Source organism: Triturus cristatus, chromosome 10 (genome assembly GCF_964204655.1).
Source record: "Triturus cristatus chromosome 10, aTriCri1.1, whole genome shotgun sequence".
NCBI classification, from domain to species: domain Eukaryota; kingdom Metazoa; phylum Chordata; class Amphibia; order Caudata; family Salamandridae; genus Triturus; species Triturus cristatus.
Window position 1 is genome coordinate 472323472 of NC_140593.1, and position 72089 is coordinate 472395560.

The window sequence follows — 72089 nt, forward strand, 5'->3', positions numbered from 1 at the left end:
ACTTTTATAGGGGTAAAGGATGGGGAATAAACTAATTTTACTTTCTTTATAATTAGTTGATAAATAGTATTAGTTTTTTAATTGAAAAAAAGTTTTAATTTTGTAATTACTTTTTTATCAGTTTAATTTTAGCTGTGGGTTGTGGGGAATATAGGGATAAAGTGTGGGAAGTTAATTAATTTTTATGAGTTTTAATTTGTTTATTAATAATAATATTTCTTAAATTGGTAATTAATTATGTTAATTATGGAAGTAAATTTTTTCTAAATTTAGATGTGGGTTGTGAACTGTGTGGTGCTATAGGGTAGCAAATAAAAAAAGTAAATTTATGTAATAATTAATGTTTTTGTTTTTAAATAATTTCTAATTAAATATTTATTTGTTTGAAAATAATTTTTTATTTTATTTAATATGATATGTTTTGGTATTTGTCATATGTATTTAACATTATAATAAGTTTTAATTGTTTTTTAATATTAAATATATTTGCGTTTTAATTTTTAACATAATAATATTTTTTTATTTATTTTGATTTTTAAATATTTTTGTTGTTAATATTTAGTTTGTTTTCAATTTTGAATTGACTGGAGTGAGAATATTAATTGTTACCCTCTGGCTTCCAACATTTTCCCAACTGATGCACTGATAGGAGTGGGAATAGTACTTTTTATCCAGCCACTATCCAACACTTTCCCTACTGTTGCACTCACTGGAGTGGGAATAGTAATTTTTACCCCTTCACTATCCAACACTTTCCCTACTGTTGCACTCACTGTAGTGGGAATAGTAGTTTTTATCCCTCCCTTATCCAACATTTTCCCTACTGTTACACTCTATGGAGTGTGAATAGTAATTTTTATCTCTCTGCTATCCAACACTTTCCCTACTGTTGCATTCACTGGAGTAGGAATAGTAATGTTTACCCCTCTGCTATCCTACACTTTTTCTACTGTTACACTCACTGGAGTGGTAATAGTTTTTTTTAACCCCTCCTCTATCCAAGACTTTCCCTACTGTTGCACTCACTGGAGTGCGAATAGTAATTTTGACCCCTCCGCGATCAAACACTTTCCCTACTGTTGCAATGTTTGGGGTGGTATTAGTAATTTAGACCCCTCCGCTATCCAGCACTCTCCCTACTGTTGCACTCACTGGCGGGGAAAATTTAAGTTTGAAGATTTTTAAATAGTTTAATTATTTCATTTATAATATAATTTTTTTTTATTGGATTTTATGCTATTGGTATATATATATATATTACCTACTGGCGGTCGCCAGTAGGTAGTTATAGTTAGGACCCTGTTTCCATAGGAAATCCGCAACATTCTATTTTGAATAACTTTGGCGCCGGTCGACGAATCCTCGCGAATTTCTCAAAATAGGTGGGGCGCTACGCTCCGCTCCTACCCTGAAAGTCTCGGGGGGATTCGTCAAGCGGGGGCTGAGATAAAAGGGGGGTCCCAAAACGCGTTTTTCCCATGCATTTTTCCATAGGACCTTTAGACAGGGCTACAGCCCGAACGGCTGAACAGAATTACTAGAAATTTGGCAGAGAGGTAGTCCTCAGGTCAAGGAAGTGCCTTTTGTAGGTTTGGTGTAAATCTGTTCAGTAGATTCTGAGAAAATAGCCTTTAAATCAATATATATATCTGAGCCAGCTTACGGTACGCTTACCGTAAGCTTACCGTACGCGTACGGTGGCGTGCGCGAGCGCGATTCTGATTGGCTCTTAGATCTTAGTAAACATTCGAATCGGCCGAAACCAGGAAGCGTTGGCCGCCATTTTCTCTCTCGCACTGAGAGTTAGGTTGTAAAATAAAGCCAATAAACATGTAAAGGGGCTGTTAAGACAGCTCCCACACACATAGCCATGTTCAGGGAGTCCCCAAAGACCCCCCAAGGCCAAAAATGCAATTTTTATTTTTTCGATAATTTCGCCGATTACGCTTACCGTACGCTTATGGTAAAAAATTATAAAAAAAAAAACTATCCACACTCTCCCCACCCCGTGTGCAATTGGTGCCCGCAGGCCACCAATTGGGCATGGCTTATTAATGATGCGATAAACTAGAATATTTTAAACAAAAATAATAAAAGTAAAAATTATCCACACATCCACCCCGTGTGCAAATGGTGCCCGAAGTGCACCATTTGTGCATGGCTTATGAAAATGACAAAAAATTAAAATATTACCTTTCAAAACGAAGTGCATCATATGTCCTCCATGTGCGCACGGTGCGCGAAGCGCATCGTGCGTACATGGCCCATCTAGCGTAACGTGGGCACGCGGTGCGCGTAGTGCACCGCGTGCCCACCGTGCGTGCATGGCACTAACTGCGTAAAGTGGGCGCGCGGTGCGCGAAGCGCACCGCGTGCTTACTGTGCGCGCACGGTGCGCGAAGCGCACCGTGCGCGCACGGAACGAACTGCGTTAAGTGGGCGCGCACGCCACGAATGGCATAAAGTAACTTAGCATTTAAAAAACCGTACAAATTCACTGAAAAAACCATAGGTTTCACACACGTTATAGTTAGGAATTAGCATTTAAAAAACCTTGCAAATTCACTGAAAAAAACATAGGTTTCACACATGTTATAGTTAGCGGAAATTTTACTGATAAAAAACCAGTGAAATTCCCCCGTTATAGTTAGTGCAGGCAACTATAACTCACGCGACCGCAATCTTCTGCTGATGACATATGTGTCTTTATGAAAAAAAAATATTTGTAATATATGTATAGCTAAAAATGTATGGAAGAAGACATGGGCAAATAAGTGTCTAAATACAGTATTAGCATCAGCAGAGGATTGCGGTCGCGTGAGTTATAGTTGCCTGCACTAACTATAACGGGGGAATTTCACTGGTTTTTTATCAGTAAAATTTCCGCTAACTATAACTTGTGTGAAACCTATGGTTTTTTCAGTGAATTTGCAAGGTTTTTTAAATGCTAATTCCTAACTATAACGTGTGTGAAACCTATGGTTTTTTCAGTGAATATATATATATATATATATATATATATATATATATATATATATATTATCTACTGGCGGTCGCCAGTAGATAGTTATAGTTAGGACCACGTTTCCATAGGAAATCCGCAACATTCTATTTGGAATAACTTTGGCGCCGGTCGACGAATCCTCGCGAAATTTTCAAAATAGGTGGGGCGCTACGCTCCGCTCCTACCCCGAAAGTCTCGGGGGGATTCGTCAAGCGGGGGCTGAGATAAAAGGGGGGTCCCAAAACGCGTTTTTCCCATGCATTTTTCCATAGGACCTTTAGACACAGCTACAGCCCGAACGGCTGAACAGAGTTCCTTGAAATTTGGCAGAGAGGTAGTCTACAGGTCAAGGAAGTGCCTTTTGTAGGTTTGGTGTAAATCTGTTCAGTAGATTCTGAGAAAATAGCCTTTAAATCAATATATATATCTAAGCCAGCTTACAGTGCGCTTACCGTGCGCTTACCGTACGCGTACGGTGACGAGCGCGAGCGCGATTCTGATAGGCCGTTAGATCTTAGTAAACATTCGAATCGGTCGAAACCAGGAAGCGGTGGCCGCCATTTTCTCTCTCGCACTCGGACAGGGGGTTTAAAAACAAAGGGCAAAAACATGTAAAGGGGCTGTTTAGACAGCTCCCAAGCACCTAGCCATGTTGAGGGAGTCCCCAACGATCCCCCAAGGCAAAAAAGGCAATTTTAATTTTTTCGATAATTTCGCCGATTACGCTTACCGTACACGTACGGTAAAAATTAATTAAAAAAATTAAAAAATGATCCACACTCTCCCCACCCCATGTGCAAATGGTGCCCGACGGGCACCCTTTGTGCATGGCATATAACAGCAAAGAAAAACATATATTTTACTTGTCACAACGATGCTCATCATATGTCCTCCATGTGCGCACGGTGCGCGAAGCGCATCGTGCGTTCATGGCCCATCCAGCGTAACGTGGGCACGCGGTGCGCGAAGCGCACCGTGTGCTCACTGTGCGCGCACGGTGCGCGCACGGAACGAACTGCGTTAAGTGGGCGCGCACGCCACAAATGGCGTAAAGTAACTTAGCATTTAAAAAAACGTACAAATTCACTGAAAAAACCATAGGTTTCACACACGTTATAGTTAGGAATTAGCATTTAAAAAACCTTGCAAATTCACTGAAAAAACCATAGGTTTCACACATGTTATAGTTAGCTGGACATTTTATTGATAAAAAACCAATGAAATTCCCCCGTTATAGTTAGTGCAGGCAACTATAACTCACGCGACCGCAATCCTCTGCTGATGACATATGTGTCTTTATGAAAAAAAAATATTTGTAATATATGTATAGCTAAAATTTAATGGAAGAAGACATGGGCAAATAAGTGTCTAAATACAGTATTAGCATCAGCAGAGGATTGCGGTCGCGTGAGTTATAGTTGCCTGCACTAACTATAACGGGGGAATTTCATTGGTTTTTTATCAATAAAATGTCCAGCTAACTATAACATGTGTGAAACCTATGGTTTTTTCAGTGAATATATATATATATATATATATATATATATATATATATTCACTTAAAAAAACCATAGGTTTCACACATGTTATAGTTAGCTGGACATTTCACTCGTAAAAAACCATTGAAATTCAACCGTTATAGTTAGTTCAGATAACTATAACTCGCGCGCCCGCAATCCACTGCTCATGACGTCACATATTACATCACTCATGACATGGTCAGTGGCATCACTCATGACGTCACTGATGACATTATCCTTGTGATAGAGTGGCGGTCGCGCGAGTTCTAGTTATCTGAACTAACTATAACGGTTGAATTTCAATGGTTTTTTACGAGTGAAATGTCCAGCTAACTATAACATGTGTGAAACCTATGGTTTTTTAAGTGAATTTGCAAGGTTTTTTAACTGCTAATTCCTAACTATAACGTGTGTGAAACCTATGGTTTTTTAAGTGAATTTGTAAGGTTTTTTAAATGCTAAATTATGTATGTATTATTATATTTTTTATATATTTATTTTACAATAAACTACCTATGTATATAGTTATAGATTGACTGTATCCTGTAATATGGAATGGCTCGTTTAAAATGTTTTGTTTTTTTCTTTAAGGTTTTTCACCGTGCGCGCACGGTGCGCGCACCCCACGATTTTTTGAAAAAAAAATAAAATGTTTATTTCATCCTTCGGGGTCCTTCAGGGACCCCCTGACAAAGGCTAGGGGGTCAGGAACTCTCTACCCTGCCCCCTTTTCACGTTCTCCACCTTTCTTTTTCCCTGTCACACACAAAACACACAAAATGGCAGCCGACACTTCCTGATTTCGACCGATTCGAATGTTGACTGACATGTAACCACCAATCAGAATTACGCTCGCGCACGTAAGGGTGCGCGCACCGTGCGCGCACGGTGCGCGCTTATAGATATTTATGTACTTTTAACTGCAATTTTCTCAGGAACTACTGAACAGATTAACACCATATATGCAAAAGGCACATGCCTGACCTGAGGACTACCTCTTTGCCAAATTTCAAGTAATTCTGTTCAGCCGTTCGGGCTGTACCTTCGACTAAAGGTCCTATGGGAAAATGCATGGGGGAAAACGTGTTTTGGGACCCCCCTTTTTTCTCAGCCCCCGCTTGACGTATCATCCCGAGACTTTCAGGGTAGGAGCTGAGCGGAGCGCCCCATTAGTTTTGAAAATTTCGCGAGGATTCGTCAACCGGCGCCCAAGTTATTCAAAATAGAATTTTCAGATTTAATATGGAAACTCGGTCCTAACTATAACTATCTACTGGCGACCGCCAGTAGGATATAGATATAGATATAGATATAGATATATATATATATATATATATCTTTTCCAAATGCCCCGGTACTTCTTCAGAGACAGCTACCAGCATGCAACTCACCAGGGAGTGCATGCGTTTTGGACAAATATGGCTGGAGAATTTTCGTCACCTGATGTCTGCCACCCTATGAAAAAGCAGCGTGAGCTGCGAAACGCGTCGGGACTCTACTATGTACAGCTGCAGTGAGTAGCTTCCTGCAAATAAAGGGTTGGAAATCTACTTCCTCATGGAGTGACGTCTCTGAAGTACCGGGGCATTTGGAAAAGATGTTGTACGCGGCGGCCTCAGCCGCGAGAGATGAACCGCCCGCTTTGAAATGTGAATGCGGGGCTGCTGGCTGCCATCTGACGGTCTGATTGCAGCATGAGGAAGCCGCAATTAGAAGCTAATCACTGCGTCTGTAGCCCACTGGAGGGCCGAAAAAAGAAATAAAGGCAAAAAAACGAAGTTCGAGTGACGAACCCTACTGGCAGGGAATAAGTAAACTACAGCTACCAGCATGCAACTCACCAGGGAGTGCATGCGTTTTGGACAAATATGGCTAGAGAATTTTCGTCACCTGATGTCTGCCACCCTATGAAAAAGCAGCGTGAGCTGCGAAACGCGTCGGGACTCTACTATGTACAGCTGCAGTGAGTAGCTTCCTGCAAATAAAGGGTTGGAAATCTACTTCCTCATGGAGTGACGTCTCTGAAGTACCGGGGCATTTGGAAAAGATATATATATATATATATATATATATATATATATATATATATATATATATATGTACATTTTGTAAAATAGTTTTAACATTACAAAATAAACTAAAATTAATAGTTTATTGATTGTCTTAAAGTGACTATATATATATCAATTACTATGTATGTGGTTTTTTTTTCAATTAAGTTTATTTGTTATGTGTTAAAATTTATATTAAATCTACTGTATTTTTATATTAATTCTATTATTTAACATATTTAATATTTATTATTTTCTTATATATATATATAAAAAGCGATATTTTGTACAACTATATTTTTTACATTAAATTCTTTTTTTCAATATTTTTGTACTTACCTGTTGAAGTATAGGGAGTCGATATTTTTGCATTCTATATTTTTTCATCTATATTTTTGCAGTCTATATTTTGTACATCAATATTCTGCCAGTGAACCGTTCGTGTGTAATGTAACTGGCACTCATGTAAAGTGCTCCAATACCTTCAGGTTGAGCTTGCGTTATATAAAATTGAAAAGAAAATGGGGGGATGCCACCACACACAGGGCATGGAACATCAAGAGGCTATATCTCTAAGACCTCTGAACATGGTCATATGTGTACAAGCACAGGGAATTGTAAGGCAAGATGGCTACATGAAAAGATGATTGCGCTTGACTTTTTCCCACTCTGACCGGGTGCCCACAATCTTAAAGCAGAGTAGGGAGAAAGAAAAGTTGGACATACATGACAACCTCGGTTTGCAATATCATTATTATTTGTCAATCAGAAAATATAATTTAAACAAATTTAGCCACAAATGTCCTACTACCTGTAAATACACTGCATTTATTCCCTTTGAATTCAATTGAATTAGTGTGACACAGAATCAGAGTGCATTGCTTGTACATTATAACATTTAGAATGGGTCAAATCTCCTAAAGACTTACAGTGCACAAGACCCAGTTAGACAAAGGTTATCCTGGCTAAGCCTTCTCCTGAACACATGTTGTACACATGCACACACTACCCAAAGCCCCTTCTCCTGGCTGCCCATAGGCAGCTGACAGTATACTAGAAAGGTTTGCTTTTTGCTGCTTCCTAACATGTCTAACTTCCTCCAGTTTCTTAAACTGCCTCCATATGGCATTGGTACAGCTAGATTGCTTTCATCCGAAGATGTTTTAGGTGAGGATCTCTGTGTCCTATCTGACTTAATGAGAGTGGCTTTAGATGTAATGTCTTATGGGTGTGGTGGTCAGATGCATGTTTGAGGCAATTCTGTTCTCCAGAGAAGGCTGAGTTTACAGGGCCAGCAGGTGACTTCCAAATGAATGTAGATTTACAATGTGACTGATAAAAAGATGGGGTTTGGAACAGTGCACAAGTGGAAAATACCAAGAGAAGATTCCTGAGATATTAATGGTATGACACATGTTTAAGGCACATTACACCTTAGGTTTAGTAAAAGACAAAATGCTTAAGTCGGACATCTGTGTAGACTTCCAATAAAGAGAGAGAAAAAGGTTCGATTTAGAAGTACTTTATTTATTTGCAACCCTGAGATGCAGTTGCTCCTACTCATACCTCAAAGCAACTGACACCAACGGAAGGAACATGTTTACACATTGCAAGAAAGAACTTACCCAAGCCATCCGCATGTCATAGCCATAGAAGGATCAACGCGGACACAACACATCCTCTTTTTGAAACTGAAATTAATATTGGAATAAAACTTTATATACCTCTCAAGATGATACACTTCTGTAGTAACAGAGAATGCTATGATAATACACTTTTGTAGTTGCAGAGAATGCCTTGAAAAACAAGGAGAGGGGCTCATTTAAGTCCAAAGAGACAGAGCACCAGGAACTGAATAGTTAAAAAGATTTTTCCCTTTGGACTAGTTAAGCGGATTTAGCTTAAATCACCCACTTGCACCATTCAGTCTGATTCACCAACTCCCAACTGTCATACATTACAGACCACTCCAGAGATGTGGAAAAATTACCCTAGAGAAAATATACCTATGTTAAAAATCTCACATTGAGTTTATTGACACATTAAAAATCCCTTTTCAACAATGGGTAATGCAAAGAAATAATATCATGAATAAAATTTATAAAAAAACTTGTCAATGTACACAAGACAAATGCATTGTTAAAACAATATTCAAAATCTCATACATAAATGACAATGAAACATCATGTGGTAGAAAAGACAACAACTGACACAAAGATTGTGTCTTGGCAAAGTTAATTTGTAAACAATGTGGACAAGAAGGGAACTGGGAATAATTCACCCTAATTTCTAAAAGTTCTTGTCCCAGAGCAAATTAAACCAAATGCTTATGCGTCAACGTGTTTTGGTGGTATGGAATCATAAAAACCACCTTCTTCAGGACTGGCAATGCTTTTCCTCCATTAGTCAAAGTTAATGATCATTCCTAGCATAAGACATGAAATGAAAATTAAAAACAAAAGAAACACGCACAATACCAGTATCTTATATGTGCAGTCTATCTTAAAACTCCAAAAACTTAGAGAGTCAATACTAAAACACAAATCAGAATAAAGAACACACAATTTCAGTATTAACAATGCATCAATATAACTCATATAATCAAAAAATAAAGAATAACATTTCCAACATCCCATTAGGAGCATGTCTGACTCAAAAATAATGAGTCCTTATAATTGGCACTATTACCTTCAAAACGTCATCATATGACTATTTATCTCAGATCATACCACTCTCACAACCATTCATAATGAAGAACCCATTAATAATATGGAATCAATCAGTCCATATTTACTACTGCACAATCATGCATAAGTGTGACAGTACCTTAGATCATGCCGTGATTGCAAAGACTGGCCACAACCAACTGGACTTTAAGGCGACCGATATCGCAGTAATAATGTGTATCTTTCTTTTATTAAGAGAAGAAAGAATATCTAAATTAGTTGGTTGTTTAATAAACCATACATATTGTATCACCAAACGTTCATTTTGGGGACTACACTCACAATAACCTCTCACCGTAAGATATTCTGGTGGGGTCTTTCTTCGCTCACTGGTCTGTTAAATTGGAGGGACCCAGAAGATAACACAATCTATATAGACACAAATAGATCCAAAATATCTTGTATTTCAAGTATAAATACTAATTCCTCAAGTTGTTGGAATATATGGTGAAGACACGCCAACTTACCAATAATTTAAAAACACTCGCTCATGTTTGTGGCAGTGAATGTTCGTCATCTAATAGAGACGTCTCATAAAAACGGTGATGGTTCTCTTATTCCAAATATATTATTCAGTAGGCTATCGGAAAAAAAGAGGGAAAAAATATTTTTTATTTTTTAATAGATTGAAAGTGGAAACACGGGTGTGAGCTCAGTTAGTAGTCACATATCACTGTCACCCACTTGTGTAATATTTACTGCATAGCAGCAAATATAAAGTTATACCGCAATCATCTGATCATCTGATCATCTATATCTGTACCATTCTTTAAATCAGAGCAATATCCGACTACTTTTATTTAAAGGGCCTTACGATACCAGAAAGATGTAATTAGTTCTCGTCTCAAGGGCTATAAACACAGGTATAGTCAATAGCTGACTAATACGTCCCTATCATGGACAAACGGCATTAACTCAATGCATTAGATACCCGTGATACCCCCGTGATATGCGTCATGGAAAGAGAAATAATTCTCTACACGTTAATATTAATTCAAATATATAGTTTTTTTTATTTTAAAGCGAAAGAAACCGCCATATTTGGATGGTCAAGTACTCACATGGAACACTTCTTCAATGCATCCACCATGTGTCAGACCAATGAGATATCAACATAGACAAAGTCAAGCATCATACAATTTAAAAAAAATGTTATATATGACAGATAAATGTGTCGAGGCTGCATTCACGGCAATGCTGCCGATATTTAAAGGCCGACTAAATGTATTGCCCCCATTGGACACTAATACACTATAGTTGTAAAAAGTGAGTCACTCAGATATTTATAACAGACCTATATAGAGAGTCGTTCAGTAAAGACTATTGTAAAATTGATATGATCACCTGTTAGGCATCGCTATATTACAGTGGTCAGTACGTCACAAAGATCTTCCGATCCCAGACAGTCGTAGCTAAGTTTTACCTCGATAGCTCTACAAAAATGCATATATAACTGCCGTCTGATGTTTCCCAATCACAAACCCGCCGGCGTTAGAGTGATGCATTAAATACCCGTGACCACTCACGTGGTATGCGTCATGGAAAGAGAGAAGGAACCCTCTATATGGAAGTTTGAACTCAAATATGTAGTTTTTCACAAATAAAAGCCGCCATGTTTAGATGGTCAAATAGTCACAAGGAGGGATCCTACAATGCTCCATTGTGATATAAGCATGGGTAAAGTAAGATGCTATCAATTAAGTTCTAAATATGACACAAGTGGATATATTGAGGCTTTATTTGCAGCGACGCTACAAAGAATTAACAACCGACTCAATGTCTTGCCCCCATAGGACACTATTACAATTTATTGGGTCCACACTGGTATTATAAATAATGGATCACTCAGATCTTTATAACAAACCTGTAAAGAGACTCTCTCTAAAGAGACCAATGTAAAACGTACGTGGTCTCCTATTCAACGTCGCCATGTTGCAATGATCAAAGCATCCCAAAGTCAATGTGTACTTATGTCTTTGCTGTATATAACTCTAAGGGTAAATAAACAACAATGATTAAACCCTAAATACCAGAAAATTGATCATATCTCAATACAGTAACACCCTATAGAGGTTGAATATGTGAGCGATTATAAGATAAAAGACTGGTCAATCTTAACCGACCCCTATCAAATACATACAGAGCGGTGCACTGTGACCAAAAGGGTCACAGTATGAGTGAGATAGACTATACTCTTCTAAATAGAAGGAGGAAAACCTAAATCCTCAAGGTTTTATATATGGTCAAAAACAGATGAACAGGAAAATAACATAGCTATCCAGTTAATATCCCAGATCTAACACTAAGGAAACTCCTATGAAATAAGTTTCATCCAATCCTCTTTCGTATTGAGGCCCCTACTTATGGTATTAAGGATACAAATATACCAGTGTTCTCTGTTTTTCCTTTTCATTTCCATTTTACCCCCTCTGATGTTGCCTGTGATTTTCTCAATGACAAACCACTTAAACTCTGTGTGTTTATGTTTAACTAGGTTGTAATGTTCTGCAAGTGGGGCATTTTGTTTATTGGTTTTGAGAGCCGATCGATGTTCCAAGAGTCGTAGTCTCAGTTCTTTGCCCATTTCACCCACATACGCTAGTCCACAAGGACAGCGTCGGAGGTAAACAACGTTGCTGCTTCTACAGTTACTCATACTTTTAGATAGCAACGTGAATCCATTGTAAGTGACAGATTTCACAGCCAAACAATGTTCACAAATACTGCATGTACCACGTGGGAAACTGCCTAGAACCATATGCATGTGTAATGAAGACTGTATTTGAGGTTTACTAGCTCTATAGGTTGTCACCAGGTTTTTGCGAATATTATCATTATGTTTATACGCAAAAAGCGGTCTGGGGAGTTTGATTTCCATCCCTTCATTTAAAATATTCGAGTTCGAATTGACCACGTTTTTCAGTTTGTTACTGATGTTAGAAAACTGTGTGACAAAAACCAGACGTTTATCTGATGCCTCAGTCTTTTTCTTATGTTCTAAGTGGTTTTGTTCAAACATCCTCTCACGATTATAAAATCTGGCACGTTTGAACGCTTGTTTTATAAGTTTTTTAGGGTATCCACGATCTAACAGTTTAATCTTAAGGAATTCGGAATGTTTATAAAAGTCATCCAGAGATGTACAATTTCTCTGCAACCGGAGAAATTGGCCGAATGGTATATTGTCTCTCTGAGCCCTAGGGTGATAACTTTTATAATGTAACAGTGTGTTTTTATCAGTAGGTTTAGTAAACAATTCAACAGTAAGCAAACCAGTGGTGTTCTTGATGGTAATGTCCAAAAGATTAACTGAAACATTATCATATTGAGCTGTGAATTTAAGATTAGTGTCACCAAGGTTAAGCCATTCCAGGAATTCCAATAATAGCATTTCATCACCTTCCCAGATGAAGAAAATATCATCAACGAAGCGGCGCCACATCAAGATATTTTCATAAAAGGGCGCCGCCTCATTGTAGATATGTCTATCCTCAATACTGCCTACATAAAGGCAGGCCAGACTAGGCGCACAGGTGGCCCCATGCTAGTATGTATAGCACAGTGAAGACCGCTTCTAGAGTATGACCGAGTATATGTGAAGTGAAAAGTGCTAAAGTCGGCACATTACAAAAAGTGACGGACTGGCATCACACACCACCTGGTGTCATGCTTCATCATCTGCCAGTCCTCGCCCTCCAAAAACCACGTTTGGTGGAGGGCGGGCATACACCTAAAGATAGGGATGCACTTCTAAACTAAGTGGGGGCCCAGAGGGTAATGTGAGTTTAAAAAGCCATAATAGTGCACCTGACAACTTTTTATTCTAATGTGGTGACTAGATGGAAATAAAAACGTAAGTGCGGTGAATAGGACCTTAATTATCCCATCGCCGCTATGTTAACGGTCGACATGTTTCTGCCAGTTGTCCAAAAAGGTACGTGGCATTCATCAGGACCATATAGAAAAAGGGAGGGCTCCTAGTCTGATCAAAGACTATCCACTGGGTGTGGTGACCTATGGTGACTCAACACTAAGAGGGTACATTAACCTGTGAAGAGAGAAAACACACAAACAAACAATAATGAAAATGTTTAGATTTTACAAAAAACATAAACTCGGTCAAAACAATCATGAGCCATACGCATACGTAAAACTGTAGTGTGTGGCTATAAGGTGAGCTATACAGTGTCAGACATCTGTGTTCATTCTGACAAAAATAGCATAATAAGACATTATCTATGGTCTTACCCTGCTCTTTCAACCTACTTGCCCCATGGGAGTTGGAATGAGGAGAGCCCCTGTAGTCAAACTCTAGGGAATACAAGAGAGTGACTAATCAGAGGCATGCTAGCAGAAAACACTGTGGGCCATCTCAGGAAGATGTCCTGGAAAGGCCTTCATTCTTCATACACTCGCACAATTACTTCGTCAAGGTGCGCTCTCCACGGAATCACCTGTAGATTATACGTCCATCCTCCCCGGCGATGGTTTAGCACTGGGAAAGAGGAGTTTAAATAGTGTATAGGTAGTGGGCGTGACCCAGCAATCAACCTACTCATGCTCAGGTGAGGTGGCGCTGAGTGATGACATGCAGTTTCCTGTGTCCCGAGAAGGCGTACAAAGATGTACCTGGACTTGCCTGGAGTGGGGCGTGCCTAGGGAAGTGGTGAACGCCTGTCTCTCCACACTTAAACAGTGTCTAGGTAGTGGGCGTGACCCAACAATCGACCTAATCATGCTCAGGTGAAGTGGCGCTGCGTGATGACATGCAGCTTCCTGTGTCCCAAGCAGCAGTGCCTAGATGTGCCTGGACTTGCCTGGAGTGGGAGGTGTCTAGGGTAATGATGACCGCCTATCTCTCCACACACGGAGTGGAGAGGCGCATTAAGACTATCTGAATATGGGGTGGGCAAGGAATTGCGTGAGCCACGGTTCTATATTTTGTCCAAAATACACAAAAACAAATTTCCACCACCGGGCAGACCAATTGTCTCGGGAATTGGATCCGTGCTAGAACCACTTTCACAATTTTGTGATTGGTTCCTTAAACCTATTGTTCAAACTTCTAAATCCTATCTTCGTGACACAAAAGATGTCTTATGCCACCTTCGGGATGTGTCTATTAATCCCAGTGAAGATACACTGATAACTAAGGACATAGAAGCACTCTACATGAGTATCCCACAACAACGGACACTGGAAGTAGTTGAGCAAATACTCCTTGAACAGGAATGGAACTATGTTACACCAATCAGCTTCATTATGGAATGTGCCGAAATTGCCCTCACTGAGAATTTCTTTGATTTCAACGATATTATTTACCATCAAATCAAGGGCACTTCGATGGGCAGTACCTTTGCCCCAAGTCTAGCATGCCTCTACGTCCACCAGTTTGAGGAGGACCATATCTTTGCAGACCATAACCCATTTCTCACCAAGCTAAGAACTTGGAAACGATTCATTGATGACGTCCTGATTGTCTGGAGCGGTACAATGGAGGAAGCAACTCAATTTGTGGAATGGGTGAATGGTATTGACACACATCTTAGATTCACACACACCATAGATAAAGAACACGCTACCTTCCTTGATTTTGACATCCAGCTCACAGAGGAGGGCGTTCGAACTAAGGTCCACATGAAACCAACAGACAAAAACAGTCTGTTGCTGTACGAAAGTTACCACCCTAAATCCCTCAGGCAAAATCTCCCTGCGGGACAATTTCTGCGCATCCGCAGAAATTGTTCTGATATATCAGACTTTTTGTCACAAGTTGACTCACTCGAGGAGAAACTTGTGGCAAGACACTACCCCAAAAAAGTGGTACGCAATGCTAAGAAACGTGCAAAAAACAACCATCGAGAAGCACTCCTGGAAGACATACAAAAACAAAAAACAGACAGGACGGTCTGTGTTACGACTTTTACACCAACCTCGAACAAAATCCAAAACATAATCAAGAAGAAATGGCATATCCTTAATACAGGCGCTATCACATGGGCTCAGCCCCTTTTTGCATACAAAAGGCGCCGCAATATTAGGGACGAACTAGTCAATGCCAAAAGTCCCTCATCGTTCAGAGACGATCAGTCCACCCTTTGGAACCACGACCGCCCCAAGGGACATTCACCATGTGGCACGTGTGTGGCCTGTCAATTCACTACCACAATGAAAGAGGTCGACATGGGCACTAACAGACCTTGGGTATTGCGCAATTTTAGCAATTGGAACACTGAGAATGTGGTGTATCTCCTGATGTGCTCTTGCCACTTGATGTATGTGGGTATGACTACAAGAAAGGTCAAGACACGCATCAATGAACATGGCAGCACTTTCCGCTGCAAAAAAGAAAATACAAAACTGACAAGACACTTCCTCGAGAAAAACCATACAGACCGTGATCTTAAATGGACTGTACTTAAAGTGATGAAAAAGAGGAAAGGGGATCTTTCCCATGCCCTTCATGTTAGGGAACAACGCTGGGTGTTTAGTTTAGTTCACCACTTCCCTAGGCCCGCCCCACTCCAGGCAAGTCCAGGTACATCTTGGTACTGCCTGTCATGTGCCCAGTCTCGCCCGCTGCACGCCCCATGAACCAAACAACTCACGGCGCTTTTTGGGTGAAGTCCGCGCTCCATCTCCGCGAGATGCGTGAGATATGGAGGACCTCTGTTGCGCACTACACTTCCCGACCTCCCTTGCAACGCGCAGGCTCAGGAAGTGACGTTGCGAGGGTCCGCCCGGCTACGTAAGTCGGAGAAGCCAAAGGAACGGGGCAGATTATTCCTGACTCGCTGGTGAACGCGGAGGACGCTTCAACTTCACTCGCTGCTACAGACAGCTCTGGTGGGGTAAGTGTGTCGGTGGCACCGCCTAGAGTCAATACTTTGTGCTATCTCGCAACACGGCATTGTTGACTCACGCCGCTATGGTTGTTCCTCAGTACTTTAGACGCGGAAGTCGGTGTCACCGCCAAGATTCATTTTTGTGTTTTATTGTGTCATTTATTATGCACCACGGCGCTGTTGGCTTACAGCGCGGCATTGATTCCTCAGTTGCCTTGCATTCGGGTGTCGAGGGGACACCGCCTAGAATCATTCCAATGGGTGTTACGTACAACGTTGTTTTCATATCCAAAGTTGTACCGAAACTCTATCTACAGTGAACAACGATTGAGGGTGACACCGCCTAGAGTCATACTCTAACTAAGGAGCTAACAATACCTGCGCGTTAACTCCAAAAGCGGCCATAGAATCCACGGCACCTCGGGTGCTACAAATTAAGCGCTTTCTTGTAACATGGGACAGTAACATTAAATATCCATATCAGGTGGTATATCACAATTCCACGTTATTTGAAGCATGTCTACATGTCGTCAGTTCTCCATCATAAGTGTTTTATGTGTGTATTGTTTCGTCTTAGCAGGGGAGCTAAGAGAGGTGCTGAGAATAAATCGTAATCCCTTCTTCCCACAGTCACACGTGTTATGGTGGGTAAGGTACACCTTGTAAAGGATTGTGTAATAACGACACGGTAAATGGTTGTCACTTATAAATGTTTATGTGTTCACAGTTCCCTGCTGAGTATCACTTACCTGTGGTACGAACAAACAGACACATGCCCAGGTAGCCTTAGAGGGTCTGATGATGATACAATCGTCCTTCTAGTTGTAGCTGCCATCACAGAGTTCTTTTCCTTTACAGGTAGATACGGCTGCGTCGCAGCAAGGAAGGCGTGAGATAACTTGTTGAGGTGCCGTTCTTTAATTGTGTTTTAAAGATCGTTTTTCATCACAGGTCTCCCTCCCCGCTGTTCCCTTCCTTTCCTTCCCCCGATTGACCCCCTCTAATGTCCGTGCTTTTACAGCAACTCGGAGATTGAGGTGGTCAATAGGTGGACCCCAATTGAGCAACGAACCGATCCTGAGAGGCCTCCGAGGGACCGTGACAGAATAATCTGCCTACTTAAATATACCTCTCCCGGTCGGTTCGTTGTTACGATGGCCACCTTGGAAGACGTACTAGTCACATTAGGGGCACTACAAAAGGAGATCACAGATTCCAGGGTGGAGATAGCGGCTTCTAGGGCAGAAACCGCAGCCTTGCAGGAAACAGTGAACAGATTACAAAGAAACCCCTTTGACGCACAGTCAGGTAGAGGTCTGGGTGGGAGTACCTTCCAGTTTGGAACCTCCTCTATCCACTCCCCTTTTACAGTGGCGATGCCCACGCACATTCCGTTGGCAGCCCCCGAGCGGTTTTATGGGGAGGCGTCGAAGGTACAAGTCTTCATGACACAGGTGTTATTGCACTTTTCTTGTAAACCCAAGGCCTTTCCCACAAATCAAGCTAGGGTGGCTTTTATGATCTCATATCTGACAGGAGACGCGGCCTAATGGGCGGTACCTTATGTGCGTCGCGACGACCCCCTTTTGTACGATTGGGAAGCATTTCGGAAAGAATTCGAAACAGTGTTCGATCGTAGGGCGGCTTCCTTCTCGGCAGACAGAGAACTGCTAGACCTTAAACAGGGTAATAAAGACTTGGTGGTATATATCAACACCTTCCAACGTTTGGTAGCAGAAACCCAATGGCCAGAGGAAAAAAGGGCGGCTCTCTTTTATCAAGGGCTGAGGGAGGACAGGAAAGACGTGTTAGCCCAGATAGACCCTCAACCCTCCACCTGTATAGATCTTATCAACCTCACCTTACGGTTGGATTATCGCCTGGGGGAATGCAGAGGGGATAGGAAGAGAGTAGAGCGCCAGCCTATGCGATTTGAGAAAAGTAGGGGGCCTGGGGTGGGGATTGCACCAGTAATAGAACCTATGGACATAGGCACCATTCGAGCCCCGCTAACCCAAGCGGAAAGAGTTGATTGCTAAAGACACCCCTGAAGAGGTTTTTGCTGTGGATGGAAAAACCTTAAGCACAGGCCCTATTAGGTACCACACGGATACACTGCCAATGACTTGTGGAGGAGGGCATACAGAAAGATTGTGTTTCAATATTATCAAAGCCCCTCAATATGGGGTAATTCTAGGCCTTCCCTGGTTGAGATTACATAACCCAAGTATCGATTGGAGGAATAACAGGGTGGAGTTTAGTGGTTCATGGTGTAGAGAACATTGTACTAACGAAAAGTGTAAGACTACACTTAGCCCAGGGAATGCACCTACAATAGCAACTGCAGCAGAAACGAATGTAAAGCTATCTGTTTGGTATTCAGAGTATCAAGACGTGTTCTTTGAGAAATCAGCAGATACACTCCCCCCACACAGGCATTACGATTTCCGTATTGATTTGGTGCCAGGAGCGGTTATACCGTGTGGGAGATTATATGCACTAACCGAAACCGAAAACACTCACTTGTGGGAATATTTAGACAAATACTTAGAGAATGGTTTTATACGCCCTTCAAGATCACCGGCAGCCTCTCCGCTCTTTTTTATTCCAAGGGCCAATGGTGAAAAGAGAGCCTGCATAGACTTTCGGGCATTAAACAATGTAACCATTAAAAATAGGTATCCACTGCCCTTGATACCTGTTCTTTTGGAGCAGGTTAAATCCGCCATCATCTACACACGCCTAGACTTGAAGGGAGCATACCACTTGGTAAGTGTACGAGAGGGGGATGAGTGGAAGACGGCCTTCCGTACTCGATATGGACTCTACGAGTACACGGTAATGCCCTTCGGCCTGTGCAACGCCCCCGGGACATTTCAATACTTCGTTAACGAGGTGCTTCGGGAGTATTTGGACAGGTTCATGGTGGCATATATCGATGATATATTGATATATTCATCTTCAGCAGAGGAGCATAAGGCTCAGGTTTGTTGCCTGAGTAAGGTTTGGTGTTTGAAGCACTAAGACAGAATAAACTATATTGTAAGCTCAGCAAATGTGAGTTCCACGTGAACGAAGTAGATTTCTTGGGATTGATGCTGACGCCCTCAGGACAGGTCATGTCCGAGAGAAAGATCAGAGCGGTGAAAGACTGGGCACAACCCACCACAGTTAAAGAAATCCAATGTTTTCTCGGATTTGCGAATTTTTATCGCAGATTCATTAACCAATTTTCTAAGGTGGTGGCTCCCATCACGAAACTGTTATGAAAAAACGAACCTTTTAGGTGGACAACAGAAGCCGAGGCCTCCTTTCAACAATTAAAGAAGGCCTTTGTTACAGGCCCGGTGTTGACACATCCGGATCCTGAGAGCCCTTACATTGTGTATGTTACAAAAAACAGCGGTCCTAGACCTATACTTAGAATGAATTAATCAAAAATACTTTGTTTTATATGATTCAGTTAATCATATCATTAAATGAAGTAAACAAAAAAGCAAAAAAACGACCTAGAAAAGAATTCACCATATGTTTATTCAATAATATTTTGGATAAAAGCCATATATATTATTTTAATCACATGAATCAATCAAAAGAGGTTGCACCAGAGGAAGATGTGCAGTGAAAAAGAGAGGGTGCTCAAGTGTAAGGAGATAAAGAAGGAGAATACTTCAACATATTATCAGGAATTTAATATGTCAAGGCAGGGAAGAGCGGTTACAAGTCACCGTCTTAGCTAGTCTGTCCCAATGGCATTCATATAAACTTGACTTTTGTTTCATCACAGAAATCAATTCCGAAGTAGCACATTAAGAAGGGTATTTCGGGTACAGACTAAATACAAAAGGGGCGTCGACGTTTCGATCCGACTTGCGACCATAAAGGAATTTAGACAGCCTCGGTCTTGCGGATCTTCATCAGGACTTGGCCTGGGCAACCTAAAAGGCAATTGGCGCCGATTAGTAGGTCGTTGCATTAAAAAGGGGGTTAAAATCAATAAAAGGGTTTACAGGGGCTCACCTATCAATTATAGGTGATTAGCGAAATCCACGGTTCATACATGGAGACTTGTAACCGCTCTTCCCTGCCTTGACATATTAAATTCCTGATAATATGTTGAAGTATTCTCCTTCTTTATCTCCTTACACTTGAGCACCCTCTCTTTTTCACTGCACATCTTCCTCTGGTGCAACCTCTTTTGATTGATTCATGTGATTAAAATAATATATATGGCTTTTATCCAAAATATTATTGAATAAACATATGGTGAATTCTTTTCTAGGTCGTTTTTTTTTTGCTTTTTTGTTTACTTCATTTAATGATATGATTAACTGAATCATATAAAACAAAGTATTTTTGATTAATTCATTCTAAGTATAGGTCTAGGACCGCTGCTTTTTGTAACATACATTACCCAGGTCCTTGACCAGATTGGGTTACCCCGTTTTCTGTAATGCTTACATTGTGTAGGCGGATGCCTCCGATGTTGCGGTGCTATCCTCTCACAGAGTCATAAAACAACTGGTCAACTCCTTCTGGTTGCCTATATGTCGCATAAGTTAAATTTGGCCGAAACCAGGTATACCATCGCCGAGAAGGAGCTCCTAGCCATAAAAGAAGCGTTTAGCGATTGGAGACACCTGCTGTTAGGAGCCAAACACGCGGTAACTGTATATACAGATCACCGTAACTTACAATTTATGAGATCCACTCGGATGTTGTCTCCCAGCCAATTACGCAGGATGCTATTTTTTTCAGAATTCCACTATCTCGTGACCTACAGACCTGGGGCAGACAATAAAAAGGCAGACGCCTTGTCCCGCAAAGACATCCCTGATGGAACTCAGATAGAACGTCTACAGTCAGTTTTGGACCCTCCAAAGGTCATAGGAACTCTGCAAACCAACTCCTTTCTCCAGAAAATAACCAAATGTGTGAAGAATCGCTACTGGAGGAAATGGCTGTTGGACCACCCGCAGTGGAAAGTAATCAAAGGTCTCCCAATGAAAGGCAAACAGTTGTTAGTACCCAATCAAACTTTAAGGAAGGAGGTACTACAATGGTGTCATATCACAGACAGTGCTGGACATAATGGGATCAGGAAAACCCTAGACCGAATCTATCACCAGTTTTGGGGGCCTACGGTAGTCGAAGACACCACAGACATGATTCACCGATGTGAAACATGTGTGACCGCAAAATCAGATCATGGAAAACCCAGAGGGCTGTTGCAACCCCTACCAACGCCTTTGGTGCAATGGGAAACCATTTCCATAGACTTCGTTGTGGGTTTATACCTGAATCAGGGGTGTACAGCCATCATGGTGGTGGTGCGCAGTCTCACCAAAATGGGACATTTCATAGCCTGTGCAAAAGAACCCACGTCCGGACAATTAGCCAAACTACTTTTGTTTCATGTAATAAGGCTTCATGGACTCCCGGCAAATATAGTGTCCGACAGGGGCCCTCAATTCACTGCACGATTTTGGAGAGCCTGGTGTAAAGCCCTGCATATGAAGACATCCAAAACCACCAGTTTTCACCCTCAGTCAGACGGGCAGACAGAAAGACTGAATAAGACCCTCAAGCAGTACCTGAGGTGCTACGTGGAGAAGAACACAGATGCTTGGGTGGACGTCTTATGCTTGGCTGAGGTGGCATATAACAGTGCCAAACATCAATCCACAAAATTTAAGCCATTTTACAGTAACTACGGTTACCATCCACGCTTTATCTCATTGATCCACCCCGCAAGCACACCGGAAGTACACACCCGCATGAAACACATTCAACAAACCCTAAACAATACTCGTAAAAATCTGGAAAAGGCCAAGGGTATCTACAAATTCATGGCTGACAAACACCGCCAACCCAACCCAACCTACAAGGTAGGAGATGCAGTGTGGCTATCGACAAAAAACATTCGGTTTCGTAGATACAGCGTGTTTAATCCCAAATTCATTGGGCCCTATAAAATACAAAAGGGGATATCGCCCTTGGCTATGAGATTAGCGCTACCCAAGGCCATGAAAATACATCTGGTCGTTCATGTGTCGTTACTGAAACCACCCTATACACCTATAAAGAAAAGATGGTCACCTATCTGGATCAATCACGAGCCAGAGTATGAAGTTCAAGCAATCCTGGACTCCAAAAGGAGGGGATTCAAGTTGCATGCATGCGCCCCGGTGCGTGAAAGCCTTTCATGATCGTTACCCCAACAAACCTGGCTCGTGTCAGCGGTCGTTGGGAGAGGGATGTGCTGTCATGTGCCCAGTCTTGCCCGCTGCACGCCCCATGAACCAAACAACTCAAGGCGCTTTTTGGGTGAAGTCCACGCTCCATCTCCGCGAGATGCGTGAGATATGGAGGACCTCCATTGCGCACTACACTTCCCGGCCTCCCTTCCAACGCGCAGGCTCAGGAAGTGACGTTGCGAGGGTCCGCCCGGCTACGTAAGCCGGAGAAGCCGAAGGAACGGGCAGATTATTCCTGACTCTCTGGAGAACGCGGAGGACGCTTCAACTTCACTCGCTGCTACAGACGGCTCTGGTGGGGTAAGGGTGTCGGTGACACCGCCTAGAGTCAATACTTTGTGCTATCTCGCAACACGGCATTGTTGACTCACGCCGCTATGGTTGTTCCTCAGTACTTTAGACGCGGAAGTCGGTGACACCGCCAAGAGTCATTTTTGTGTTATTTTGCACCACGGCGCTGTTGGCTTGCAGCGCGGGGTTGATTCCTCAGTTGCCTTGCATTCGGGTGTCGAGGGGACACCACCTAGAGTCATTCCATTGGGTGTTACGTACAACGTTGTTTTCATATCCAAAGCTGTACCGAAACTCTATCTACAGTGAACAACGGTTGAGGGTGACACCGCCTAGAGTCATACTCTAACTAAGGAGCTAATAAGAGCTGCGCGTTAACTCCAAACGCGCCCATAGAATCCACGGCACCTCCGGTGCTACAAATTAAGCGCTTTCTTGTAACATGGGACAGTAACATTGAATATCCATATCAGGTGGTATATCACAATCCCACGTTATCTAGAAGCATGTCTACATGTCGTCAGTTCTCCATCATAACAGACACATGCCCAGGTAGCCTTAGAGGATCTGATGATGATACAATCGTCCTTCTAGTTGTAGCTGCCATCACAGAGTTCTTTTCCTTTACAGGTAGATACGGCTGCATCGCAACAAGGAAGGCGTGAGATAACTTGTTGAGGTGCCGTTCTTTAATTGTGTTTTAATGATCGTTTTTCTCCACAGGTCTCCCTCCCCGCTGTTCCCTTCCTTTCCTTCCCCCGATTGACCCCCTCTAATGTCCGTGCTTTTACAGCAACTCGAAGATTGAGGTTGTCAATAGGTGGACCCCAATTGAGCAACAAACCGATCCTGAGAGGCCTCCGAGGAACCGTGACACCGCCGCTCGGGACACAGGAAACTGCATCTCATCACGCAGCGCCACCTCACCTGAGCATGAGTAGGTTGATTGCTGAGTCACGCCCACTACCTAGACACTATTTAAACTCCTCTTTCCCAGTGCTAAACCATCGCCGGGGAGGATGGACGTATAATCTACAGGTGATTCCGTGGAGAGCGCACCTTGACGAAGTAAGTGTGTGAGTGTATGAAGAAAGAAGGCCTTTCCAGGACATCTTCCTGAGATGGCCCACAGTGTTTTCTGCTAGCATGCCTCTGATTAGTCACTCTCTTGTATTCCCTAGAGTTTGACTACAGGGGCTCTCCTCATTCCAACTCCCATGTGGCAAGTAGGTTGAAAGAGCAGGGTAAGACCATAGATAATGTCTTATTATGCTATTTTTGTCAGAATGAACACAGATGTCTGACACTGTATAGCTCACCTTATAGCCACACACTACAGTTTTACGTATGCGTATGGCTCATGATTGTTTTGACCGAGTTTATGTTTTTTGTAAAATCTACACATTTTCATTATTGTTGGTTTGTGTGTTTTCTCTCTTCACAGGTTAATGTACCCTCTTAGTGTTGAGTGACCATAGGTCACCACACCCAGTGGATAGTCTTTGATCAGACTAGGAGCCCTCCCTTTTTCTATATGGTTCTTCTGAATGCCACATACCTTTTTGGACAACTGGCAGAAACATGTCGACCTTTAACACAGCGGCGATGGGATAATTAAGGTCCCTTTTCACCGCACTTACGTTTTTATTTCCATCTAGTCACCACATTAGAATAAAAAGTTGTCAGGTGCACTATTATGGCTTTTTACACTCACATTACCCTCTGGGCCCCCACTTAGTTTAGAAGTGCATCCCTATCTTTAGGTGTATGCCCACCCTCCACCAAACGCGGTTTTTGGAGGGCGAGGACTGACAGATGATGAAGCATGACACCAGGTGGTGTGTGATGCCAGTCCGTCACTTTTTGTAATGTGCCCACTTTAGCACTTTTCACTTCACATATACTCGGTCATACTCTAGAAGTGGTCTACATGTTAGTTTGGAGGCTGGCCGTCTTCTAGTGCCCTACTGCCTCTGGTTCCTTCCTCAGGTCTTTACCTGAGGTCTCTAGTGGTCATATAGGCCCCATGCTAGTACCCTTGCGCTGGAGGAATAAGTCATCCTTGAACAAAAACATATTGTTTTTAAGAACTAAGGTGATACACTTAATAATGAAATCCCTGTTGGCGCCTCTCACTACCTCTGGTGTTAAGAGTTGACTAATAACTCTAATTGTGTCATCCTGAGGGATGTTCGTATATAAAGCGTCTATGTCGAGGGTCACCAGCCATTGTTTGTTCACATCAAAGCTGGTGCCCTCGAGCATGGAGATAATATGCGCTGAATCCCTAACATAAGATTTTTGTTTGGTGACTAAAGGTTTTACAAAGGAATCTGCATATTGACTAAAGGGTTCTAAAAGGGAACCAATCCCGCTAACTATGGGTCGCATAGGCGGATCTCTTTCATTCTTATGGATCTTAGGAATTCCATAAATCACAGGGGTCAAAGCATTATCATTTTTCAGAAATCTCAGCTCTGCATCACATACCCAGTTGTTGAGCTCTGCTTCCTGAAGTACTTCACTTACATGTTTATTTAAGACCTCCAGTTTAGAATGGGGAACCTTTATATAATGATCAGGTGCTCCTAGTAGTGATAACATTTTTTGGTCATAATCTTTTGGCACAATTCCTTCACCCTTATCTGCTGGTTTAACTGTTAGGCTTAGGTTCTCTTTGAAGCCCTTAACCCCTTCGGTGCCACGCCTTTTCCCCCTCCTGTGCCGGGCATTTCCCACGCGGGTGGGTTTCATGACGAGATAGTCTCGTCATGGGCACAGCGCGACCGTGCTCCATGACGAGACTATCTCGTCATGGGCACAGAAGAGGTTAAGGGCTATTCTCAACGCTTTGGCCATGTTATTGTTATCACGAAAAGCATCCTTGAGTATGCCTTTAATCTTTACATCTACAGTATGTTCAAATATTTCTACATTTTTGCAAACTGAATTGGCTGATGGCGTAAAGGTAGATTTACCTTTTAAACCCAAAATGTTTTCTGGGGCTACATATTCCCTATTCTCAAAAAATCTAGTTAACCTAATTTTTTAGGTCTCGCCTGACCCAGCGCATGCGCTGGTCTGGCGAGACCTATCTAAAAAAAGCCCTAAGGTCTTTTTCTAAAGTGAACTTATTAACATTAGACGTAGGGGCAAAGGTGAATCCTCTACTCAGAACTTCAATTTCCTCATTAGTTAGTACTCTGTCTGATAAATTAATAATGGGAATTTAATTTTCTACCTCATTATTTAACGCCAATACCGTTGGTTGTGGGTTTTGAGATATTCCTGGAGGGGATTTCGCTGATATTGACCCCTTCCCTGCTCTGAGTTGTTCCTTATTCCTCTCCTCGGGCGATGCTCTAAAAAATCACTATAGTTATTATGTGGAGCTTGACTGCCTTGGTCTGCACTGGAGGACCCTTCCTCCTCGCTGCTAGAACCCGAGGTGTCTGAAAAGGTGACTCCCTTCCTTCCACCTTTGCAATAAATTGGTCTTGGTTCATATGGTCTGGATCCTCTTTGTTCCCTAGTTTGTGAATAGTAATCCTTTGCGGTATATGGATAGACCAAATCAAGGTTAAATTTATTGACATCTTTTTTTAATTTGATAGTCTTTTTGTTAATTAAGTAATCCTTGTAACCATTCACCTCTGAGTTGAGTTCATCCAATCTTTTTTTGGCATCTTCCAATGCAGTACTCTCAAAGAGCACTTTTTCTAATTCCTCAATCTCCTTTTTCTCAATAATGATTATTTCTTGTGCAGTCTCAATAATAAGAATGATCCAGTCGCGACTGCATCTATTAGCAATATGCGTCCAGATCTCTAAAAACCTTTTGTTCTCTACAAATAAGCCAGGCTAGTTTCTAACTTGTAATCCAATCGGGATTACCACTGCTTTTAAATATTCAATGAGGAATTCGGCATGAAGTTCAGTTCGTATTAATTTCTTTTTGAGGTTAAGTGCTTTACCCCATTTATCATTATTGCCTGTCACAACCGTGAATTTGTTACCTGGTTTCAAAGCGGTGCCAATGATCTTATTGTATTGGTCTTCCAAAAATCCAAAAGTTTGAATGGATCCAAATTCAACTGTTAAAAATACAACATACTGTTAATAAACAGTCAAAAAGAGAAGAATTCTCCAACCAATTGGTTGTGCTATGTACCTTGAAAAACAAGGAGAGGGGCTCATTAAAGTCCAAAGAGACAGAGCACCAGGAACTGTATAGTTAAAAATAGTTTTCCCTTTGGACTAGTTAAGCGGATTTAGCTTAAATCACCCACTTGCACCATTCAGTCTGATTCACCAACTCCCAACTGTCATACACTACAGACCACTCCCGATGAGATGTGAAAAAATTACCCTAGAGAAAATATACCTTTGTTAAAAATCTCACATTGAGTTTATTGACACATTAAAAATCCCTTTACAACAATGGTTAATGCAAAGAAATAATATCATAAATAAAATGTATAAAAAAACTTGTCTTTGTCAATGTACACAAGACAAATGCATCGTTAAAACAATAAAACAATATTCGAAATCTCATACATAAATGACAATGAAACATCATATTGAAGAAAATACAACAACTGACACAAAGATTGTGTCTTGGCAATGTTAATTTGTAAACAATGTGGACAAGAAGGGAACTGGGAATAATTCACCCTAATTTCTAAAAGTTCTTGTCCCAGAGCAAATTAAACCAAATGCTTATGCGTCGACGCGTTTCGGTGGTATGGAATCATAAAAACCACCTTCTTCAGGACTGGCAATGCTTTTCCTCCATTAGTCAAAGTTAATGATCATTCCTAGAATAAGACATGAAATGAAAATTAAAAACAAAAGAAACACGCACAATACCAGTATCTTATATGTGCAGTCTATCTTAAAACTCCAAAAAATTAGAGTCAATACTAAAACACAAATCAGAATAAAGAACACACAATTTCAGTATTAACAATGCATCAATATAACTCATATAATCAAAAAATAAAGCATAACATTTCCAACATCCCATTAGGAGCATGTCTGACTCAAAAATAATGAGTCCTCATAGTTGGCACTATTACATTCAAAACGTCATCGTTATGACTATTTATCTCAGATCATACCACTCTCACAACCATTCATAGTGAAGAACCCATTAATAATATGGAACGAATTAGTCCATATTTACTACTGCACAATCATCCGTAAGTGTGACAGTACCTTAGATCATGCTGTGATTGCAAAGAATGGCCACAACCAACTGGACTTTAAGGCGACCGATATCGCAGTAATAATGTGTATCTTTCTTTTATTAAGAGAAGAAAGAATATCTAAATTAGTTGGTCGTTTAATAAACCATACATATTGTATCACTGTTAGACCTGACATCCTTGGCGTGGGTTTTTCCCCTATCTTTTGCCTCTGCTACCTGGATTTTGATGCTATGCTGGATTTCGTTTTTGCTGGTTTAGATGCTTTGGACACTCTGCCACTGCTAATCAGTGCCAGAGTGTAAGTGCTCCCTGTGTAAAATATCATATTGATTGGATATACCTGATTGGCATATCTGTATCACCATGAAGTCCCTAGTAAAGTGCACTGTGTGTGCCAGGGCTGGTGATGACAGATGCTACTAGTGGGTCTGCAGCGCTGATTGCGCCACCCACCTGTGTAGCTCTAAAATGGTGTCTCAGGCCTGCCACCGCAAGCCTGCCTGCAGTCCCCGGACTGCCATGTCCTCCTGGCCAGTGTCCACACTGACCGGGCCTAACCCTTCCCTTTTTATACACGTCAGTCATCCCTATGGAAGGCCCAAGGTACCCCCCTGGGCAGGGTGCAGTGTATGTAAAAGGTAGAGCATGTACTAGTGCAGGTAACATGTTCTGGTAGTGAACATCGGCCATTTTGTGTGTTCACTGCTGCAAGGTTATCTTGCTCCATAGGCTAACATGGGGGTGGCCGGTGCCAATGGCTATCGGCCTATCTTCTCATAGGAACAAGATAAGACATGAGTATTTGATATCCCTGAGCTCAGCATTTAATAACACATCTTGTAGGAGAGGTTGTTTCTAAATCCTGAGTTGGAGGACAGTACTTTTTAGAGAGTGGCTGTTCTCTTGTCTGACCCTTCTGTGTGCATGGGCGCGCTTGTGGATTGACTGTCTGGCTTGCGAGTGACAGGGGCTGGGGATCCCCCGGGAGGTTGGCTGAGTCAGCCCTCTGCTGAATGGCGACATTTGCAAGGAGAGTGGAGGGAGGAGATAGCACCTGGGAGTGAATAGGACTGTGCCTGCCTGCCACACTGCTGGCTCCACCTCCTGCTGGGCGGCTGACGACTCTGCCCCTCACTCTGAAAAGAAAGCAGAAGCCAGGAAAACAAAGTGCTCCAGCAACACCCAGAACTGGATCAGACCGGGCTCAGGACCCACTTGCACAAAGACTTCAAAGACTTTTAGGGGTATAAGTACAAGACCCCTGACAACAGATTTTTAGATTCTACCATCAAGAGGAACCTCTGCTGAAAGACGGACCGCTGAAGAACTAAAGGAAGATTGCCGTGCTGTGTGCTCTAAGGGCTGACCTGTTCTGCTGGACAACTGAAGCTGAGGAGGAGAAGGGGTCTTGCTGTGTGCTGACCCTACCCACTTGACTAAACAAGACTTTGCTGTGTGCTGTGTCTTACACCGAATCTCCAAGGGCCTGAGAAGAGCTGGCCTCCTGTTTCGCAACCCAGGGATAGAAAGGTTGCCAAAAACTCAAGACTCTGCTGTGTCCCCCCTGCGCTGCTGTGTGCCGCAGGGACCGTGGACTGTTCTGCCAAGCTTCTCAACATCTGCCTGTGAAGTGGGCTGGCTGCTCTCTGTCTTGCTGGAGAGTGCCGCGCTGATCCAGGCCTGACACCGGTTGCCGCATCAAGAAGACCGACGTGCTCATTGGCACGTGCCTTGCCGCGACCCGGAGGCCTGAAGCAGATCGAGAGTCGTACTTCCCTGCTCTACGAAGCCGCGCTGTGAGTGGCTGACTCCGGTGACGTCGACATCGTCACTGGGGGCTTGTCGAGGGAGTTGTGGAAACCTTGCACCGATCAGCCCGAGGAGCGCTTTTACAACGAGTGCAGCGACACCGCCGGAGCAACGTAGCTGCCTAAACAACAAGAGCCTACAAACTGATTCATTCTCAGTGAGTATCGAATCACCCAAGAGACTAGAGACTATCGTCTTACGATCCCGACCAAACCAAGAAAGCGAATATTGTGTAAACCTGTGATGCTTGATTTCAACTGCGGAAACTAGATAAAGATATATTAATTTTGATATAACTCACCTGTGTGGTCTAAGTTTGTGGTGTACGGAAGGGGGACCATTGTGGTGTCTACGTGCAAATACCTTACACATTGCCTTGGGGATAAGCCTGTCTGCTCGAGCCAAGCTACCTAGAGGGTGAGCAGGGGTTATCTACCGTGTGTGTCCCTGTACCCTGACTAGAAGCAAGGGTCCCTATTTGGTCTAAGGTGTATACCTCTGCCAACTAGAGACCCCCAGATCTAACAATAACCTCTCACCTTAAGATATTCTGGTGGGGTCTCCATTCGCTCACTGGTCTGTTAAATCGGTGGGACCCAGAAGATAACACAATCTATATAGACACAAATAGATCCAAAATATCTTGTATTTCAAGTATAAATACTAATTCCTCAAGTTGTTGGAATATATGGTGAAGACACACCAACTTACCAATAATTTAAAAACCCTCCCTCATGTTTGTGGCAGTGAATGTTCGTCATCTAATAGAGACGTCTCATAAAAACGGTGATGGTTCTTTTATTCCAAATATATTATTCAGTAGGCTATCGGAAAAAAAGAGGGAAAAAATATTTTGTATTTTTTAAGAGATTGAAAGTGGAAACCCGGGTGTGAGCTCAGTTAGTAGTCACATATCACTGTCACCCACTCGTGTAATATTTACTGCATAGCAGCAAATATAAAGTTATACCGCAATCATCTGATCATCTATATCTGTACCATTCTTTAAATCAGAGCAATATCTGACTACTTTTATTTAAAGGGCCTTACGATCCCGGAAAGATGTAATTAGTTCTCGCCTCAAGGGCTATAAACACAGGAATATTCAATAGCCGACTAATACGTCCCTATCATGGACAAACGGCATTAACTCGATGCATTAGATACCCGTGATACCCACATGATATGCGTCATGGAAAGAGAAATAATTCTCTACACGTTAATATTAATTCAAATATATAGTTTTTTTTATTTTAAAGCGAAAGAAACCGCTACATGCTCCTAATGGGATGTTGGAAATGTTATGCTTTATTTTTTAATTATATGAGTTATAATGATGCATTGTTAATACTGAAATTGTGTGTTCTTTATTCTGATTTGTGTTTTAGTATTGACTATCTAAGTTTTTGGAGTTTTAAGATAGACTGCACATATAAGATACTGGTATTGTGCGTGTTCTGAACTGAGGTGGCGAAGTCAGCTAAAGAACAATGATGGATTCGACCCGGATCTCTGATTGGGGGTGAGTGTCTGAAAAGTGTCAGCGCTCCGTCCATTATCTCCTTGTGTTTGCTTTGTTTGCCCTCAGTTGGCAGGGTATACCCAGGCATGGGTCCCTTGCTCACTTTGTCACTGGATTCAAGCTAGTCTGGCTGCTGAGGGGTGTTACCCCAAAACCAGTCCCAGGAAGCTTGTTTACGGTTCAGGGAAGACCTGGCTTGGCAGTTTGGGCTGGACTGTTCCCATGAGGCACAGGGTCAAGACTGATTTGCATTTAGCTGGGTCTGAACCCAGGTGGTGAAGTGAGCTAAAGAATGATGATGGATTCAATCCAGATCTGTGACTGGGGGTGAGTGTTGGAAAAGTTTCTGTGCACCATTCATCAACTCCTTGTGTTTGCTTATTTGCCCTAAGTTGGTAGGGTATGCTCAGATGTGGGTCCCTTGCTCACTTTGGACTGGATTCAAGCTAGCCTGGCTGATGAGTAGTGTTACTCCGAAACTGTTCCCAGGATGGTTGTTTCCAGTTCAGGGAAGACATGGCTTGGCCGTTTGGGCAGGACTGTTCCCATGAGGCACAGGGTCAAGACTGATTTGCATATAGCTGGATCTGAACTGAGGTGGCAAAGTGAGCTGAAGAAAAATGATGGATTCAACCCAGATCTGTGACTGGGGGTGAGTGTCTGAAAAGTTTCAGCGCTCCATCCATCATCTCCTTATGTTTGCTTTGTTTGCCCTAAGTTGGCAGGGTATGCCGAGACATGGGTGCCTTGCTCACTTTGCCACTTGATTCAAGCTAGCCTGGCTGATGAAGGGTGTTACCCCGAAACCGGTCCCCAGATGCTTGTTTCTGGTTCAGGAAAGACCTGGCTTGGCAGTTCAGGCTGGACAGTTTCTGTGAGGCACAGGGTCAAGACTGATTTGCATAAAGCTGGGTCTGTACTGAGGTGGCTAAGTGAGCTAAAGAACGATGATGGATTCAACCCAGATCGTTGACTGGGGGTGAGTGTCTGAAAAGTTTCAGCTCTCCATCCATCATTTCCTTGTGTTTGCTTTGTTTGCCCTAAGTTGGCAGGGTATGCCCAGACATGGGTCCCTTGCTCACTTTGCCACTGGATTCAAGCTAGCCTGGCTGATGAGGAGTGTGTTGGAAAGTAGGATCTGTTTCTTTTGGTTACCCCCACATTTGCTTGACGTTACACTGTTTTTGACTAGTCTGACTGGGATCCTGCTAATCAGGACCCCAGCCTATCTGCTTTCTCCCTAAAAGATAATGACATGTACTTAGGTCTACTCAGTATTGGATACTGGGGTACCCTAACAAGTCCCTAGTATATGGTACACATACACCCACGGCATAGGCACCTCAGAGGCCTCCCATGGGCTTAAGCATGTATTATGCCACCTATGAGAGGCCATGCAAAATGGAACTACAGGCCTGGCATTGCAGCCTGTGTAAGATGGTGCATGCACCACTTACTTTAGATATAGGTTTACTATATCTATAGGTCACAACAATTAAAACCTATAAGTCACTCCTATAGCAGGCCTTGACAATCCTGAAGGCAGGGTGCTGGATTTTCGTTGAGTGTGCCCATGCATGAGCAGAGCACCCCTGCAGCCTTCGGAGACCATTCTCCTGGGTTGTCGGTGACGCAGCCAGACATATAGGTAGAGGTGCATTATATGCTCGCGTAAAACACTATCTCGAAAACGGCTGCAACAAACCATGTAGTGTTTGGTATCAAACACCTTGGAATCATACCTCCACATGGGTAACTGGTGTGGGAGGTATGATTCCACCAATCTGAAGCAAGCTTCGTGGGTCCCTGGTCTTCCTGGTACCAGCCTTCTCAACCCGGACAGCACAAAATGGTTGCTGCCAACCAGAGACACATTTCTGCCCTCCTGCTGCAGAGCCAAGCTCGAGCAGAGGAAGCCAGCAGATATAGGTATCCTGTCACAGGGAGGTGTGACCACCTCCCAGACAGGATTTAGTATATTGAGCTGGGTGGGTGCACTTCCAAAGTGCCTGAAAGTCTGCACAAGGGAGACATTTGGTGTCACTGTGCATAGTCCAGTTCAAACCAGTCCTGGGAGCCGTTGGCTCCTGCTCTGCCATGAAACTTGACAAAGGACATGGGAGTAACCTCCCCCCTGTCCTCACCCTCCCCTGGGAGGGTCCCCTAAATTTGTCCAACCCTCTCCCGTGGGTACCAAAGGGCTTACCTGGCTGTAGGACCCTAGATTCAACGTGGATAAGATTGTGAACAAGAAACCACTGACCTTTGACCATCTGGACACTCTGGACTTCTCTGGACTTAGTTTGGGCCCGACTTTGTCTCCCTCTCTGTCCAAAGCATAGTTTGTGCCTGTGCACCATACAGGCACTGTGCAGGACCTGTGGAGCATCAAGGACAACTGAACTATCTCCCTTGGGGTGAAGGAGTCACTACCCTTTGTTTGCAGGCACTGTAACACAACTGACCGGTCTACTGATCCTGAGCTCCTGCGCACTCTGAATACTCCAGCAACACAGGAGGTGGGTTCCTACATTTCTTGAGGTTAAGCTGCCCTCTCACTAAGTTTGAGGTCAGTATACCTCGTTGGGACCGCATAACTTGAACCCCTGCACACCGAGTACTTTTGCAAGTGCATATGCTTGTTGGTGTTCCTCAACTTTGTGCATTAAGCTGTTGATAGCCCCAAACTCTGCGCACATTTCGTACAAAGGACTTTGGCCTCCTTGCACTCTGTGCCCTGCAAGCTGTTGTTTTGTGAAACTGCTAGATGTCCCCTCGCGACTCCTGTGCCTACGGCCTGTGGGTCCATTTGAGGGACAACACTGCTTTTCTTGAGCTCCCCCGGTTGCTCCAGGCCTACCCTGACTTCCCTTGCTGTGGTAAGTCCCCTAGTCCTTGCTGGGCCACACCGTAACCTTTCTTGACCTTATTCCTGGGTTGACGCTTCCAAGGCTTGTTGGTGCTCCCCTGGACACCAACCCCTCAGCACTCGACATCCTTTGTGGGACAGCTCGTATCTGGCTTCTGGTAGTCCTTGACATCTCCTGGTCCCTGCAGCTGTAGAGTCAAGGTCTCCTTCATCACACCTGAAGCACCCAACATTGGTGGGCATTCATCTACTGAGCCCCTGGTCACTCCTGAGTGACCCAGACGCTGTCCCCTCTGCTTTCAGGTTCCTTCCATCAAGAATCTACCTGCGGATTCCACCGGACACTTTTCTTCTTTCCAGCAGTGGCATTTCTGTGAAGACTCTCATTGAGAATGACAGCGGTGTCCGACGCCAATTCAACCCTATGCTCCCGGCTTCCCTGGGATAGGTAACTCTGGTACTTCGGTATCCACGGGTGGGGTGGCACTCCAACCTTATAAGTTCCAAAGGGTTTCCTCGTAATCCACTGGGAAGGGGTATTAAACTTTAAAATTGCAACTGCGACTCTCCCATTGAATTGTACGTAGCACACAGTTGTGTTCTCACACTGCATCCGTCCTCCGTAGGGTCCGTACTTACTCACCTTGTGTGGTTCCTTGGGGTCCCAGCGATTCTACCCTCTATAGGCACTGTCTTGACTCGAGTTGTGATTCTTATACCACTATTTTAGTATATGGTTTGGTCTCCCCCGGGAGCCAACTGTGTATTAGTGCTACTTACCATTGTTTTTGTGCTACAGTATTGTGGGCTGTTTATTAATCTGCGTGTAGCAGATACAGTGAGGTATTTAAGGTGTTATAATAATAAATATATAATCTTATAACTACTGTGTGGTTCTCCTTTTATTAAGGTTGCATTCTGGTAAAACAAGCTGCTTAACATTCCCTCAAGACTAAGCCTGAAGGCTGCTCTCCACAGCTACCAGTTGGATAACTTTCTAAGGTTATATTTGACCTCTTAAATCACCATAAGGGTTGTTTGGACTGGTGCAAGATGCCCACTTTAATGAGTGGACATCATATACCAGGCCAACTTCTCATAGGGTGTTACCCCGAAACCGGTCCCAGAATGCTTGCTTTCAGTTCAGAAAAGACCTGGCCTGGGAAGGGTAGGCAATCAGGAGGGCTAATTATTTGGAAGAGAACCATTCTAACTTGTGTGATCAGGGAGATTACGTTGGGGTCCCCAGGTTTAAAGTGTAGCAGCCTGTAAGTGCCATCTAATGTAGTCAATGTGTATTGTAAAGCAGTGGGTCACACATCTAAATCAACAGTTACGGATCTTGTGAACTCACACCAGGCAGCCCTACCTGTTGGGGGACTTCCATTGTCAGTACAAACCATTGGGTTCCAATGGTGAGGCTCTCACAGTGAGGAGGATAGTGTCTGGTCAATTCCGGGACTAACAATTTCCGCTATTAAGAAATGTGACCCTTGGCAGCTAAATTAAACGCTTACCCTTATTTAAGGCTTGCGAGCCTGTTATGGCAGAACAATTTTGGATAGAGATGGAAATCATACGTTTAATTGCATGTATAACACAAGTCTCATTGACTACATATTGCTGATGTAAGGTTGTGGCCTAACTTGATTGATATGATTGCATTTTCTCGCCAAGATAGCAACCATAACACCCTTGCTCTTACTCTTAGACCAATTTGTCATATTATTTCTAACAACTGCACTGAGCCATTTGATGGAAGGCTTAGAATGACCAATAATCGGTTCAGAAATAAATGGAGTGTCATGGCACAATCCAAAGAGCCAGTGGGGGAGGTTTGCAAACTCATAGCTGATGGCATTGGAGATTTGCTTTTGTTGGATCTGTCACCGGGTCATTGGGAGCCCTTGGGTAAGACTAGTGCTATCCACAATAAGATGTTCCTAAAAATAAGGAACCATTTGTATGTGGATACCAAGTACCCCTTCTCACTACAATAAACATGGTAGAGGTGATTGCCTCTATGTGGTATTCATAGACCTTTGGTCTGCATTTGATTTAGTACCGAGATCTACTCTTTAGCAGGTGCTTGTCGAAATGAGGGTCCCAAAGTTCCTACAGGACATAATCATTAGATTGCATGTTAACAACTATGCACAAATTAAATGTGGCCAAATGGGACAACTGTCTAATCCATTCCCTGTCAAAAGAAGGATATGAATGTCACGTGGCCTGGCTAGAAACAATGCCATCTTTATGCTCGCATTTCTTAAGTTCTTTTCTGTCTGTAACACAGGGCCTTTTGATATGCATTTGTGTATGTGTCAGTGCATGACAGAATTCTCCGAAAATGTATTTGCTAGCATTTCAACTTCAAAGGCACACTATCATGACACCTTGAACATCCAGTACATTGTATAGAGTTCTCTGCACAAATGTCACAGCTTATTGTTGCCGGGTAGGAAATTATGCTAACTAGCTAACATAAACAATTGTGGCCTTCCGACGATCTCAAAAGACACACAGATGATGGACGGAATGCAGAGCATATCAAACATTCACCCCCAGACAAGAGATCTGGGTTAAATCCATCGTTCTTTTGCTCACCATGCACCCCCAGTTTAGACCCACCCATATGCAAATCAGTCTTGACCTTGTGCCTGATGGGAACAGTCCAGACCGAACTGCCAAGCCAGGACCTCCCTGGACCGGAAATAAGCATCCTGGGACAAAGATCTCGGCCTGCCTGCATGGGCACTGTTTATTATATATGTACGAATATGCTTCCTTGCTAAAATCAGAGCGCCACTCTGCTGACACTTCGAGGTCGCAGCACACCGGAATTACAGCTCAGCTGATTCCTGTCACCTTCACGAGGGATGTCCCACTCTACACCAAGATGTACAGCGTGATGACACTTGCCCAAAGGTAATGGGGAGTTAGATTTCCCGGCAAGGACTCTTGGCAGATCACCCACCCTAGGCCAAACTAGGTTAGGGAGAGTTAGGTAGGAGTACACTACAGTATACTATATTACACTACATATATGCTGGCATATATTCATTGCTTCAGCACCATGGTGGAATTATTCATTTTCTCCACTGTTCTTGTATTGCTAATTATGGTAATATGTTTGCCTCTATTAGTAATTGCAGCTCACGTAAGTTACTCAAGAATATCACTGCTTCAATAAATATTGACACTGTGTATTTCTTGCATATTTCCTTTGAGTATGCATGAGATTCTGAATGAAAAGGTTCTAGATCTAATGCAATGATTCCTTGGGAAGTCAGGATAGTCATGTTCTGAGGTTGCACATGCACTTGTTACCTTGCAAGGTTAGTGGTGCAAATGGTGCACTGTGAGCTAGCAGGACTATAGGCCAACATTTAACGAGACAACACATTACTGCTTTTTAAATCACCTATTGGACTGCAAAAACTACCAGATCAATTTGAGTGCTTATGCAAACAGAGAGGCCTAGCGATTAATATAGGAAAAACTAAGTATAGGGTCTTTAACCTATGTTGCACGAGGTGCCACTTGAGTGGGTGCATACTTTTGACTGTCTGGGGATTACACTAACGAAGCAGCTTGAGCTGCATACCCACATAGTCCATCATGCTCTAAAAATGGAACAAGTAACACGAGGAATCATAAAAATGCAAGGAGGATCCCAATTCCGTCTTACTTCCCCAGCGATTAAAATTCATAAAAATCAAGCTCTAGTGCACAGTTGTGGGGTGATAGGGATGTGCCTTACTTGGTGGCAGTTGAAAACTGATTTATGCGCCTACTAACTGCTCTCCCTATTAGTAGACCATTGGTCTCCCTGAGAATGGATTTAAGGCTAAGACCAATCTTATATAAGATAGTAGGAAGGCCTATCCTATATTGGAGAAGAATCTGGGCTACCCCTGAGCTGTCTTCCACAGAGCCTAGAGGAAATAGTACATATTCCAGGGTCATGTTACAAACCCTCAATTACGTATGCAAACATGTTCCTCTCATAGATTGGGAAGGAGAGCCTCTGGACTAATCCAGGGGAGGCTAGTGTGACCTCAAAGTATTGATTATATAAATTGTGAACCCTACTTGGTCGGTCCAGTCTGTGTCCTTTAACTGTTGTCTTCCTTGCCCAAAAGGATGGTTTTTCTTAGGAAGCTATTCTGGACTTGACTAAACCCACATTTGCCAAGAGAATTTATTTGAAATTTCGATGTGGGACACAACCACTTCCTTCTTTTACTGCTAAATGACTACGTGATCCGAAGGAGGTAGATTGGCAATGCCCCTCCTGCAGAGAGACCAAAGAAATGGTCACTGGCGTAATGAAACTTGAGGGGGCCCCCCTGCATGGTACGGTGAGGGGCCCCCTCCGGACTAAATAGGGAGCTCTCCGGCCAAAGAATTGTGCTGAGGGGGCCCCCTGTTGCTTGGGGGCCCCCCGGGATACGGGGGCCTGTGTTACGCCACTGGAAATGGTTGAGCATGTAATACTCTTCTGTCCAGCCTACACGAGTAGCAGGAAGAAACTGATTTAACTGTTATGTCGTAATTTGGATATCAGGAACCACAGAGAGGTACTTAGAATTTTGAAATCAAACACAAGACAGCCTATTGTTTTTGCAGTTTCCCGCTTTGTGATTTCCATGTGGAGAGCAAGATAGAAATTGAATATTCCCTCAGAAAGCTAGGGTACGAAAATATAGTTAAAAGGAGAATCCTTCATTATACTAATAGGGATCATTTTAATTTAACAATGAGAGTAGATACACAAAATGATGCATATAGGATTACCATGACTTTGTAATTCCAGTTTACATTTTATATCTGTTTTAATGAACTGTACATGTTTATAGATCAATGTGATAGATTTGATCTCACTTGTATTGATTGTATATATTTTTAGGGATGCAATGTTTTATATGTGTTTTTGTAGCTACATAGCCGAAATAAAGTTTTTTTTTTTTTTTTTTAAACCGTTTATTGCAATCTCAAGTATATACAAGTATGGGCCTACAACCTTCCGGCCGGCCGCTAGAATGACAGGAGCATATGACATACGTACAAAAAGGCACTTGGCGTTGCAGAGAAGCTAAATCAGGAGGTATCAACGTCGTGGGCCACATCACTCTGACCCCACAATACGGTTTCATTTTATACAAACAACACGAAAAACCACACCCGCAAGGCAACCCGCAATCGAAAGTAACAGCACGTGCTCCTCATATGGGGGATCCCAACCATCCACAGGAATCTAAAGAGGGGAAGGGGAACAGATCAAGGACTGGGGGAACCCTGTGCCCGGAGCTGGGGGAAGGGGTCAACTAGGGGGACGGGGCTGGTGAGGCAGCAGGCAGCAGTGGTGGCGCGCAGATACCCCCGCGGTAGGCATTCCAGGGGCCCCATACTTTCACCCATGCCCCAGGCTTACCCCTCGCCACATACACCACCTTTTCTCGGAACATGCACCAATCCATGTGTTCTTTCCAGGCCGACACCGCCGGGGGCCTCTGGGATCCCCACAGTTGAGCAATGTCACGCTTAGCTATCATATATCCCAGAGTCACCCATCGCGTCTGCGGGACCGAGTAATCAGTTGGTTCCCACACATTCAGCAAGCATCTCCTCGCTTCAGGCAACAGCGCGACGTGCGTAACCACTCGCAGGACCTCATGCACACCACGCCAGAATCGCTCCACCTTCGGGCATTCCCACAAAATATGCAAAAAAGTCGCCAAAGCACCACACCCACGCTTACACAACCCGAAATAAAGTTTTGATGATTATATGATCAAATCACTTTCCTTACGTCTGTTTGCCAACAGCTCTTGTGACTATTAGGCAAACAGACTACCATGTGGAAGTGCTCAACCACCCCTTTACTGGCATGGTTCATCCTTGTAGAAGACAAAAATTGGTACAGTTGGTTCTTCTTATCAGGGTTGCAGAGGTTTAATGAGATCACCTTCAAGTTTGTGTAGTCCAATAAACAGGAAAAAGGCAGGCTCGGTGTAGAAGTAACTTCCTTATAAGTGAACCCTAGATGCAGCTCCACCTACTCATACCCCAGGAACTGACCCCCGGAGAAAGAAGCCTAACACATATTCCTAGAAAGAACTTAGCCATGTTATCACCATGTGATAGTGTTAGGAGCATTGAAGCTGACACAACAGCATCACAGATTACTGAGGAAGCCGAATATCTAAATGCAAATTGACCACGTTATAATATAGAAACATGTTAAAAATGTTAAGATAGAAATGCATAATAAAGTAGATGTTACGAAATGTGCTTTTATTAAACGTGCAAAAATGGAAAGGCTGATTCAATTTGCAAAAAGCTTTCATTACTGTAGTTCTCCAACTGCTAGACTGCACTATTCTTTTGTTCTTCTCTATCCCTTTCAGAAAAAACAATGCCTTTAATAAATAATGATTTAACATTATAACTGAATTATAGAGCCTGACATTTTTGTGAAATGTGCTGTTTCATGCAAAATGTACTTCTCTTCTTCTCACACCATGTGATTTTGTGATCAACACCAGGACATACCAGAACTCAAATGTTTCATTCCATAGAGCAGCTCATTGTTAACACAATAGGACACCATACAGTTAATAGAGTAGGCTTGCAAAAGGATCCTATGAGAACCTTCATAGATGTAACTTTTTGTAATACGTTGTAGCCACCTCTGAATAGCTTCATGTCGACATGGACGTTTACTGTGGGAATTGAGGACAAAGACAGACCAACGGAAGGTCTTCCTCCATTGGATGCTGATGACATATTCACCTGAATGTGCAACAAGTTTAGTGGACTTTCTATATAGTACATGTTCCTAGCTAGAGAGTCAAGGCATTCTACATAATCCTACCCTGCCATGCCCCTTAGCACTTCATTGTGCTACCTCGAGTTACCATAGCTAGAGCTCACAGCGATTTTGTTTGACTTCTCTTTACACAAATTGAGGCGATGTTTTGTCTATATGCTGATCATAGTCACTGCTGTGATTTCTCTCACCCTCTCGCTCACTTAGACATTTACTACAGCAACTGTCCGGAGGAATCAGCTGAGTCTCCAGAACAGCACCTTATGGGAAGTTTGATCCTTTTCCTAGTTATTTTACTTTGCTTCAAAATCCTACTTGCTCTTTACAAGAAGGAAGTTTTTATGGGTTCTTGTTAGGACAGGATTGGTCCTTTATATTAGAGTAGAGACTATATTCTGAAAGGAGCATGCTGGTATTTTCTATGCCTGTTCTAACCAATCTCTTTTGATTATTTCTGTAATTGATCTGAACTAACTAACCTGAATAAAACAAGGTAAAATATAAACCAACCCTCTCTTTATTGGCTGAACATCAAATGCAAAAGATGATGCTGTTTTGAAAATGCACCATTCTTGCATGGTGGCAAAGGGCCATTGACTAAGGAAGGGCGGAACACCCAGGGTTGTTAAGTAACTTTGAAGTGATGTTATGTACGTCCACGCTCGCAGGAGTTTTTAATGCTGTTCTAAAATCTCCTTATTATTCAATACCTTTGAGTGTGCGCGAAGTAAAGGATTCGAGAAACATAAAGTCGAGGGTGTAAAAGAGCTTTCCAGTGAGTATATTTCTCTAACTGTGCAAACCTTGTTTTTTCTTCTTATAATTGAAATGTAAGCACATGACTCAATGGAGACTGACAGCCAATCTAAGAACTGTGAATTCAAAGAACCTTTTAATATGGAATCAATAACTTTTCTACATATTAAGATAATTTAGCTGATGGCTAATAAGGCTGACTGATTTTATGCAAACTATTTTGATTCTGAAGATTACTGCCTGGTGCCATCAATTGAAAAGCAAATTAATTAGAAGCAATATTTATACACCCATCACGGCCGCTGGCACGCTGTTTGTGTAACCCAAACATGCATTTCTTTAACAGAAACTGATCAGCACATTTTCTCATTAAGCTTTACCATTCATGGAATGGCAAAGCTTTCCGAATATCCATTTATATAAACATTATTGCCATTGAGAAGAACACAGTTAATTTCTAGACAAGCTTTCTTAACGCATACAAATGTATTTTGCATATAAATTGTGTTAATCTCACATTCCATTTGTGTTAACATCCATTTCACATTAACTGAGTTTACAGCTGAAAAGCTGTCAGCAGGCGTGCAATTTCAATGGACATTAGCTCACTACAGCTGTATTTTTCCCATTGCATGAATTCTGTTGTTGTATTTCTCACGTATTGGTTATGCTGATATGTACCCACACATATGGCCACTGGTTTCCCAAGTCAAAATGCTTTGTTAGCTTATTTATTCAAATATGTAAAGACCAACCAAGCGAGATCATTTGGCTGCCTGTCTTTTTCTATTAATAATCGGAAATAAACTGTTCTGCTTGATGCCTTTACAACCCTTCTATCAAAGACAGTTTAGCAAATGTATTGACTTATTTTGGCGTGTACCATTTTATTTCACATTTGCTTCAATATAATCCACTGTTCTTTAAACCAGCTTTGCATCACACACATGTATGTTCAAATTAATTTTGTCTAGCTACATAATTTCAAGACATGTATATTTCTTTATTTTTGTGAGTATCTTTATTTGCTAAAACTGTATGTATCATCTTCAATGGCTTGATCAATTAGATCAGAGATGCTTTCATATGTGATCTCAATTTAAATAGAACTTCTTCAATGATTTCAAAATGATGATTGAATATATATTTATGTATATATTTATTTGTAGAGAGCAAAATAATGCTGGGAAGTCTTGGAGTGACATAATGGGCACCTAAACAGCAGGCGCAAGAATGAAAAGATATCATATCATATATATAACTTTATTTCGATCACGAGGATCTTACAAAGTACACAGCACAAGCCTGGTTAAGAACAAGTAACCAAAATTCTCATTACCTCAAGGTAGTGACCAGGACCAACCAATCTGCACAATGGGATTATCCACTTTCCCCTCTGGATTTAATAATCGGGATAAAAAATAGCAGATGCACAATACATTCCGGACTGGCTTTGCAAGATGGACAAAAGTCATCAGTACGCCACTTGTTACAAAACAATTTAGTAGGTAAGGTCTTATAACCGTATTATAGAAAACGTTTACGTGCCAAGGGGAGGAACAATTTTATCAATAGTATCCTCATAGCTAGAAAATAAAAATTTAGGAAATCCTGGGTCAAAATACCCACTGATTTTGCCATCTCCTTCTCTGCTATTGTTTCCCAGTACATCACTTTAACCCTTACCTTTGGTATAAGAGACAGACTTTCGGGATTGAGTCAGAACGCCTCCATCACTAGCCTTTTAAGTAGGTCTCTCAAGGAGCTAAACCATGGGATGGAGGTTACCTGGACAGTTTCAAGACACCAATCATAGCCTCTCGGTACAAAGTAAGCTCTTCAACAGACCACAGGCAATACCAAAACATTAATAGTTTGTAGTCTATCTTACAGGCTAGGTGTCTGTGCGCAAAGTCCAGATAAAGTGGGGTCAAAGGAGTACTGGGAGGTAAATCTAGAAGAGATCCAAAGAAACGATTTTCTATGATAGTCAAAGAATTTGTGTTGCCACTACCCCAGAGTTGCGCTCCATAAAGGCCCCCCCTAGAGCTTTGATAGTGCAGATTTCCTTGGCTGGGGCCACTTTCCTAGACATCATAGCTTTATGAATTTGACTAATATGGGCGGTCTTCTGAATTAGAGACACTTTTACTTTCTCAATGTGGGGAGCCCAGTGTAGGTTAGATGTCAGGTAGATACCCAGCTCATCAAAAGCATCTATTTGCTCCAAGTTACTACTACCTACACACAGACGTTTTTTGCATGGTTTAGCGATCCCTCTTGTGAAAATCATGTATTTTGTTTTGACCTTATTTAGTACCAGGCCCTGCTCATCGCAGAACCGTATAAAATCATTCAAAAAGTTGTTGGAGACCTTGCGGGATTTTAGAGATTATGAGGGTATCATCAGCGAAGAGAAGAGCAGGGGCTCTTCTCATGCCTATTTTAGGGGCATCACACCAATCTCTGTCTAAGAAGTCTACCACCCCATTACTTAAAAGAGTAAAAAGTGTGGCCACTAGCACACATCCCTGCCTCATTCCACGTTGGATTGGGAATTGCTCTGTTAATTGATTATTCTCCCCACCTAACTTGAGCTGTGTTTGATGAGTGCAATCAAATTAAAATAGCTAAAAGATTACAGGGTAAACCCATCTCTTTTAATACACTCCAGAGTCTGGCTCGGGGTACTAGGTCGAACGCAGACCGCAAATTAACAAAAGCCACATACAGCTTCTCATCTTTGATGGCCACTTCCTTCCAGTAGATACAGTAGATTCCGCCTCGGAAGGCCTGATCCAGATTACTAGTATTAGCGTGAAAACCTGCCTTATAGTCACTCAAAATTCGGGACTCTAGGATCCAATCCCGGATCCTTGCCAGTATATTTCAGCAGAGAATCACTAAGACTTATGGGCCTATAACTGGCCAGGTTAGCTCTGTCACCCTTCTTGTAGCTAGGGATCATTTCTGCTATTTTCCATGATAGGGGAATATTCGCACCAGATATGATGGTATTAGTGAGCATGTTAATGTAGGGGCCCCAGAGATTTAGGTCCTCTCTATACAGGTCATTGGGAAATCTATCAGTGCCTGGGGCTCAAGCTGGAACACACAAATGGATCACTACTTGTGTTTCCCCCAAAGAGAATACCAAAGCTTCAGGTGCTCCGGATAGGACCTCCCCACTTCTTTCACTAGCTTCCTCTGTCTCCATGTTGCCTAACTCATAGAGGCGCCCAAAGTGGGATACCTTCTCCTCAGGCTGTACTGTGAACTCGAGTACAGACTTTCTACCATTGAGCCAGTTGGCTGCTTTGTTCCAGAAGATCGTAGAATCTTTGGCTGTCAGTGCCCTTTGTAGAGAGGACCATAGGGAACCTTCCCAGTTCTTGAAGAAGAGATAGAAAAATGTGAGGCAAGAACACAGATGAAAGTGTAAAAGAAGAGGTCAATATGCAGAGTATGGATCTGTGAATTTACAATGTTTTGGGGTGCTTTTGGAACTTTTACTTTATGGAAAACACTGCAGTGACTTAAGCTTCGCAAAACGTTTCACTTTGCTACAATTGATTGAAAAATAAGCCCCCCATTTAAAGTTTGGCAGAGTGGGTGCAGCATTATACATTTCCACGATATCAAACAGCAATCTCCCACCCCATCAAACTTGTGATCGCCTGCCCATTTTAGATATGGGTAAAGAACTGTGTTTACACTGGCAGAGATTCTGCTGCCTTTGTAAACCTTTGACCGGCGGCCAATCCAACCAAAGGGCCATTGAGTCAAAATGATGGTCTCCTCAACCTATTTAGGGCAAAGAGACTATCACAGTTTTTCTGCCTTGTTAGGTATGGCAGTCCTGGGTGAGAAAAAGTTACGATCACAGCCATGTGTAGGGTGAAAGCTGACTGCATGTCAGGGCCAATGTTTTTTCCATTTTCCAGAAAAAAACTCTTGCATTTAGAGTTTGTTTCTTGAAAACAGAAATCTTTACTAATGTGTTTGCCTGCATCACAGAAGAACAGATAACAAGATTCCAACAAAAAGTCCAGACTGCAGGAGCAATTTACCATCATTGCTTAGCAAGGACATTATGACCAAGAAAAACGGATACTCCGTGCTTCAAGATGGCCACCACATAGGTCAATTCCTATGAGATTCTGGGGGGGCTTAAGGGGCACGTTGTCCTTTTAGTTTTTATTCCGATGTTTCATGAAAATCAACCTCTAGGATTTGAGGCTTTTGTCCAGACAGTGCCCACACCCTTCACACATTTTCATCCTCTTCCGCTTCTGAAGACATGCACGCTCTTGAGCCTCTGAGTAGCATGTTGTGTAGGACCAGTGAGCATAGGTAAGCACATCTTTTGCTGCCTTCTGACACTCTCATTGTGGGAAATGGGCAGAGCTAAGACCACCACTAACCCAGTAGGTTGAGGAGTTGCCTAACCAAACACTGGATCAGCCCTCTAATCCTCTGTTGCACAATACCATTCAGCATAGTTGCAGTAAAACATCCTGCATACATTTTCAAGAGCTTGACTGGGTATGATTAACATGACAATGCTCTTGTTATAATGGGAAAATTATCTCTCTAGGAAGAGAAAACCTTTACACAGGAAACAGCAAAGAAAAATGGGAGAAAATTAAGAAATTTGCGAAACTTTACTTGGGGATTAGTGTTTACATTCAGAATTGGATTGGCATTGGCATAGTATCTTTGGACATTTACATTTTGTTGTGGTATAGGGGCTTGTGGAACCCGCATCACCAAGTTTGGGGTACATTGTGATTGTGAACTCCATGTCTCTGTACTTGCTGTGTCTGAACCATATTATTTCCTTGTGATTGAACAAATCCACCATTCTGAACCTAACTCCCATACGTCATGCTACCAGTATTAAATCGACATTTGTGCTTCCAATGCCCTAGCCGACTGCAGAAGTGGCATGGATTTGTCTTCTTCAAAGTCGGCACATCAAAACCTGTACTCAAATCAATCAGGACACCTCGTCCTCTACCTTGCTGTTGAAACCCTTTGCCACATTGCATCATCAGGATGCCCTGTTGATATGCCCTCTGCATGGGACTAGTATTCCCAACAAACTGTTGATTTTGACCTCGCTGGGCAACTTTAATTTGTTCTACCATTAACTTTTCCTTTAATTTCTTGTGTTTCATTTCCAATTTGTTGCTGCAGTATTTGGCATATATCAGTATCTCATTGATGAGCTTACTCTGCCAACAGATCAAATGCTGCTGAATCATGAAGCTAACCTCTGGTTTCAATCCATACACAAATCTGTAATATCATTTGCCTCAATAGTCTCTGTCCCACTGAACTGTTTAAATGCCGGCAACAGTCTTTCGTAGTAAGTGTGTACTGACTCTTTGGACTTTTGGGTCATTCTGTCGAGCTTGACCCATCAATCTCTTTAGGAGAGATTTTCGATTTCAAAAATGTATTTCATCTGATTGTACTTTTTCAGTCTTGTCTGATCCACTTCAGGCCAATCCACAGCAACTTTACATTCAACCCACAAATCAACTGAAACCACAATGTCAAATAAGGTATCCAAATCCTTCCATAAAACTGTTGATTTTTTCACAAATCGATCAAACTATCTGTACGATTCCACTGGATTCTCTAAATTTCAGAAAATCATTTGCGAATGGTGCAAGATCAGTATATGGACAAATCCTCCACTAGACACTTCTCTCATAGGAAGCATGTGTGCATCCTCATCTTCCTCCTCTAGTCCAGATAGAGACATTTGTAACCTGACTTTCCTCGTTTCCTCTTTAGGTCGAGCCTTGAGCCAGCGCGCATGTGCTGCTCTGCAAGACTTGTAGTGGAGTATGGAATAGAAGCCCTGGCCACTTCCTGCCCATATTTGCCATTGACTTGTGTCATTGTCCTTCCTAAATGTTGGCTTCTGATTCATAAATAGGCTTATTAGTCCCTCCTTAATACTGCCTTGCTAACCCCCACTCCGCATTCTTGCTGTCCCCATCCCCAATCACCCCACACTCGCTGTTGCTTGCTCTCTCCTGTGCCCCTGTGGCTTCTAGTCCGTCCCTTTCATACCACATGGGGTGCTGTACGCTATATAAAACCTTTCAAATAAAATATAGCACAAACTAGATCTGAAGGTATCAGAATGCTTTACATGAGCGCGAGTTGCATTACAGACTGACACATTCATTTTTTTAGGTTACAAGAGATTAAGCCATTTGGCCATTTCACAGGATGTTGAGCTTCCCGCCGAAACTCGAACCTGATTCCCCAGCTTCAAAGTCGGCTGCTCTAGCCATTACGCCACATCCTCTCCACTTGTTATATGAATGCAAACCTTGCTTACTTTTGACTTGTGATTGATTGTTTTATTTGTCATGCACGGGTGATGTGCTTATGATCAGAAGATAATGAGCCAATGCTGGAAAACATATTTTTTAGTTCCTTTCTCCTCCGCCTCTTCCCTCTGCCAAATGCTCTCCATATTTTGTGTGTGTGCTTGCATGAAAGAAAGTGATTGGAGAGGAATGAGTGATTTTTTTTTACTACAGTCACTACAGTCTCTGATTTAGTTTTATTAAAGGTAGCTCGAAGTGCTCCAGGAAAACACACTAGAAAGTCGCCACTTCTCATGAGTAGCTTTCCACATCCAGTCGCACTATGCAGGCCAGGACTCAGGAGTGGGTAAGAAATGAGCGAAGGGTTGCTTTATTTGGAGAGGACAGTTAAGAAAGGGGGATCTCAAAAGGGCAAACATTCATAATATTATGCTTTTAATTTACGAGACTGTTTTTTGTATTTATTGCTTTTTTAGAGAGTTTGTTGCAATTAAAGGAATGTTGAAGCCGCCTGTAAGAGTTGCAGCCTCATGCGCTTAGTGTTTTTACTTTATGGAATTCAATGTTACAATTTAAATAAGGTTGCACTGTTATCAGGACCTATATTATGCTTACATTGCAGGTTAACAGAGTGTCTCTATTTTATAAGGGCTTACCCGAGCTGTGTTTGTAGAAATGCGAAGTGCAGCTAATTTCTTGTAATAAGTAAAAGCTAACTCTTCATTTTTAATATTATTAATGCAAGTTTTCATTTGACACAAATACAGCAAACACTAAACAGATATCTCTCAAGTGACTGCATGTAATTTAGTTAGTTATTAACCGTCTCCTTCCTTTCACTAATATGGACATGTACATTAACTGCATTTGGCCAATTTAGATATCATTCTCGATTTTTATTCTAAAGGGCATTATCTATGATTCCAAAGCTGCCCATTCCATGAATTACTATGGCAATGTAGCTCCTAGAAAGGCTGATGGTGTTTGTGTATCGATTGAAAAGGGAACACCGAACTAACAAAATGACTGTTAGCTTGCAAGATGTCTCAGTGAGATAAGCAGTAACTGCCTACATTGAATGTTGCTTGACTTAAATCATGGCAAAGCCTAGTATGACTTCTTTTGAATGTAGATTCAGTTCCATTACATTTAATAGCAGTACCACATTGGAAAAGCCAATAAATCAGCACTCGCCTGTTAAAGACAAGACATATTGGCTTTGCCAATGCTTGTTCTTTGACCATCCTCCTTCCCATTTATCTAACTTACTCCACTTTCAAACATATGTAATGAAGTCCTTGATCTGTAATTTTCTTCTTGAGGGTCTCATATTTGTGAGGTCTCTTCACAAAAGCTTAATGTATAATTTCTTTGTAAGGCTTTAGATTTCTGCCAATCAATTCTATATCGGTGAGCCAATTCCGATAATCTTTCATATACCTCTTCGGCACATCTGTTAATAGCTTTACACAGAAGCAATAGCTCATCATCCGGGTAAACATTCAATTGTGACATGTCAAGAGCTCCAATTACCATTTCTTCCAATTCTTCTTTTAATTTAGCTTCACCCATTAATTAGCCTTTATCTCTCTGGGACCTGAATATTCCCTCCACTACATCCAGGATTACCACTTCCAGATGATGTGTAAAAGCCTCTAAGCTAATCATCACATCCTCAGGCAGTAAGACCTGATTGTTCTGCTGATGCATTGATAATTACATCTCCAATACAGGTACCACTACTTGCATTTGACTGTGAATTCACACGGAACATGTCGGACGTTAGCATTCCCATTGGTCTCTCTGTCCTAGGGGTAATATAATTCACATTTAAAAGTTTAATAATTCTAGGCAGGAAAAAAAGTGACGATGTGTGAGGGAATCTTCTAGTTGGGTCAAACCATGTCTGACTCAATGTAGGGTCTACACTTCTAGCGCATAGTGTATTACCTCGTGTTGGAGCCTTAGGAGTCTGAGGAATTGGTCTCATTGTCGAGCCCACTGAATTGGTAGCTATAGTCTTCATTCTAGTAGGAGCAGCCAAGGTACGTGCAGCATTTTCTACTGTTCCAGGATTATACAAAGGAACATCTGGTGCATTGAGATATATGTAAAGTTGAAGTGGCTGTCATTACCAAAATCTCTCCCATCGGATTTAAATTCATATTTACTGGTACCGTAGGCCCATCAAAGGACTCACCCACAGGTACATTACTCAATCCACCAGTCCGTATTACATTGTATGGAGGTTGACAATAATTTTGTTATAAAATCCTCATTTGAATCACTGTCACTGTCCTCAGCTGTATTCTCTGTGTCTTCTCTCTCTTTCTTCTTTTTCTTATCATTGCATTTACCTCTCTGTTCTTCCTCACTTGTTAGTGAAGGTTATAATCTGGCTCCCTGAATCATGTCAGTTCTCCAGGATTTCTGCATCCCATCTAGCATCTGCACAAGTGCTTATGGCTAGCTTGACTCTTGAAATCTCTCTCTTTGTCTAAGATTGGCTGTATGTTCTCAAGCATTAAGTGCTTCATATTGTGACGGTCTAGGAGGCGGTTTCATTTCATACAGCGTCCTCCATAAATGCCTCAATTCTCAAATTAAATGTACCATAATTAGGAAATGTCAATGTATGGTCTTTCGCAGGGTTCTAATGCCATTGTGCGAGCCAAACACGTTTGAAGACACATGTCTATCACAATAATTTGAGCTGGCATACCTTCTGGTGGTGCTTCTTCCCCCTTTCTAACAGTCACATCTCCCTTCACTAGGCTTTATAATGCTTTGAACAATTTTGTTTTCAATCAATAATATGCAGTATTCACAAATTACTTTTTGTTGAAACCAAGAAAGGTTTTCACCACAATTATTTGTTCAGCAATCACAGCACATCGCAGCACATCTCCCTATGGCATATTCAACCAATAACAGCACGGCTCCACACCGACTGACCAGTACCAGTGCATCATACTGTGATGTCAATGTCACTCCTTGCAGCAGCAAGCCCTCCTTTACAATTTTTAAAAGTGCATTCTCTAAACAGTTTACACACAACAAATGCAAGCAATTTTAACAACTAACTTTGTCTGCCCCTCTAAAGAAATTGCAGATTTCACACACCCAAGAAGTAGTTCAGAACAATACTTTCTGACCTACCCTGACACTCAGTTCAAATGAAACCTCGATCAGTGGTATCTCACTCGGATTGATACAGTTATTCCCTGTGCACTGAGATCAACTATTCCAACCTCATCTCACAATCACATAAAGATAAATTCCTTACCTCAATAATGCTGTCAACAACGTCTAACGATCAGCACCACAAGACAGCAGACAACTACATCCAGTGTCTTTTACACTGAAACTCGTACCATGTAAGTTAATATATACCGGGGTCTTAGGCCAAAATGGACCCAAGAACCACTTAAACTTATCCGCATTAAGCGCCACATTCACACATCAACTTAAATCATCTCTGAAGAACACCACACAATCACTGCAAAATAAAGCAATCTAAGAATAGCAATTGCAACGCACAACCCTATTAATAATCATACTCGTCCGCTGTCACAATTTGTTTCTGAACTGCCAGAACTCCATCAATCCTTTGACTGAAAGATTGGCTTTTTGGGTTTGGACTGGGCACAGGTGATTTCTAAATAGTGCACCCTAACTCCCTCACATCAGTGAATAAACCAACCTCTGCTACCAAATTGATCCAGTGTTTTCTGGGCCTACTCTCTTACTATATATCTTCATCCGATGAACCTGTCTTATCAGCACAGATGGGTGAGGAGAGTTAGTATTTCATCAATCAATATCAATTAACAGTGCAACCCATTTGGCTACACAATGAGGACCAGCAATCGGTAGCTAGGGTTAAGAAGGTTTACTACAAATTCCAAATCAAGTTAAGATACACAACTCTTAAAATCATGCTATAAAGGTACAGAACGACAACAGGTAGGCCCAACCTACAGAAGAAATTGAGGTGTGCCAGTATTTGGAAAACAAGCAGTTTGGTCACAGCAATACAAAGGATCAAGAGGAGTATCTGATGCTCAGAGAAGAGGTGCATAAAGGAATTAAGAACTAGGCAAGGAAAAACAAGTAGGAAAGGTGTCAACAGTTCAGTAGCTTGGTCAGAAGTCTTCTTGGGTCAGCTAAATAAGTATTACCCTTAGTCACACTTAGCGAAGAAACATAGATGTCTACACCTCTCAAAGACCAGGGAAACTGCTCTAAGGGAACCTGAAAGACTCTGCAAATGATCTAAAGGGCATCTAAAAGAAATCCAGAAAGCACCTGAGGGACATCTGAATCTTCAGCATGCACTCAGTTATAATACACAAGAATCTTCTGGGGCAACACCCCTTCGCACATATCATCATGGGTCTATTGACTTTCTCCACTTCTCACATTACAGACTGTAACAATTTCCTAATATCACACGCCAAACATGGGATTAACATCGTCTTTTCACGAACAAGCCAGGTTGAAACATTGCAGAATAGGCCTTTCAGCTAAAGCTCTGGCACTCAATGTTCTGTTGTCAAGGTCTTCTTTTCAGGCTCCTTCTCTATCTCTAGTACAGTAATGTATCAATTCTACAACGAACAATGCATGTGAATACCTGCAAGAAATGTCATGTTAGCAGACAATGAAAACCAGAATGTATGTAGCATAAAGAATTATAGACCTAAATTGTCAATTTACAGTATTTGCAAGAGTGCACATTCAATATGCGTATGCACATTTAAACACCAACAAATATGACTGATCAGTGAATTAGGTTCATGTTACATAAAGCATACAGAAAAAAATCGAATAAATATGTGTAGGTATAGCTATAAACTACATTTAAATGAACATTACATAAACTATTGTTTTTTCAAATGTATTTACATTCCACATATATGAAGATGGTTCTTATTCAGTCATCTAAACAGTAAATGTTTTACAATGTATTGAGTTAGAAACATAGGGAGGTTGGGCCCTTATTCACAGCCACCTTAGGCCTTTATCAAATTGCAAGACACAAAATCGGAGGTGACTGTGTAGTTTGAAGTCACTTTACTTGGAGACAAGGACAAGTTAATCAATAAACTAGACCTGTGTATTAACTTCACAGTTTAATTACACAAACTTATTGCATGATAACATGTTTGAAAACACATAGCTTGAGTAAATTCACTAGTCCTACAATAAATGCACTTTGGTAATATTATCAAATGCAACATTTATTTTCAATATCGCTAGACCATATGAGAATCCAATGCTAAATGTGCATCTATGCCATGTATCTTTTATGAAGTTGTGACATATTTGTGACTTGTAAAGGATGGTAAAATTTCTGCTGTCCCAGGAGAAAAACATAAGTATATAGCTTCAAAGTATAACAAAGGAGCAGAGTTATGTCACTAGTTATTAACATTGGACTCCTTTTGTCATATGTATGGTTTTACACTAGGACTTTTTAATGCAAAGTCTTCCTCATCTTCTGCTTTTCATCACAGAGTAAACATTTTTCATAATAACGGGTGATCCCATTGGCTATGCCCTCACTGTTAGCTGAACAAAACATTGTGACAAGATTTAACCACCACCAGCTGTGTGCATGGATATTTCAGAGTTAGGACCCTGAGTTAGTGCACTGACATGCCAAGACCATTTAAAAATGTACTGGTAACACCAGCAAATGTCTACTGAAGCCAATAAGAATGCTTAATTTGTGCATGGGGATGCAGGTAGTCGTCACCCACACTCCTTTCAGGCCTGAGACTTATTTTCCTCATCAGACTTTGAACCAGTGCAAGAGAGAGAAGCATTGGAAAAGCCAACAGGTTTTTCCTATGCAAGACCTATTAGAATTGTCAATGGTTTTTTAAGATGCTGCACAGCTGTGAGCACTGCTGTGCAACATGAAATAAATAAAAACAAAGCCCTATAACAAGGCCAACATTAACTGTGTCATAGCGCTTTATTTGTTTACTTTAAGTCATGTCACATAGCGGTCTGTGCTGCTGTGCAACATCTTAAAAACATTTACAAAACCAAATATCTGTGTGTGAGCTATTTAGCTTTGTTTATGTCATTTTAATGAGGAATTGGCATAGCAGGTAACAGAATTGGATGTTCCAGTAACTAGAGAACCATGTTGGACAAAAGTGTGAAAGGTTTGGCAGACTGCACGGGAAATAACCGGAGAAGAGTGACTTTCAGAGTGTAATGTATGAGCACTATGAAGATAAGACACCCAGGCCTACCAAGTGTGGAAAGAGATGTGTTGAAAGGACTTGCATTCTGTAAGAATCACTTTGATTGCAATAGATAGAAGTAAATCCAATAATGAAATCTCAGACTTGTCTAAAAGGAGAGGAGTCATTGATGCCCATGGGCCCAATATAAACATAGATAAGGACAATTTAATAGGAACATTAAGAATACATGAAGTGCTTCTATATAGAAGTCCAATAATCAGCTAAAAGTGTACAGTGAAAGAACATGTGTTGATGTGTTCGTGGTACAAAGTTACAGCTCCAGCATTTATTATTATTCCTTAATTTCAATGTGTGTAGACGAGCAGGAGTCCAGTGAAGCAAATGCATTGCAAAAAAAATGTATTGGAGCAGGGCAGAAGCACCTTTATTACAAAGGGAAAGATTACCAATCAGAGACCAATCATGCGGCGAGATATGTTCGAAAACCCCTTTGTCAACGTGTTTGGACAATGTGGTATAGATGGATGAATACTGAGGAATTGATGGTTTCGATAAAAAAATGTACGCTTTGGAAGCCTCAAGCCCCGTACGAAGCCAAAGGGCTAGGGGATCAGCTAAGGGTGAATGGCTGGAGAATTGGAATTTCAATAGTTTTACCTTAATCTTCAAAAACTATAGAAGTCTAACTTAGTAACATCATATTTTGTAGCAAGAGATGAAAAATGAAGAGGATCACCATTAATGTTGTAAAAGTCCTGAATAGTCTTAATGCCTTTAGAAGCCCAAGTAATAGTTAGGTGAGGATCAATATCCCAAGTGAGTTTTGGATTAAACCAAAGAGAAGACCTCCTAGAGCTAACAAAGCGATTCTCAAGACGCCTGTCAATAGCTTTAAGAGCTGAAACTGTTGCCGAGAGGATTCTATGAGAATGAGGAGGGACAAATTTCGACATAGAAATGAAGGAAGAAAGATTATATGAGTGACAAAGAGACCAATTATGTTACCTCAAATACATAACCTTTTATAGAGCTGTCCCTTGTGCATAATCTAATTCTCTCGTTTCCCATTTCCTCTTACTTATTTTTGTAGGATTTGCTCCACTGGAATACTCCTGACCCCTCTTTCCCTATTCTCCTGTTTCCCCCTATATGCCCCATTTGATATCTTTTGTGATACATGACTTATCAATCCATAACTCATAATCAAATATTTTCTAATGTGTTTTGGGGTTTTTATGCTCCTTGTTACCTTTTACATATGTTATGCCTTGCCTAGCCTGTATCGCTCATTACATTTACTATTTGTACTTTTCTTGTGTTTAAACTTCAATAAAATTATTTGAATGCAAAGAAAAGATGTGGCATTAGGGCCTGGATTGCTGCCTGTGGAAGTGGGGAACGAGGTTCTAGACAAATCACTGAAACTCCCCACGCCATAAATGTAACAATAAAGGTATCCTTGTGTAAAGTAAAGGTAGATCATGTAATGCACGCCAATACCTATGGGTCAATCTTACCATGTAAAATTGTAAAAAAAGAAAAAAAAGCAACAAGAGGGTGGGGAACAAAGGGTGCTGTCATAGTGGGCTAAAGAGAAAAATGGGGATGTGATAAGTAAATAAGGCAAGGAGTACCTCAAGGAGCCTATGACCAGGGGAAGGACACTGGCCACAGGAAACCGTACTTGGTCTATGCTCCACAGCAGGGAAAAGGGCACTGACAGTGGGACCCAATTAAAAGTTTGGGGCCCTGCATTATTAATATTTTTCCATATTAAGTGCTAGTCGTTAGGCAATACAAGATATGCGTCACTTCCCAAAAATATGAAATGCAAAACATTTGCCAAACTCAGGTAGTTTCAGCTTTTCACAAGGATGTGCATTAATGAAAGATTAGAATGGAATTGGATCAGAAGGTGCAAATGCAATTATATATATTCAACAAAGCCTCCTATATAAAAAAGTATGAAAAATAATGTCTTTTCTTGATCATCCTCCAGGGCGTTCTCATATATTTTCACTCTTAATACATCCTTTCACTTTCTAGTACAAAACTAATGATACTATGGTGATTAATATTTTCTGCTTATTTTATATATAAGGACTATAAAATATTGACTATTTAGAGATAATTGATAACCAACCGCCAAAAACCTTTAGGAAAGGCTGCATTTTTAGTGCATCTATATTTTAACTGTAAAACAAAAGGAATATTTAAAACAGTAGCCACGCTCCAGTACTTTGCAGAAAATGTGTAATCATAAAGCACGTTCACTAACCTGTGTTGTACCGTTTTAGAAATGTTGATAGACTAATTACCCCATGCACTTAATTTGCAGTGAGTTTAGTCGTAAAAACAGCATGCATGAATGTTGCCCAGCTAAGATTATTCAGGCCAAACCTCTTAGTAAAGGATGATATGAGCCACATTTAAGTGTCAGAGCATTATTAAGGTAACTGCAGACAACCTATTACCCAGTTCTCCAAATACAGAAATAAAAGCCCAATTTTCATTTCCATTTAAGTCAACAAAGCCTCATAATATTCTCCATTTCTTAAACAATGGCTAGTAATATGGGAGGCATTTTTAAACAGTAGAGGCTGATGTAAGGGAAATGTGGTGGGGCGGGGGCAGCATGAGAAGGGGAGCGTGGAAGTGCAGCGTGGAGGGGCAGCACAGGGGGAACGCATGGGGGCTGAAATAAAATAAAAAAACGTACCTGCCAGTCTTCTTCTCTCTGGCTTCTCCTCTGTCACAGGCTGAAGCTCCCAACTTCCCCTGCAGCCAATCCTGATGATGCGATCAGCATGAGAGCAGTGTAGGGATTGGCCGGAATGCACTGGTTTAACGGGACATGGGACCCTGTGCCTGTTGATGTCTCCACCCAGTAGTACAGCTGGGTTGAAGAAAAGTCATTGTGCATGATGGTTTAGTCAGCCTCAATCAGCCGACCAAACCGTCATGTGCACTGACATCAGGGCCCACCACTCCTCCTTGCCCTGCTGCAGTACTGTGGCCCACCCCCAAGACAGCTGCAGAACGAAAAATAAAATGATCTGCACTTGAATCATTTTATTTTTTGTTTGCCGCAGTGGGGAACATATAATGAACAATTAGAGCTGAAGTAAGCTTTCTTGCTACTTAAAACTAATCATAAAAGTCGGAATTTGCGCATTCCTTAAAACCTATTATAATATGACAACAGTGCAAACTTGCTACAAGAGTTACTCGGTTTATAGACTTTTGATAAAAAGGAAAAGTCATTTCATATATACTTTTATACTGACTGTCCCACACAAAAAACTCACTATAAGTGACTTTTCCCTTACTAAACCTTCCATTCAGTTGACATAGAAGATTACTATTTTTGGGGGGGCGAAAATGTAGTGAATGGGTTGATACCTAACTATGAAAGATTTCCTCAAAATTGCCCAAAAAGTATATTCTATACTACATGGGCAGAGGGGGTAGAGAAGTTTTAAGGCATAAGGGCATGAGCAATTGTTCAGTGACTTGACTTTCCAAGGGGCCTGCTGGGAAAGTCAACGTTATCTTTTTCTAGATCAGTTCTGTCTATTTCCATATCTCAGCCTCGTTCCTCTCTGCCTACCTTATCCCTGAGTCTCTCTTGCTTTGCCCAGTGGAATCATACGGATTTTGGGGGGGCCCTAGAAAGACCTATTTCAATTGTTTCTGTGTAAACCCCTTTTCTGGAAGTTTTTGGGGTATTATGAGGGCTTGCATTCACAGAAAATAGGCAGTAAAACTACTAATAGTGGTCCCCAAAATATGCCTTGCCCGTTGTAGGAAGGTGGATATCTGACTATGGTTACCCCCAAATTTTTGCCTAGTGTCTAGCTGGTTTTTCGACTTAGTTGGCCTGAGATCCTGCCATTCAGGATCTCAGCCTGGCTGCTCTCTCTTTAAAATGGACTCCATGTACCCTAGGTACATACCCAATTGGTTGGATCACCCTGTGAGCCCCTGTACCAGTGTACACTAGGTACCCAGGGCATTGGTGTATCTAAGGCCTGCCAGGGGCTGAAGCATGTATTATGCCACCTCAGGGTTGGCCTAACAAATTTGACACAACTGGCTGATCACTCAGCTGGGGTAAGTTGGTGTAACCACCTCTTACTTAGGTGTAGTATACCTATACCTAACCTTAAATGGGACACATGTTAACCTATAAGTCACTCCTATGGCAGGCCTTAACAATCCTGAAGGCAGAGTGCTTGGTTCCATGTGAGATGGTGCTCTGGAATGAGCTGAGCCTGTCTGCAGTGGTCGGAACAACTTCCTTCTACTGTTTCCAGATATCGTCATACCATATACTCTTAAGTGCATTATGAACCTCGCGGTTAAATGCTATCTTTGGTTTGGCTTTATCAAAACATGTCGAGTAAGGTGTCATACGAATTGGAATACTAACCCCTCGCCAATGCTGGCGACGGGGTTAGCATTCCACCCTTCAGGAGGGACACGACATGTACAGTACCTGAAACCCGGGTAAAATCAGACATAGCCTCAGCTCCACAAAATGGATGCTGCCACCACAGACACAAGTCTGCCCTCCTGCTGCTGGGAGTCCTTCCAGCTTGGGAGGTGTGGACAAAGGGTTTCCTGCCAGGGGAGGTGCGTGCACCACCCCAGACAGGATTTTGTGTATTGGTCAGGTAGGGCTTGAAAGAAACCAGACATGCCTGAGGCTCACAAGGAGCCTCGGTGCATATGCCAGTTCAAACCGGTCCTGGGGCACACCAGCCCTGGACCTGGGGCGAGCTGGACAAAGGATTGGGGGTGTAACCACCCCCCTTCCTGGTCCCACCCTTAGGGAGGGACCTAGCAGGTAGTCTGGCCCCTAGAATCCGCTTAAAGGTAGGAGCTGTGTCCTAAGACTTCAGACATCCTGGAATCAACTTGAAACTAAGAAGAAGACGGGAACTTCGACATTCTGCTGCACAGAAGACTGAAGGAAATCTCCCCTGTGGTCAGGGAGTGACCACCTTGCTAACGCAAGCACCATCCAGCGAATCAACGTCTGCTTTGCCGCCGCCTCCCGCCGAAGCCCGAGCCCAGAGACTGACAAGATCTGGACCTCCAGACCTCTCACCGCTCGATCCACAGTCCCTGAGAAAAGGAGACCCGTGGAGGCAACGAGACACGTGGAGCCAGCCATCTTGAAACAACCACGACAAGCTGCAAGTGCAACAACCGAGGCTCCCTCCAAGTTGTGCTTTGAGATCTGAGAAGCCCAACATCCGAGCAGCATTTGCACCAAAGGTGAGCCCTCCAGCATCTCCACGATCTGCGTGGGGCCCTTCTGCATTTTGCCACTCGACGCGCCTAACCGGTTGCTGGCCCGCTGGCTAGTGGCCATCTTGGCGACGAACTTCAAGAAATACACCGCTGGTCTGGTTGCTCCAGACTGGCCCTTGCTCCCCTCCAAAGGAGCAGTCCCTCTGACCTTGCTGGTCAGAACCATCAGCTTATTTCGTTTTCCACAACAATTGCTTTTGCCAAGGCTTGTTTGCTTCAATCAAGTTGCCGACACCGCCAACAGCGAGAGCCTCTGTTAGACAGCTCGTGAACCGACTCCTGGACGTCGTCGACCTTCAGGGACCACGTGGCTGCAGAGACAAGCTACACCTTTCTTCCTGTTTGCACCCGACATCGCCTGGTACCCACCTGGTGCCACGCTGGTCACTGGCTAGTGACTGTGAACACTGTCCCCTCTGCTTACAGGTCTTCTGCAACTCCGATCCACCCTTGGACCCACCGCATCTCTACCGGACCAACCGCCTGCAGCATCTTTGTCTTCAGGCTCCACTGAACAGATAGAAGAAACCCGACGCACTTCGAGGCCTATGCACCCGCTTCCTGTGGGTGAGGTAAAGCTGGCACTCCTGTGCCCAAGTGTAGTATTACATCTCTAGTGCCTGTGTTTCAAATCTTGAGTTCCTAGTCCATCCGGAAGATCCTCTTTGCAGTAACTTTGTACTTTTTACGCACCCATTGAAAACCTATGGGAGCACGCGTGTGACTATTTGCTCTGCACACGCCACCCGTGGACCTCCTGGTCACTAACTGAAGTTAGCTCCTTGTAGGCCCAGCGATTCTAGAGGCCCTAGGCCTTTTCCCTTTTCTGTTCATGGTACTTATACCACTATTTTAGTATATGGTTTGAGCGGCCACCAGGACCTATCCATATAAAGTGCAACTTCTGTGTATTCTACTGTAATCTTGTTTGACGATTTGTGCTCCTGTGCTCATAAAGAGACTAGGGGTTACTTTGAGAAATAAATACATATATATTTTGAATATATATCTGTGTGGTGTCCTTTCATTGGTATAAAAGGGGGTTGCATTTGGTAAAACAGCTGGCTTAACACGCTTCACGAGTTTAGCCTCAAAGACTGCTTAGCCTACGATACCACTAGGGCAGCTAGTCCGAAAAGGTTGACTTACAACCACACCATAAGGGTTGCTTGGCATGGTACAAGGTGGTCACTTTAACTAGTGAACATCATATACCAGGCCAACTTCTCACATTGGTGAGCAGCGGTTGGATTTGAGCTTGCTGTGTTTTACCATTGTAATCTCTTGGTTACCAATTGAAAGATCACATAGGTACCTGTAGGTACATATAAAACAAGATTAGATATACTTAAGTTCTAATGAACTTAGTGTTGTAGAGCAAAGGGAGTAGCACACCCTGACTACAACTACTAGATAGGTTTAGTAGGTAAACCCAAGTGTAGGTAGATTGCAACACATCCACCCACACTTAAGAGCAATGGCTGGGGCAGAGGGGTCCAATGTACCCATCTCTGTTGAGAGTGACCCCCAGAGGGCACCATCCATCTTTGCTACCCTTAACCAGAATGAGCTCAGGCATTTGGCAACTCTTAGAGGCCTTAAACAGCCCAAGAACCCTACCTCTGCTGAGCTCAGAGAACTCTTGCAAAATGATGAAAATCAGAGAGAGCTCAAGAAAGCTTCCCAGTTAGGCCCCTTAGGGACAGGAACAGGAGGCCCCCCTTCTGAAGATGCTACAGAGGTACCCAGTTCCAATAGCCATCCCTTAGATGAGAATCATACTACAGAGGAGGAAAGTGGTGAGGATACAGAAAGTAGTGAGGATGAAGGGAGAACTAGCCCAGTGCCAAGTGTTATACTTGGCCCAGCTAAACTAAGGCTATTGGGGACTGACAATGGGAACACCCCATTGGATCTCCCCAGTGGACTTAACCAGGGGCTTGGGAGGCAAAGGAATTACTCAGGTGACTCTAATGCTTCTCGTGCCTCTAGAGGCTCTCAAGGTCACTCCAGGAGAAGGATGACCACCCCTCAGAGGAGGGAACATGAGGCCAGAATGCAGGAAGCCCAGCTGAGGATCAGGAAGCAGGAGCTAGAGGTAGCCCTGATGGAAGAGAAACTGAACAAAGCTAGGCAACCTAAAGAGAGTGGGTCTATACCCACTGGTGGCAGCATTGTCCCTAAGGACAAAGATAGGGTCTTTGATAATAGGAACCTGTCTAAGGTTGTGCCCCCCTACAAAAGTGGGGATGACATCCACAAATGGATGACTGCTCTTGAGAGAGCCTGCAAAGTGCAGCAGGTTCCTGAAGACCAGTGGGCAGCAATCCTCTGGCTCTCCTTTGAAGGAAGAGGCAGAGACAGACTCCTCACTGTTAGGGAGGAGGATGTCAGAAATTACAGAGCCCTGAAGAGTGTCCTAGTTGATGGGTTAGGCTTAACCACTGAACAGTACAGGTTAATGTTCAGAGACACCCAGAAGACACAGACTCAGGACTGGTCTGAATATGTTGAATGTGCCACTAAGGCTTTGGAGGGTTGGTTGCTGGGAAGTAAGGTATCTGATTATACAGGATTGTACAATTTGATGATGAGAGAACAGATTTTAAGTAACTGTCAAAACCAGCTCCTCCATCAACACCTGGTAGACTCAGATTTGACCTCTCCCCAAGAATTGGGAAAGAGGGCAGATAAATGGGTCAGGACCAGGATCAGGCCTAAGAATCAGGGTGGTGACCAAAAGAAGGATACCACCAAACCTCAAGAGAAGGGTGGGGATAAAGCAAAAGAGAAATCTTCCTCAGGGCCCCAAAACTCCCCACAGGGTGGTGGGTCCCAAGCTCCCTCCTCTACCACAGGTAAAAAGCCTTACTGCCATGAATGTAAAATTCCTGGGCATTGGAAAACTGACAGCAGTTGCCCAAGGGCTACAAACAAAACTGTTCCTCCAATTACTCCTGTCACACCACCTATTACTGTCAGCAGTAATCCCCCAGGTTGTGGGAGTGCCCCCAACAATTTGGGTGGGTTTACTTGGGGAACACAGGGGGACCCTGGCTTAGCCAATTCCCCCACAGCAACTACTCTTGTCTGTGATGGTGGCATGGGGTTTGCCAACTTCACTGCCTGTCCCAACACTTTGGGTAGGTACAGACAGGAGCCCTACATCAATGGTACAAAAGCTGAGGCCTACAGAGACACTGGTGCTAGCATCACTATGGTGGCCCATTGGCTAGTTCCCTCTGAGCAGCTTTTGCCTGGTTTCTCCTACCAGGTAACTAACATTGATGGCAAACAGAACAGTCATCCCATGGCAGAGGTGTGTCTCAGCTGGGGAGGTGTCACTGGCCCTAAAAGGGTGGCAGTGTCCCCAACCTTGCCTGTAGACTGCTTACGGGGGAATGACTTAGAACTCTCAGCTTGGGCTGGAGTTGAACAAGACACCCATTCTAAAATGGTAGGCCTTTCACAAAAGGGTAGTGGGGTTGTGCCATTCACAACCCCTGTCCAAATAGATTTCCTCCCTGGAAAGGTTGGAAGGGCAGTGGTAGCCACAGCCCAGGCACAGACAGACTTCCCTGTAGAGACTGGCAGAGCTGTGACAGTCACAGCTCAAACACAAACTGAGTGCCCCCCTGAAAAGGTTGGCAAGGCTGTAATGGTCTCAGCCTATACTCAGACTGACATAGGTGTAGTGAAGCCTGAAACTATGGATCACTCCACACAAACAGAGAGTAGTGGGGAGGAAGAAAAGTCTCCCTCTCCCCAGACATTAGGAAAAGGTCAGACTTCTCAGGGAACTGACCTCACCCCTTGTGAAGGAACTGCCCCAGAGGTACCCAGGCCTGGCCTGGCAGAGCCTCTGATGTCAGTGGACCTTTCCAAGGTGGGGCCCAGTCTGGTGCAGGTAGCCTGCCTCTCTCTACCCTGCCTCAGTCAGCCCAGGGCTGCAGAGGTCAGGGAGGCCAGTGGACCCCCAGAGGGCCCCTGTCCACAAGAACCCCCCCCCATCAAAAGAATGAGGATTGCCTGGCTAGTAGCCCTAGTCAGGTGATGGGTAAAAACATTCCTGAGGGATCTCCTTTACAGGTAGTTAGGGACCTCCCCCAGAGGGATTCTGTTGGGCACAGGAAAACATGGGACCTTAGGGCCCCAAACCTGACCTGTCCCTCCAGTAAGCCCACAAAAGGGACCCAGCCTCCAGCTTTAGGTAGCCAGAGGCTGACCCTGAGAGCACAGTGCAACTCAGTTAAGGAAAGAAAGGCATCCATGGTGGAGGATGATTGGAGGAAGCTGAGGCCTCACTTTGAGGACACTCACTTCAGTACCCCATCTCAACACCAGCCTTTTACTTTGCCAAGACACACCAAAGGTAGAGATTCCCTATGGTGGAGACCCTCTGATACCCTTAGGGTAAGGGATTGCTTAGTGGACCATGAGACAGGGGGTAACCATGCCAGTGCTGCTTCCTCCCTATATGGCCACTTGGGCAATATAGGCTTACCTGGTCAAGGTCAGCCTTATCTCCCTTCGTTTGGGAGGGGGTTGTGTAGGAAGGTGGATATCTGACTATGGTTACCCCCAAATTTTTGCCTAGTGTCTAGCTGGTTTTTCGACTTAGTTGGCCTGAGATCCTGCCATTCAGGATCTCAGCCTGGCTGCTCTCTCTTTAAAATGGACTCCATGTACCCTGGGTACATACCCAATTGGTTGGATCACCCTGTGAGCCCCTGTACCAGTGTACACTAGGTACCCAGGGCATTGGTGTATCTAAGGCCTGCCAGGGGCTGAAGCATGTATTATGCCACCCCAGGCTTGGCCTAACAAATTTGACACAACTGGCTGATCACTCAGCTGGGGTAAGTTGGTGTAACCACCTCTTACTTAGGTGTAGTATACCTATACCTAACCTTAAATGGGACACATGTTAACCTATAAGTCACTCCTATGGCAGGCCTTAACAATCCTGAAGGCAGAGTGCTTGGTTCCATGTGAGATGGTGCTCTGGCATGAGCTGAGCCTGTCTGCAGTGGTCGGAACAACTTCCTTCTACTGTTTCCAGATATCGTCATACCATATACTCTTAAGTGCATTAAGAACCTCGCGGTTAAATGCTATCTTTGGTTTGGCTTTATCAAAACATGTCGAGTAAGGTGTCATACGAATTGGAATACTAACCCCTCGCCAATGCTGGCGACGGGGTTAGCATTCCACCCTTCTAGAGGGACACGACATGTACAGTACCTGAAACCCGGGTAAAATCAGACATAGCCTCAGCTCCACAAAATGGATGCTGCCACCACAGACACAAGTCTGCCCTCCTGCTGCTGGGAGTCCTTCCAGCTTGGGAGGTGTGGACAAAGGGTTTCCTGCCAGGGGAGGTGCGTGCACCACCCCAGACAGGATTTTGTGTATTGGTCAGGTAGGGCTTGAAAGAAACCAGACATGCCTGAGGCTCACAAGGAGCCTCGGTGCATATGCCAGTTCAAACCGGTCCTGGGGCACACCAGCCCTGGACCTGGGGCGAGCTGGACAAAGGATTGGGGGTGTAACCACCCCCCTTCCTGGTCCCACCCTTAGGGAGGGACCTAGCAGGTAGTCCGGCCCCTAGAATCTGCTTAAAGGTAGGAGCTGTGTCCTAAGACTTCAGACATCCTGGAATCAACTTGAAACTAAGAAGAAGACGGGAACTTCGACATTCTGCTGCACAGAAGACTGAAGGAAATCTCCCCTGTGGTCAGGGAGTGACCACCTTGCTAACGCAAGCACCATCCAGCGAATCAACGTCTGCTTTGCCGCCGCCTCCCGCCGGAGCCCGAGCCCAGAGACTGACAAGACCTGGACCTCCAGACCTCTCACCGCCCGATCCACAGTCCCTGAGAAAAGGAGACCCGTGGAGGCAACGAGACACGTGGAGCCAGCCATCTTGAAACGACCACGACAAGCTGCAAGTGCAACAACCGAGGCTCCCTCCAAGTTGTGCTTTGGGATCTGAGAAGCCCAACATCCGAGCAGCATCTGCACCAAAGGTGAGCCCTCCAGCATCTCCACGATCTGCGTGGGGCCCTTCTGCATTTTGCCACTCGATGCGCCTAACCGGTTGCTGGCCCGCTGGCTAGTGGCCATCTTGGCGACGAACTTCAAGAAATACACCGCTGGTCTGGTTGCTCCAGACTGGCCCTTGCTCCCCTCCAAAGGAGCAGTCCCTCTGACCTTGCTGGTCAGAACCATCAGCTTATTTCGTTTTCCATAACAATTGCTTTTGCCAAGGCTTGTTTGCTTCAATCAAGTCGCCGACACCGCCGTCAGCGAGAGCCTGCGTAGGACAGCTCGTGAACTGACTCCTGGACGTTGTCGACCTTCAGGAACCACGTGGCTGCAGAGACAAGCTACACCTTTCTTCCTGTTTGCACCCGACATCGCCTGGTACCCACCTGGTGCCACGCTGGTCACTGGCTAGTGACTGTGAACACTGTCCCCTCTGCTTACAGGTCTTCTGCAACTCCGATCCACCCTTGGACCCACCGCATCTCTCCCGGACCGACCGCCTGCAGCATCTTTGTCTTCAGGCTCCACTGAACAGATAGAAGAAACCCGACGCACTTCGAGGCCTATGCACCCGCTTCCTGTGGGTGAGGTAAAGCTGGCACTCCTGTGCCCAAGTGTAGTATTACATCTCTAGTGCCTGTGTTTCAAATCTTGAGTTCCTAGTCCATCCGGAAGATCCTCTTTGCAGTAACTTTGTACTTTTTACGCACCCATTGAAAACCTATGGGAGCACGCGTGTGACTATTTGCTCTGCACACGCCACCCGTGTACCTCCTGGTCACTAACTGAAGTTAGCTCCTTGTAGGCCCAGCGATTCTAGAGGCCCTAGGCCTTTTCCCTTTTCTGTTCATGGTACTTATACCACTATTTTAGTATATGGTTTGAGCGGCCACCAGGGCCTATCCATATAAAGTGCAACTTCTGTGTATTCTACTGTAATCTTGTTTGACGATTTGTGCTCCTGTGCTCATAAAGGGACTAGGGGTTACTTTGAGAAATAAATACATATATATTTTGAATATATATCTGTGTGGTGTCCTTTCATTGGTATAAAAGGGGGTTGCATTTGGTAAAACAGCTGGCTTAACACGCTTCACGAGTTTAGCCTCAAAGACTGCTTAGCCTACGCTACCACTAGGGCAGCTAGTCGGAAAAGGTTGACTTACAACCACACCATAAGGGTTGCTTGGCATGGTACAAGGTGGTCACTTTAACTAGTGAACATCATATACCAGGCCAACTTCTCACACCCGTAGTCCCAAATATCTTTAATACAACACTGAAAAGGGGGAAGAAGTTATGAGATTGAAAACAAACCGATTTAGAGAAAAAAATTAACAAAATGCAATGATTAAAGAAATCTTACAGGAAAGACATTGTGTAGATCATATGACAGAAAAACAAGCAACATTTAAAGGGAAAATTTAGGAAATGGCTATTATAAATGATAAAACTAATACAGAGCATGAATGAAAGGTGAAAAATAAATCTACAAAAACAAAAAATACTACGTCTTTTTATGAGCAGAGGTTCACAGTTTTTATGATTTAAATAGTTCACTGATGTCATGATTTAAAGCATAGTCAGAGAAAGAAAGCTACAGTGGTGAATGTAATTTATTTGCCCAACCTAGATTAAAAGGTGTAAAAGACAAGTGGCTGCACAAATATATTTCAAGAGTTAGACAAATGCTGCTGATATAAACTGGATTTTATGTTCTAGTGGGAAAACTATCCAATCAGTCCAGAACTGTGCACAGCATGTCACACTGTCAGAGTCAATTACTAATCCACAATTTAATCTTACTGAGACACCAGAAGCTAAAATGTGTCAAAATTTCGGTTTAGGGATGCACAGCTCTACAAACAACTCACACAAAATCCACTGTTTATAGTGACTCTAATTTCTATTAGATTGACAGTTGCATCACAAAACAATAATTTTATTGCATGGCATTTCTATCTTAAGTATTTTTCTAGGATACTAAGTTGATTAAAAGTAAAACAAGCATTAGCAATGCCAACAGTCTTATAAATGAGATTGTCTGTGAAGGGTTTGGACCTCAATAGGTCATTATCCATGCACTCTGGCACTCATCCTTGCACTCATGTATCCATTCATTCATGCACTGACTCATTCTTGCACTCACTCGCTGACATAACTGTAATAATGCACACACAATCTCAACAAGATATGCAAAATAAATTATGAGAATGCAGGCAGAAAACATAGCAGCTAGCATCCATATTCCAGAGGTATTTAACATAGGGCCCTGTTAGGAGTTTGTCGGGCACACCGCTATACCTGCCGCAGTATAAGTTGAGAGAATGTCACCATGTGGCATCCCGACAGTCGCATCATGAGTTTACTGCGAGGCTGGTGGTGTGCCAGGGGCACAGTATCAGCGGCGGCATGCTTCAGCTCTGAGAAAGATGTGAAGGCAATGCCGAGTGCTCTGCTACGCCCCCAGCCTGTTGGGCGCACTGTTGCCATGCACCGTGTCATGCATGGCAAACAGTGCGCGCACAACCGGGAACACATAGGGTAACACAGCATGTGCCCGTGGCCACAATCCCCAAGGGCTAAATAGCCCTGGGACCCTTTTTGTGGCCCCTTACCTGTCTTTCTGCTGACCTTTTCATGATGGTGTCCCCGCCACGAAAAGGTCGGCGGAAAGGAAGGTCATTATTTGCATAGCAGTGCCAATGCTTGCACTGCCACCATTGACCGCCGCAGTCCACACTGCCGCTGCTGCAGGATCTAAGATTTTGTCGGTGGTCGAGAGGCAGTCTGGGGTAGGTCTCACTGTCTGCCTTGCAAACCAGCGAGCATTTGGACCTCCAGAATGGCACCAAGGTGGTCAGACCTCCAAACTCACAATCAGCCCCATAGTCTATCATTGTTGCAATGTTTCAGCATGGCTGCCACTTTTAGAACCAACATGTTTGCCATCTAGCAATTGTTAAACAATGATACACAATGGACAACTTTTCATAACAAGCTAATGGAATTATGGCATGACCTTTACCAGCACACCAATTAGGCCTCTAATTTGTCAATATATCTAACTCAGGCCCACTGTACTGAGCGTAAGCTTTGCCAAAAGACAACGGTCAGGTATACAATCACAAAATTACAAATGTATGCAAAATTACAGTTGGCAAAGCAAAATAAAATCTCTCCTATGAGAGCTTAGCGAGGATTATCAGGGCCTGATTCACAAAGGTAGACTTTCAAGTCTGTATATTTTTACGCTGTTTCAGTATTCACAAAACTGCATTTTAATCGTAAGTTCATGAGTGCGGAGATTCCACAGTTCCACAGCTACGCTCTCATAAACCTTCTTATAAAATGCATGCTTGTGAATACTGAACAAGCATAAACTTACACAAACATGCAGGTTTATGTTAGTGAATCAGGCCCTCAGAGTGCAAATCTTCTATACACATGGTTTGTTAGGGATGGAACCAACATCAAAACTCTTGCCTACTAGGGTAATCTGTAAGATTCTGTAATCAAAATGCCTATCTTTAGGGTTTAATGCAGAGTAATGTCAGTAATGTGAGATGTTAAACTTTCAATGATACAAAAATGCTGAAGTAAACATGAACTAATAGAAAATGCTAGATTTCGCCTATCCCATAGAGATATCTTCATAGAGTACAATAACGTATTAAATTGTGTAGTTTAATTTTCATAAAATGCTTCTTCCTAAGGAAAACTTGCAATTTAGAATGTGTGAGAATTGCATGATTTCATCTGTGTGATGCAGATACCTAACCCTGAACTGTTTTGTCTTGTAGTAGAAATGAACGGTGGAAACCTAACCATGACTTGTACAATGTTTATGAAATGTTTTATTTTAAAACTTAGGTCCTGATTACGAGTTTGGCGGATAGGATACACTGTCAGAAATATGACAGATATCCCTCCCACCAAATTACAAGTTCCATAGGATATAATGGAATTGCAATTTGACGGACGGGATATTTGTCACGTTTGTGACACAGTAACCCTGTCTGCCAAACTCATAATCAGGACTTTTAATGTCTGTAAGCCTTCATCTTGAACCGCTAAGTTGACTGAAGATTTCCTGTTCCCATGATGACACTGTGCAATGAATGGCTGAGAAGACAGAAGAATGCAGCATGTTACACTAGCGATAAATTCCGAAATGTTATATTAGCGCGTGTTCCTAGAATAGAGGAGATTTACTCATAAGAGATTCTTTAGACCCTATCCAGACTCTCTGCAGAGCCCTGTGCTTTGATTCTCTCAGACACACCCATTCATTTCCCTTGCCTGAATTGATGCTGCTCTGGGACTGTTTTGAGACTATTTAACTTCTCTTCATGGAAAGTGCTGTTTGATTTAGAATTGCTTAAAGCTTTATGATTTCACCTCTCGATTTCGAACTCTTTATGGGTTCCTGAGATACCTTTCCCTCATTTCCTAGACTTAAAATAGAGATTTACTTATATGGAACGCGCTTTATACAATTGTTCTGTATTGAATTAGTGACTAATTGATTACCTATTTTTTGACCTTATAAATAAAGAAATACTGGCTAGAAAAATTCAATAAAACCTTTAAACTCGCCCCAAATCTCCTCATTGACTATTAAGTGATTATAACTGAACTGTAATGTTTAGATATATTTGATTTGCAGCTTTTGATTAGTTCTTTTTCTAAATCCAAGGACTTTTGGCCCTGGGCCCAGTAGTATGAGCGTAGACTTTTTCTTTGGAGCAGTAACAAAACTGATGCCGTAAACACAATATTAAATTCTCAGCTCCACCACCCTTAAATGTACATCTTGACTTTAACATATGCTTTTCACAATCAATATATCAGACCTGCTGACTTTATTTTAACTTTTCTTAATAAACAAAAAGGCCTAGAACCTTTAGCATTGGGTTTTCACCATAACCAACTCTGACCTACTGTGCTGGGCATAAACAATCCCACAAGGCAAACATCAGGTATACCTAAATAACATTATAAATATAGTTAGACGTTAGAAGACGCTGCCCAGCTGACCAGTGGAAGCCACCACCACTGCTGCTGCTACTGTCATAGTTGCCTGTTGAGGGCGCTACTAAGCAAAGGGACCTGCAGCAGTGACTCAGCCTCTGGTCCCTCTGACACTTAAGGCCTTTCCCCGGACTTTTCCCCGGTTTAAGTCCTGCTGACCGGCTGGGGTTGAAGCAGAGCTATCCTGGGGCCCACAGGCTTGTGGCCTTAGGAACATCTTGCCGCTCTCAATTGGCATTGTACACTAATGGGGTACTCCCAGAATGCATCAAAAGACCTGGATACAATACAGTAAGTACAAGAATTGGTCCTGACGTACCTCTTTAAAACATCCAAAGAGGCAATCGACTCGAAAAATCCATCAAATGAGCCATCAGAAAAGCTTTACATGAATAGAGGAATAAAGCACTCTTCAAGAATATATCAGAGAGAAAGGCAAACAATAACTGAATTTTAAAGACAATATATTTTTTTATATAATCCTCATAGAATCAGCATTATCAATAAAACATTTGACATTAGACGGTTGTCCGGTAGAAGATGCAGAAAAAAAGCTCATGTGAATGAAGAGAAAAAGGAAAATCAGAGAATAACAATTGAAAATCAAAATATCATAATTCATACTTGAACAAAACTGGTTAAGATTGTTCTAAGATAACTAAACCAATGTTAGGCCTGTTTAGAACACCGTTATAGTATATTACTGTATGATCTTATTATAAAATGATGCTAATTGTTTTAAAATGCATAATCCAACTTTCAAAATGACCAGCATAATGAACAGCCCCAGGCAGTTAAGCCAAGAACGTCAAAAAAATTCAGCGTCATAAACAATCCAAAGGATGCAATATTTTCATTTAACAAAGAAATAAAATGGTTCCAAGTGCCTTTACAACCTTACACAACTTCCACAAATGAACTGCAACTTGAAGTCACCCAGTGTGACTCATTACAGGGGATAAACTTAGACAGTAAAAGAAAGCAAGAGAGAGCCAGTCCATTTAATCGAAAGTCAGCACCACGAATGTGGCACCTGTAGTGGCAAACTTGGGCCTAGAGTGTATCCAGGAGCCTCTGATGGGCAACCCGGAAGGGCTATTGAATGGAGCCCTTGGTACTAATCAGGAAAACACAAATTGAAGTCCGGTTAAGCAGCTTGTTGAAAAAAAGGGAGTATTCAGCAAAAGCCTAGCTGCATCATGCTCTAACATCACCGGCAGTTATGCCGGAAAACCCAATTGTTCCATCTGTAAAAAAGACAAGCAACCAGGGACCCTCATCAAAAGGAATTTGGTTCCCAAAGCACTCACCTAACCAACTTACAAACAATCGTAGTCAGCCATGGGGGGATGCTGACTTCCTCCGCTACTTCATTAGCCACTACTTTGGAAGCTAATCCCCAGGTGCAAGAAAGGA